The sequence below is a fragment of the Paramisgurnus dabryanus genome, chromosome 9, assembly GCF_030506205.2.
Source record: "Paramisgurnus dabryanus chromosome 9, PD_genome_1.1, whole genome shotgun sequence".
NCBI classification, from domain to species: domain Eukaryota; kingdom Metazoa; phylum Chordata; class Actinopteri; order Cypriniformes; family Cobitidae; genus Paramisgurnus; species Paramisgurnus dabryanus.
The window spans coordinates 13,907,814-13,979,902 of NC_133345.1; the positions used below are offsets into that span (position 1 = coordinate 13,907,814).

The following is a 72,089-nucleotide window of genomic DNA, read 5'->3' on the forward strand; positions in this document are numbered from 1 at the left end:
TGTTTCTTTAGTATTTCTTAATTGACTAATAATGCTGGCGAGCAATTTATTCAGATATTAATACATCTTATTCTACAACTACAAAGCAATTTTACTTCTGCTTACATATTAGATTAAACAGAGTTTAGTTTACATGACAAGATCTAGATCAAGAGAAAAAATACAAACTTTTATTTAGTTTCTGGCTTAAAATCAGACAATTCTGTTAACAAAATGATTACAAAAATAGTTGACGATTATTTTAATAATTGATTAGTTGTCGATTAATCGTTTCAGCTCTAGTATAATGTTAGATCTTGGCATATAAACTCTGCTGCTAATTCATACATTGACACTTCAAGTCTACAGCATCATCATACGATTCATTCTCACCCCAATAGGCACTTACATAAGTTCCTTTTTTCTTTTTTTTCAGTTTCTCCACTCGTCCTGAGTAAACAGTTTTCTCCCCAGAATCACTATCAAACCATACATGACAAATGTTACGGCCCATAAAGCACCAGAGAGAATATCAGTCACAGCAGAAATTGAGTTTTCTTCCAACTCAGGAAACTCAATCTCGATCAGGGACACATCTAACACTTTAAGTTTGTTTTCAATAGCTTTTCGCTCCTTTTGATCCTTCTTTTGACACTTCAGGGCAGCCCTTTGTGATAATTCACGCCTCATATGCACATGACTTTGCCGATTAATTTGTCTTTTCTTTCGAGCCATACCTACTGCCCAATAGATTAACTTATTCCTGTTAGGACATTTCAGTTCATCGAGGTACTCAACTAGATGTTTTTTTTGAGCCCTCATCCTAGATAACAAGAAGCATAGGGTGGCATTAGGAGCTCGGTGCTTGGCAGCACTAAACATACCCATCATTTCTTCAGAGTCAACGTTGTGTGGCCTAGCTGTTTCAATTTCTTTCCGTAATACATCAGTCACAACCAGTTCTAAATATGACAGCAGCTGTAGCAGAAAGACAGACAGACATCATACTGACAAAAGAATCTTTGTCCGATGGAAACTCTAGGAGTTGAGTCACACTTGTCAAGAGTGTCACCAAAAAAATCTGTCTCACGAGTAAGGACACTGATTGGATCCTGTTGCGCTTCTTTGAGGGATGACAGAACATTTTTGACAATATTTATTCCTTCCAGGTGATCAACTTGCTTATCGGCAGAAGTGTAAAACTTCTTCATCCAAGGGCCTGATAATAGTTTTCCATTCAATCCGAGGACCTGGATTCCCAACTTGGCAGTTGGGTTAGTGAAGTCTTTGTGCAAGCTTGACAGCAATCCACCACATGACACTGTCCCAGTTCTCAAGAACTTCTCAAACAGTTCATAATGCTCTACAGTATGTATTTGCCACATAGGTGAAAAAGTACATGGAGACGATTCCCGCAATAACGGGGTAGCCACGGGGCAAATTGAAATCTTCAAGAAAAGTAGTGAAACCCTTTGGGTCTCCCTTCCCATCCTTATAACAAAGTTTGTTCATTTGGAGGACAATGTTTGCTGCCATACAGTCTTTACCAAATACATGTCCCTTAGAAGTCTCCAATGTCTTCAATGCAGCCTTACATGAACTGGCAATGGTGTCGATGGGATGAAGGTTGCAGATAAGCTCATTAAGAGGTTTGCCCCACGACTCTGTAATTCTCTGGATTGCAACATGGTTTACAACTGCGCGGTCTGTCAAAACATTTGAAATGTTGCTGATAATAGATTTATGGCAGTCTTGGTAATCACAGGAATAAAAAACTGAATAAACTTTAGCCAGTTCATCATTAGAACTTGTCACATGTTCAGCATAGTCTTCTGCAGTGCGACTGGGTAATTGATCGATGGCTACTACAAAGCACTTTGTTTTAGTTGTAAGATGTATGCTATTTATATGAACACCTTCCTGTGTTGTTGCGTCAAGTCCTAATGTAAGGTTCTTGGTAGTCATTGCCACACCAGCGGTTTGTAGGTCCGATATCTGCTTGACAGTATTTCTGTGGGAAACAGCAGTAATCTTTACTCCAAATCGCATAGCAAACCTTCTGATGAGTACTATATTATTAGTAGGAACTTAGTTGATTATTGAATCATATACCATCTGTCTCACATCTAATGAGAAGGTTTTCTCATTTTTCTTAGTTTTTTTCTGCACAACAGACGTTTCATTAGTAATAGATTCTTTAAAACAGAGTGTTTCATTCTCTAAGTACCTTATCTCGTCATCTTTTTCAGTTAACAAGTATGAGAGTCTAGTATATTGATTCTCATGAGGTTTTTACTTGTAGTAAAAAGCCTGTTTTGTTGGACTGCTTCAATCTGCGGTATTTCTTTATCAGTTTGGCCAACTTACATTTAGTTTCCTGTAGTTCAGAAGGCCATTTTGTGGTTTTCAGTTCATGTTGAAGAATCCTAATTGTAGATTTTTTTCTCTTTATGATTGCATTTTGCCTTTTAAGACACTGGTTCAGGTACTTCACGCTCTTATGCTGTCTCAGCTGCTTTCTTATCAACTTCATCTCCATAGCTTGCTTTTGCTTCATTTCACTTCTAGATGTTGCCATTAATTCCAGTCTTCTCCTCATTTTAAGGTTTCTGATGGTGTAGGTTCTAACTTTGGAGAGGTGGGTTCATCACTCGTAGATGTAGGAGGATCAGTCCTGGAACTAGGGGAATGATGTACATGGAAAACTTCATTGTAGATCTCCTTAAATTTTGCCATATCTGCATCACGAGATAGGTTCTTAAATCTGTGTAATTATCTGGACACAAGGGATCCTACTTGATTATGTAGAATTGAGATTCCAGGAATTTTGTTACTTATATCCTGGACAACATTCGTCCAAGAATGGTCATTAGAAATGAATGAGAGTAACACGTGACCATTCTTTAGCTCCTCATGATTAACTGGTACAACAGTGAAATGTTCCATCAAATACTGACAAGACAGGCCTGGCGCAGGAGAAAACGAACGCTTTGACTTTTTCTTTGGTGGCATGATGGTATAACCTAGGGAATAAATATTGTTTTATTTAATTTATATCCAATTTAATTCATGAATATTGAATGCGGTTCCAAAATTGCTCATCTAGAAGAAATTTCTATTTTGTTGTTGTGGAAATATAAATATGTAAACACCACAGGACCTACTCCAGTTTTTCAGTATAATTTAAAATAAATATATACATATTAAGATTACTACTTCATAATTGTATTTATTTCAGTTAGGATGAAAAGCGACTCACCTTGAATGACATGGAATTCAAGCTTTTTTCCCACCACTGGCATTGTTTCATCAAGAAGGGCCGCATATTAATATATACATATTAAGATTACTACTTCATAATTGTATTTATTTCAGTTAGGATGAAAAGCGACTCACCTAGAATGACATGGAATTCAAGCTTTTTTCCCACCACTGGCATTGTTTCATCAAGAAGGGCCGCATTAGAAAAAAATACCTACAAAATAGACAATTATTTATTTCTCAGAAGTAATATTAATTGATGATTGTTATTTTTCATTTATAAATCAATAAATGCATGCATGTTGAATTTCGTTTAAGAATAAACATCAGTAGGCAAAATAAATTCATTCTCACAATACACAGAAATAAGGCCTACAATAAGACCTACACAGGTCTCCTTTTTAGGAAGAAGAGTAATGACTGCCCTTCGACTACTTATTGGCAGTAAACCTGTATTCAGACTTTCAATAAACACTTAAAGGCGCAAAAGATGATGTTTTTCGCCGACTGAGAATCCAAAAACGGTTACTGAGTTTTTTAAATGAGCGCATGCGTAAGAACAGCCTCCCTCCTTCACAGCTCATTTCTAGGGAACGCCTTCCAAAACTCGTGCACGAATATTTGAACACGAGTGTTTGTTTAACACCGGCATATGCTGTGTCACGTGACTCGCGTCAGTGGATTCATTATGTGAAATGATGAGAAATAAAGAGACTTTGACTTTGATAATAAACAAATAAGACGTTAAAGAGCACCTTTTATGCTAATAAATTAGCACGTTAGCACGTTATTGTAATATCCCATAGTACATACATGTTATTAAAACTTTAACTAATGCATTGTGAGTCTTATAAATTGCTAACATACCTCACCGATTTCTCCCTGTCTGGAAAACGCTCGGATTTAGTTCCTGTCTCCGCCTCCCAAAATGTCTAGTGTACTCGGATTGGTCAGATGACTACTCAACTTTTATTGGTCAACTGGGTTCGGCGTGTGTTTGAAAGGTTACGCCCCTGACTACGCGTGGGTTTTCCGGTTCTGACTGAGAGTCACAGGCAACATAAACAAGCGTTATATTTCTCTATAAACGATGGTGTCTGTACTGCCTTACCACTTTGAGCTCGATCCAGAGAGTTCAGACAGCCGTTACGATATAAAAGATCTCCGTCAATGAACGTGATTGGATTTAACTTTTTTAGGTGTCCTTAGCTCTGCCAGAATGCTAAACGAAGACGAAAATGTGCTGCAAAGACATCCAAAAGGTAATTATAACGTACTACATTACTTTGCAAACTATATGGAAACACCAAATGTAGCACACATAAAGTATTTGTTGAAATGATTATAAAACTATTTCACTTGTTAACATTATTTTACTATAGTAAACTTTATTATAAAAGACTGCTTACATATTATATCACTGTGCAAACTATATGGAAACACCAAATGTAGCACAAAGAAAGTATTAATTGAAATGAATGTTAGTTCTACATTATTTTACTATGGTAAACTTTATTATGAAAGACTGCTTACTTATAAGTGCTATGTTTTTACTTATTAGGTTTTAAGGAGAATGCAACAGGTTCCAGGGCCTCTTACCTGCGTGATTCATCATCCAGGTTTTGCACAAATTGTCTTAATCCCTACACACAGAACATTTATTGTGCCGACTATAAACCTTTGAGGCGCAGGACTAGAGTAAGTTTTATTACATTTTTAAACCAATAACACTAAAGTATCATTATAGTAACAAAGTACCCAAAAGAACAAAAGATGTAACTTTAAAGAAAATATAGTAGTCAGTCAAAAGTTTTTTTATTTATTACAAATATATATTTCAATGTTTAACAATATACAAATAAACATACTTTAGTAACCATATTGTGCTCTTCTTTCAAAAATTGTTCAATTCACTACTTACAACTATCTATTCAGATAAATGGCATATCAAAGCTTTGTCAGCTGGTGCTATTTAAGACGACACTATAAGGTTATCATCCTGTTGTGTGTTGTTCTCCAGATATGCTTGGAGCTTCCTGATCAGATTGGTGGCTTCCGACGGCCCCTACTGTGATGACTGTATGTGAAAATCAGGAAGCAAATGCAGGACTGAATGAAACACAGTTTATTATATAAATGACACAGATGATACGGATGATATAGTTGGACAGACAAAGGCTGCGGTGACGAATCCTGGTGCTCGTGGGTGAAGTCAGGTGAACGGATGAAACCGGATACACAAACAGGCAGACCTTCACGCGAAGACGAGACCACAGGAACGCACGAACACGAGAACACAGGCAAGACATGTAGCGTAATCATCTGGCAGTGAGAAGAGAGAATGGGTGAGTATATATGCCGTCTGAATAACTACCACCAGCTGGAGCAAAGCAATCACGCACACCTGCACTCACTCAGATCATTAGTGATCAGACACACACACGCACACTTCAGTCATACAGACAACACAACACAGAAAGTCAAGATGGACTTATCCTACCGTGACAGTACCCCCTCCCCCACGGACGTCACCTGACGTTCCCGGGCTCCTTGACCTGTGATGGAATTCATCAATAAGGGAGTGATCCAATATGTCCCGAGCAGGAACCCAACTTCTCTCCTCCGGACCGTAACCTTCCCAATCCACCAAGTACTGAAATCCGCGTCCCCTCCGTCTAGAGTCCAGAATACGGTTAATCGAATAAGTTGGTTCCCCGTCTACGATACAAGGCGGGGGGGGGAACCGGGACCGGCGGATTAAGACGAGATTTAAACACGGGTTTGATTTTGGAAATGTGGAAAACCGGATGAATTCGTCTGTACACAGGAGGGAGATTAAGGCGGACTGTTACTGGATTAATGATTTTAGCAACAGCAAATGGACCTATAAATTTGGGAGTCAACTTATTCGAGACGGAACGCATCGGAATATTCTGAGTAGAAAGCCACACTTTTTGACCCACGACGTAAACGGGAGGCTTCGACCGGTGGCGATCGGCCTTAGCCTTGGTGCGTTGTCTCACTTGGAGTATGACCTCACGTGCCCTGCTCCAAGTGCGACGGCACCTCTGGACGAAAGCGTGCGCGGAGGGGACCACGACCTCGGACACCAGACTGGGAAATAATGGTGGTTGGTACCCTAAACTACACTTAAACGGAGATAGGCCCGTAGCTGACACTGGTAATGAATTGTGCGTGTACTCCACCATAGAGAGTTGTTGGCTTCAGGAGGAAGGATTTTTGGAGACCAAACATCGCAACACTCTTTCCACATCCTGATTGGCTCGTTCGGTTTGACCATTGGTCTGAGGATGAAACCCTGAAGACAGACTAACCGTAGCCCCTAGTAATCTGCAGAACTCTCGCCAAAATTTAGATATAAATTGGGGACCCCTATCGGAGACCACGTCTGTCGGAAGGCCATGTAACCGGAATACGTGATCAACGATAGCGACCGCTGTCTCCTTGGCTGAAGGCAATTTGGGCAAGGGAATAAAATGAGCCGCCTTCGAGAATCGGTCCACTACGGTTAAAATCACCGTATTGAGATTATCACGTGAAACTAAACCATATCCAATCAGAAAGTGTTATATCAGTTATAAAATTGGCTACTACTCCCAGTTTATCATATATTGTTGTAATAAACGTATGACTTGCATTCGCAAGCTGCTCAGTTAACTTGAATGCACCAGGTTTCATGACATATGCAGCCTGCATATGCGACCTCCGCAGGCTACAGCCTTCGGTATGAGAAACTGTCCAACTAAAGTTAATTGTGGACAGCAGAGATAAAAGATCAGTTTGTTGATTTGTGCCAACAGCACGAATGTTTATAAAACGTGTCTTGTAAAAATTATTCCAAGCACTATAATTGAAATGTCTTCCTGCAGATCGTCCGCCATGCTTATTCTGAAGTCTTGCGAGATTTTGTGGGATTTCCTGTGTTCACAGTCGAGACTTTGGTTAAAAATCTGTTTGTGTGTGGTTTGCTGTCTTTGACACATCATGGCACCCCAACACCAGGCACGTGCACACATAGACATCAAAGGGGGCTTGAGCACCTGCCCTTTTTATTCCTGGAGAGAAAGTGCCCTTTTTCTGTGCTTTTTTATTTTAAAAAAATTAATATAATCTTTATTCATATAACAACTGATGTCTGTCTGTTTCTTGTGTTTTTTACTTATTACTTATTTAATTTAACACAAATTCATTCAGGAATCATTTAAATGAGGTTTAAACTCTTATAAAAAGAAAAATAGCGCTATTTGTGGTACACAAACGGTTAACAGATGAGTCCCGCCTCCAAAACTTACATCGCTAATATGATTGGCTTTACCTTTCTTAAGTCCCGCCTCTCTAACCTACTTCGCTTTATGATTGGTTTGTGTACACTCGTGTAATGTAGGCTGCATTCGCGCTTGTAAGAAGCGCCAAAGCTCAGCCTGAACGAGACGCAATGTGCATGATTATGCAGGCAGCTACCGGTAAGTGTGTGAGGAAGAAAGCATTCTTATATTAAAATTTTTATGCACAAAATATGGGACACGTTGTTACACATAACGATTCAGGGACATTGTTTTCCATGGCAATCCCATATTAACCTGAAGAGTTGCAAACGTGTAACCGTATAGTGCAGTGGTCTCCAACCTTTTTATTAGCAAGGGCTACCACAATGTATAAAACAATCTGGAGGGCTACTTTTTGATATAGTCTACTTAAAACTTTTTGTTTTACTTGTTTATTTTATTTTATTTGACTTGTTTATATGTTTTAGTATTGTTTAAAATTTTAACATACGTAAACCAAGCCAAGCTAATATAAAAAATATGTAATTAATAAATATTACAGTTGAGACTTTTAATAGAATGTGCTTTGGCATGTTGGTGACCCCTGGTATAGTGTATGTAGTTTCAACAGACTGCTCATAAAATAATTAAGCACAAACAATAATATAATTTCTAACTACAGTAGTAAGCTTTTCTTGTTTAAGTAGCCTAGAATGTGTTAAACTGGAGTGCTGTAGTAGATTGGGAAGAAATCTGATGGTTCAGTATTTTATCTGCCTAGTGAGAATTTTCACTGACATCACAAAAAAGTAAAATATAAAATACAAATAAAATGGTCTATTTTTGCTCTATTTGAAAGGATCATGAATAATAATGCTGAGCTCTGCTCTGATGCTCATGCCAGAAGCTCACATTAGAAAGCAGACCTTATATATCGAGCCCTTATCAGATGAAAATACAGATTTTGAGTAACAACTAATTGTTAAATAATAGAACTTCAGCTAAACGCTAGCATATAACATTTACTGGCATGTATCACTAACTCAGCAGTCACAACTTTGTTTTTAGCATTTTAACAAATTTGTAAATTAATGTGTAATTTGATGTTGGGGCGTACATCTCGACTTAGATCAAGTCTTTCCCCCTAAAATTTAGAAATATTAGAAAATTTAGACTATTTTGTAGACATCTTTTGAAAATGAAACAATTGCGTAAGGTTGAGGAAGATAAAATTAATTAATTTTTTTAATTATTTTTTTTAAAAGGAAGTCAGAGTTGCGTTTATATATATACTTTTTTGTTTAAAAAAAGAAAAAAAATACATAATTATGAGAAGTGCCCTTTATTTCACTTGAGCCCCTGCCCCTCAAAATGTCTGTGCACGTCCCTGCCCCACACACTATAGGAGCAAAACGGTTAAGTCTAGGATTTTTTATCCTCATGTTTATGGTCTATCACATTTTTTAAATCTTATAAGATGTAAAAAATCTTTTGGGGTGTACCCAGCATTAGATGGTGCATCCATCTGCTCTAGATTTAAAAAACGCGAGCGAATCAACGCACCCTCTACTTTAAGGCCAAGCAGATCTATATCTTTGATTGTCTGCTGATTCAGCCACAGACTGTAAATAAGTTATCTCTGTATCTAAATCTTTCATGCAGTTATTTAACTCATTGGTGATTTTTCTAGTGTACACTTCAGTTGTTTTATCTGTGTTTTACCGAAGTCCCACCACTATTGTATATCTTGGAAGGTTATTTTGTAGTTTTAAAATCTTTCCAAAAGAAATTTCCAAAAACATCTTTAAAAACTTTGTTATACAGCAGACCTAATATGCACTTTGGGGTTTAACATGGTTTTAAAGAAAAGAAACCAAAACCATTTAGTGATCACGAGGGTAAGCCCATGTGTATTGTCTTTGGTAATTATGTAATTATTTTGATGTCTCCAAATATCTTGTAATTCGATAACTTGTATCAACCTGGCAATACGTATACAGTCATGGCCGGATTACCATATGGACAACTGGGGCAGTTGCCCCGGGCCTCTGGCCACCAGGGGGCCCCCGACGACATGTCATGTAACGTGCATTTTTTTTGCACAACGATATCAAATACAAAAAACACATTTTGTACATAAAACATATTTTGATGTAATGTGCATTTATGCCACTAAAATAAATTAAAACGTGCATGTCAACAGTCTAATGTTTACACACTCACTGTATGAGCGTGACAAATTGACCAATTAAACAGTGTGGATATTTTCTACCAGAAGACATGCCCTTTACAATTGGTACAATCATAAGGGAGGGCGGGTTTAATGTCAATTCTTGACTAAATTAAGAAAAAAAACATAGCTAGACCACAAAACCAGAAAAAATGGATCAACGCTCTCCTAGCGGATATATTAAGCGAAAGCAAAAAAAGGAGAAAGACGCGAGAGGAGCAGCTCTTTTACAAAGTGTGCCTTCTATCGACAGTTTTTTTTAAAAGGTGGTTGCTAGTTGCTCGTTAGACAAGGCACCTGTTTCTAATGTTAGCAATGAGGCTGATTGTGAGACCACCAGTCCCGCTTGCGAGCCCGTGCCGCCGGAGAGTCTCTCGCCACCGCCAGAGACGCTCTCGCCACCACCTGGAGCAAGCAGGGCTACACGTGACATAGTCACAGAGGTTAGTACAACCAGCTCAAGCACAACCCGTGGAAATATAAATGACCCGTCTTAGTGGGGCATGATGGACGAGTGACTTCGAACAGCGTTAATTGAAAGTGGGGTGTCTGCCTTCCAAAACCGAGCGGCCAAATATCCAGCGTCAACATGGGACGTTTCTGGCGGTAGGACACATTCACTAACTAATGATTTATTTTCTTGCCGCTTACAAAATGGAACTTACAGCATAGAACCAACATGATTGCATTATCACAGCGATGTAATCCAACTGGTACTGTTGATGCATCACTTGTGCGGCAAGTGGAGGGAGAGAGCAAGTATTGGAAAGAGGTGCTGAGGCGCGTTGTTGCCGTGATAAAGTTTTTAAGTGAGAGAGGCCTACCATTCTGTGGCGACGATGAGCTTCTAGGGTCAGCGCACAATGGAAACTATTTGGGGATTTTAGAGCTGATTTCTTAGTTTGATCCCTTTTTGGCTGATCACATTCAGAAATATGGACAGAAGGTTAGAGGCAGTACCTCTTATTTGTCTTCTACAATATGCAAGGAATTCATTGTGCTAATGAGACGAGATGGAGACAAAAACAGAATTCTATTAGCGTAGGGGCCGTTCGCATGTAATGCAAGTGTCATACATTATAGTGGTTTAATTCAGTTCGGTTCCAGACAGGCTAACTATTGCGGCAATAGTATATTACCCATATGAGGTATGTGAGTGCTTTGTTCTAGACAAAATAACTACTGCGGAAAAAGTACATTTACTGGACATTCTATGTGAATGCTTTGTTAAAGAAGAATGTCTTAAGTTTAGATTTAAATTGCTCGACTGTGTCTGATACTCGAAAATTTTTTGGTAAATCATTCCAGAGCTTAGGGGCCAAGTAGGAAAAGGATCTACCACCTTTAGACACTTTTGATATTCTAGGGATAATTAAGTAACCAGAATTTTGTGATCGCAGTTGGATTGTATTCTGATAGTAGTTCTTTAATATACGAGGGCGCTAGGCCATTTAAGGCTTTGTAGGTGATTAGTAATATTTTAAATTGTATGCGATATTTAACTGGTAGCCAGTGTAAAGATGCAAGAATTGGACTTATGTGGTCATACTTTTTTGATCGAGTAAGCACTCTTGCGGCGGTGTTTTGAACCAGCTGTAGCTTGTTTACCTGATTTGCGTTGCATCCCCCGAGTAACGAGTTACAATAGTCTATTCTAGAGGTCATAAAAGCATGAATAAGCTTTTCTGCATCTGATGCATACAGCATATGGTGTATTTTTTAGATATTTCGGAAGATGGAAGAATGCTGTGCGGCAGATGTTGGAGATATGACTATCGAAAGATAGATTCCTGTCAAACATTACGCCTAAATTCTTAACCGTGGACGATGGCACCACCTTGCAGCCATCTATGGGCAACTTGTAATCTGACATATTATGTTTGGAGCAATTTGGTTCAATAATAAGTATCTCAGTTTTATTGGAGTTTAGCATAAGAAAGTTATGTGCCATCCAGTCCCTAATATTACTAATGCAGTCTGTTAGCTTAGTAAACTGATGGGTTTCGCTAGGATGTGACGAGATGTAAACCTGGGTATCATCCGCATAGCAGTGAAAACTTATGTTATGTTTCCTGATAATGTCTCCTAGAGGTAACATATATAACGAGAATAGGATAGGGCCTAGAACTGATCCCTGAGGTACGCCGTATTTAACGGGGGAGTGATAGGACTCTTCCTCATTTACATAAACAAAGTGATATCGATTGGTTAGATAACGCCTGACCACTGATGCCAACATAGTTTTCTAGTCTATTAAGTAAGATTCTGTGATCTATTGTGTCAAAGCCTGCACTAAGGTCTAGTAATATAAGGATTGAGATTTCACCACGGTCGGATGTTAATAGGAGGTCATTTGTAACTCTAAGCAGCGCTGTCTCTGTGCTATGGTGGGGCCTGAATCCTGATTGGAACTTTTCATATGTATTATTATTCGCTATGAATGCTTGCCACTACTTTTTCTAATATTTTAGAAAGAAAAGGTAGATTTGAGATTGGTCTAAAGTTATTAAGATCTCCCTGGTCAAGGTTTGGTTTTTTAATGAGCGGTCTAATAACTGCTAGTTTGAAAGCTGTTGGAACGTATCCTAATTCTAGCGATGAGTTAAAGATATTTAGTACCGTGTCTGACACTACATGAAATTGAGATTTCACCACGGTCGGATGTTAATAGGAGGTCATTTGTAACTCTAAGCAGCGCTGTCTCTGTGTTATGGTGGGGCCTGAATCCTGATTGGAACTTCGTTGTGTGACAAAATGGAACGCTTGGAAACAGCCTTCATGGCCCATTTCTGAGATGCCGTCCTACACAGGTTTAAGATGACAAGTGAGCTGTTGCAGAAAAGTGACATTGATTTAAAGACTGCTGTGCGACTACTGGAGTCTTTGCTGTCATTTGTGGCATCACTTTGGGATTAGTTTTCAGACTTTGAAAAGACTGCCATGGGTGTAAGAAATGTGTGCCAGACCTATCAGCACAACCTTCATCGGTTAAGGAAACGGAAAGCATTTGCAGATGAAACCAGGGAGCATGAAGTCACAATTGAGGGGAGCCACAGATTTCAAGTTGAGACTTTCAACGTGATTTTGATCAGTTACTCAGCTGTCTCAATCAACGACTGGATGCATACAGGCCTCTAAATGATTGCTTTGGAGTTCTGTTTGAAGGCAAGGAGTCTGACACCAGTGATATTCGTAAGCGTGCCAATACACTTTCCTCTGCTTACCCAACTGATTTGGATCAGAGCTTTGCAGACAAGCTCATTCAATTTAAATTCTTTGTAAGAGATGAGCAGGATAATTCACCCTCAAAACTTTTGCAGATTGTGTTAAGAAATGGCCTACAATCAACCTTTCCAAACGTGTTTGTTGCCCTAAGACTTTTTTTTACTATTATTATTTTTTTGAGTATTATTACATGCTATTATGCTTGCTACTGGTTTGTATGATTTAATTACATTTATAGATGGTGTGTTGTTCATTTTTCATTGGCTGCTGTAGCCTACTGAACAATCAATTGCATTTTGTAACCGACAAAGTTTTAAATATATAACTAGCTGAGGTTGAGTTGATAGGAAGAGGAGTGGGATGGGCCCATGATGCCTTTGTGCCCAGGGGCCCAGAATGTGTTAATCCGGCCCTGTATACAGGAAGGCATGTGAGGTTCCATATTATTTCTATCAATATTTATTTCTGTGCAGTTAAGAACCTCTAAAAAACGAATCCTTTCTATGGCAGAAGTTGGAGCATAAACACATAAAAACAAAAATAAAGTTTTCAAAAACTGCTTTTACTTTTAAAAGTCTTCCACCTATGATCTCATCAACACTGTAAGAAATATGACAAAAACTTCTAGAAAATAAAATCCCCACACCACCACTAAGTGAGGTATTGTGACTAAGAATCGAAACCCCATCCCATTCTTGCATCCAATCAACCGCAATCTTTACATCACTATGTGTTTATTGAACAAGGGTAACCTCTATTCTTTTTTGTTTAACAATTTCAAATAATTCAGCTCTCTTTTCAATGTTCCTGGCAGCCATTAACATTCAATACACACTTCAGCCTTCAATATAAAATAAAATAAAAAAGTAGTTAATTTGAGAAACATTTTGATATTGTCAACATCGTAGTCTTGACATGAAATTTTGCTCTGAGACAGGGTAGTACTCCAGTCAGAAAACTCACTATCACGGTCTGACCCATCTGATCATAGAAATTTTACTTTGAAAGAAAAAAAAACTAAAATGTGCTTACTTCTCATGCCATGTGTCTCTTTTTTTTTGAGGATAAGTAAAATTGATGGTTTTTAAAAATTATGTGGTCACATGACCAATTTCTTCTATGGTTTCCAGAAACAAGGGGTGGAACTATTTCCCCCCTGGCACAAATCACCCCACTCTCCCCTATATAAATATATATATACTTCTACAGTGGGACCACAATGCTGAAAGGTTTATCCAAGTTCTAGATACATATGATCCCATTCAGACGTCATCTCTTTCAGGGAAGACATTGCATTTTCCAACATAACAATGCCAGACCATATACTGCATCAATAACAACATCATGACTGCGTAGAAGAAGGATCCGGGTACTGAAATGGCCAGCCTGCTGCAGTCCAGATCTTTCACCCACAGAAAACATTGGGCCCATCATAAAGAGGAAGATGTGACAAAGAAGACCTAAGACAGTTGAGCAACTAGAAGTCTGTATTAGACAAGAATAGGACAAGATTCCTATTCCTAACCATTGGTCCTCCTCCCGCTGTTCCTTATGTGGCAGGAGGGGTCCTTAGCGGGGTGCACAAAATGCACACAACTCAATTAAACGACTGTCGTAACAGTCAATATGACATTTATTTCCGACTACGCCACTTTGGGATTTTAACCAAAGAACAAACAGTGCCCCCTAGAGGCACGCACAGGTTCGAATCGCCAGGAGTCAGAGACAGAAGTAAATGGTACAAAAATATTTTTATTGAGTTGTACAAATATTAAAAATATGGCCACTCATCGTAAAACACTTCTGCTGTGGGCAAGGAGCTGGGTCTTACCAACTGGGGCAGTCTCATATGCCAAATTAATCACTACAATCAGGTGAACATAGCACACACACACAGACTGGTGTCAGTGAGAAGCACAACACACGGTGAAGGACACACCACCACCACAATAGAGCCACTAGTCTGCACCCAGCGCCCAGATCCTGCCAAAACAAAGAGAGGTATTAAAATAAACAATAATTGCACTGAATGCAAGCGCTGTGTCTGAAATGAGCGCGGCAAGCAGAGAGGGTTTACAAAAAAAATAGTAAAGAAATAACAAAAACAATAAACTTAGTGCAGCTCAAAAGACCAAATTGCACAAAATAGAGATTCTTACTGGACTAGGTTAAGTCACAAAACATTACACAGCTTCAAATAGATGTAGGTGTATGGAATAATGTAATGTCCAGTCTCTGAGTTTGCACAAATCAAATAAACAAAACTTTAGACAAAATGTCCTTGGTCTCACAATATAATATGAATAATAAAAGAAAAAAAGAAATTGAATAAACAATTGAATTCAGATCAAATGAATTAGAACACCAAAACACCAATAAAGTCAAATGATTAATGTATCAACCAAAAAAAGGAAAGGAGTTTAACATAACAGGGAAACCCTGCTGAAACCAAAATTAGACAGAAAGATTTCAAGCACTCATTACAGAGCCGCTTCAGCCTTGTTTAAAGACAACGCGCAGTCGCGTTTCAGCACACACACACAGGAAACGAAACAGTAGGAAACAAAATAATAGAAACAAAACAGAAACAAAACAGCAGCGCCCGCTGAGGCACAGAGCAATGGATTATGCAGCGTGAAGCATGCAGCGCAGCGTATGGAGTATGCGGCCCAAAGCAGGAAGTATGCAGCATGAAATATGCAGCCTGCAACGCAGCACTTAGTACGCAGCCATTGCCTTCACCTCGCGCCTATAAACACAAAGCAAGATGTTACGCTGCTCGTTCTCCCTTTGCTTAATGCTCAAGCAGCCAGTGATACTCACAATCGGAAATGCTGAGACGCAGGAGGTTAATCAGTTAGTGATCCCACCCCCAAAAGAGCGCAGCACCAGCTAAGCAGAGACTAAATTGCCCCTTAAATATATAAAGCAGACACGTAAGAGCACTAGCAATACAAAACATGTTATAAACACACGTCATTGTGCACCCGGTACGCTCTCCTTACCGTCTCAATTGTCCACATTTGGTTCCTCAAGCAGCAAAATAGACTTTTGTACAGTGGTTAGCAGCTTCGACAGTCTCTACCAACTAGAAAATAATCAGTATTAGCTCCCCAATATAGCTCGTTTTAAAGTGTTGCGAAGCCAAACAATACACTCACCACGGATGTAAACAATCTGTTGTGTTCATGAATAACATTGCATTGGGGACTACTATTTTGAAAGGGAAATGCAGAACTGCTAGAGCGGGAGAGCACGTGACATGATGATGTGTGTATGTGCGGAAAAGGAAAAGTTAATGTGAAGTAAAGCTGTCTGTTGAATGTTCGCTACTTCTGCTTGTCCTGCTTCATTATTTAATCTGTCCAATACCACAAATTGGCGACGAGGATTACGTTTTTTTTTTTTTTTCTTCCTGCTACTGGTCGCGAGGATGGCTGTTGCCAATGTGCCTTTTCCGAGTTTTTTCCTGCCTTGCCCCGGTGAGCCTGCTATGCCGTTCAGCACATGGCTGCGAATCTTCGAAAACTACTTAAAAGTTATCGACGCAACAGGGGATGCATGGCCGGACTCAAGACGGAGAGCCGTACTGCTTCACTGCCTTGGAACAGAAGGACAGCGGATTTTCTACTCACTGCCTAATATAGGTACGACATACCAAGATGCAGAGGCTGCATTAAAAGCCTACTTTGTGCCGAAAGCTAACATAGTAGCTGAACGTCATGCTTTTCGTTAAAGCTGCCAGGCGCCTCACGAGACAGTTATACAATACGTTGCTGCTTTGCGTGAACTAGTTGTCACATGTGAGTTCGGTGCCAGTGCTGATGACATGCTTCGCGATCAGCTTGTGGAAAATGTGTTTAGCCCACGAATACGTGAGAGACTGTTGCTTGAAACGGATCTTACACTGGACAGAGCTGTTACGATAGCGAGCCAGATTGAATCTGCTGCCGATCTGGCTAAATCCATTTCGAATCCCCGCCACGCTACCGCTCCTGTACAGGCTGTGCAGCACGTCGCAAAGCGCAGAAGCGGAAAACCGTCACCTGCACCTCGTAATACTGTTTACGTCGGGATAAGGAAGTCTTGCTTTCGCTGTGGCTCAGAAACGCACTTAGCTAACGCTGCTAACTGTCCTGCTGCATCTGCAACATGCAGAAAGTGTAAAAAGACTGGACATTACGCTAAAGTGTGCCGATCTGCGCAATCAAACACGCGCGAGGTCAATGAGGTTGAACTACCCGAAGTTACTGTTCTGTATGTTGAATCCCCTGCTCGCCCTCCCTCCATTACAAGTACTGTAACTATATCTACTCCTGTTTCACAAGCCTGTGTGGTGGATTTAGTAGTCGACACTGGGTCTTCTGTGTCTATTTTGCCCCACAGCATTTACGCATGCCATTTCAGTGATGTTGCACTATCACAACCAACCGCCAGACTTGTGACGTACTCAAAAGTTAAAATTCCAGTGGTGGGGTGTTTGTCAGCTAACGTTTCACTACATGACCGCACAGTTCCTGCCACGTTCTTCATTGTGGAGAAAGGTACAGCACTAATGGGAAGGGACCTCATGTCTTCTCTACATGTGAGGATCGAGAACAACCGAGTTCTGCCTTCTAATGTACTTTCTGAGCCAGTGTTTCAATGTACTGTTGCTGATTCAACCGAATTTGGATGTGCTAAAAATTTTGTACACCATGTAAAGCTGGATGAAACAGTCACACCAGTGCGGCAAAAACTTCGCCGCCTACCACTTTCTGTTCGCAGTGCTGTGTCAGAAGAATTAAATCACTTACAAGCAGCTAAAATCATTGAACGCATTGATGCTTCTGCATGGGTTTCCCCTATTGTTGTTACGCAGAAAAAGTCTGGAAAAATCAGGATGTGTGTTGACCTCAGAGAGCCAAATAAAGCCGTAATCGTGGACTCTTTTCCATTACCACATATGGATGAACTTCTCACTGCACTAAAAGGTTCTACTATATTTACTACTATTGACTTGACTAATGCCTACTACCAAGTACCGCTGCACGAGGACAGCCGTGATCTTACAGCCTTTATTACCCATGATGGACTGTACAGATTTTGCCGTGTCCCTTATGGATTAGCCTCTGCACCACCAGCGTTCCAGAAAATGATGACCATCATCCTTGCTGGTTTGTCAGGGGTTGAAAATTATCTGGACGATATCATCATCCACGGATGTGACATGTCTTCACATGACAAAACGCTCCAAGCGGTCTTACAGCGTCTAGAAGCCGCTGGGTTACAACTCAATAAAGACAAGTGTCGTTTCCGGCAAACAAGCTTGCTGTTTTTAGGACATACAGTGTCCGCAGAGGGTCTTCGCCCTGATGAGTCACGAGTACAGGCAATGCTCGATGCCCCTGCACCTTCTGATGTTTCTACTTTGCGCTCCTTACTTGGACTTATGTCATGGTACAGTAAATTTATCCCTGATTTTGCCACTGTTGTAGCTCCAGTACGTGCTTGCTTGCAAGGCCCAGATGGATTCAGCTGGTCAGAAGAGGCCGAACGAAGTCTGACCAAAGTTAAACACTTACTAGCAAACAGCCCTTCCTTGGCATTATTTGACCCCACAATGCACACCATTGTCTCCACAGACGCTTCTGATTATGGTCTGGGTGCCATGCTTTCCCAGGTCAGTCCAGATGGCATTGAACGTACTGTAGCTTTTGCTTCACGCACGCTGTCTGCTGCCGAGCGTAAATATGCCACAGTAGAAAAGGAAGCACTTGCATGTGTGTGGGCCGTTGAGAGGTGGCGTACTTACCTATGGGGCCGCCGTTTCACATTACGTACTGATCACCAGGCCCTGACAACCCTGCTTACCACTAAAGGTGTTGGCCGTGCTGGACTCCGCGTCGCGAGGTGGTCTGCGCGTCTCCTGTCATTTAACTACGATGTGGTATACCGCCCAGGTTCCCAAAATGCTCCTGCTGATTATCTATCACGTGTGCCTTTACCTGCCTCCTCCACAGATAATGCTTCTGTTTCATCATATGCTGCTGATGATGTGGACGATGAGTTTGTTGCTTTTCTGTCTGCCACTTGTAATTCCTTGTCTGCTGCTGATGTCGATGCTGCATGTGCTTCTTGTCCTGCCTTAACCAAGCTTCGTTCACAGATCTCAAGTGGTTGGCCTTCTTCGTCCAAGGGACTGCATGCTGAACTGCTGCCATACTATCCACTACGGCTGGAACTGTCAGTTAAGGACAATTTTGTCTTCAGAGGCTCTCGGCTGATTGCACCTGTTGCCCTTCGCTCTACACTGGTCTCCATAGCACATGAAGGACACCAAGGGGAGGTGAGAACTAAACAGCGTCTGCGTGATCTCTACTGGTGGCCAGGAATGGACACTCAGGTCCACGATGCTGTTCGATCCTGCCATGTATGTCAACTCAATGACAAAACTGTAAACTCACATCCTACTCCTCTTCAGCCAGTGACGCTGCCTGATGGACCATGGCAGAAAGTTGCTGTTGATATAGTTGGACCATTTGATACTGCTGCATCCGATTGCAGGTTTGCTATAACATTGACTGACTACTACAGCAAATGGCCCGAGGTTTCCTTTACTCACACTGTTACTGCTGACTCTGTAGTATCATTTCTGTCCTCTATTTTCAGTCGCCATGGCAACCCCTTGAGCATAGTTACTGATAATGGTGTTCAGTTTACATCTGCTACCTTTGCTGCTTTTCTAGAAAGGCGTAATATCCGTCACCATCGCACCTCTCTCTACTACCCGGCAGCTAATGGTGCCGTAGAGAGGTTTAACCGTGTGCTTAAACACACTGTTCAGGTAGCTATCCAACAACAACAACCATGGAAAACTGTTGTAACTGACTTCTTGCAAGTGTACCGTGCCACTCCGCATGCCGCTACTGGTACCTCACCCTTTCAGCTTCTTTACGGAAGGCAGATGCGCACAAGGCTGTCTATTCTGCCGCCTCCTTCAGTGCGCTCGCTTACAGATCGGACCGTTCGAAAGCGGGTTACACGGTTACAGCACAAAATGAAACTGTACACGGATGCTAAACGCGGTGCACGCATGCCTTGCTTTCAGGAGGGAGATAAGGTGAGAGTTCGGAATCATCGGCACGTTCCAAAAGGCCATAGGAAGTTCAGTGATCCTCTCACAGTTAACAAGAAACTGGGTGTGGGTACATATGTCCTTAGTGATGGAAAAACTTGGAATGCTTCCAACCTCACTCCATTTCCACGCATTACAACCAGCACTCCAGCTGAGGACACTGGCCAATGCGCAAACAGTCATACCCCAAGACCTAAACGTATTGCTCGTAAGCCTAACTGGTTGAGTAATTATGTCACTTAGATCTTATGTTATTGCATTTCTGATGTCTTGAATGCACTGTATTGTAATTGTTATATAATATGTTGTGCTGTTTTGACTCATAAGTGCTAACGATACAGAGTGCTTACAATTTGTATGATATAGTTTAATTGCTGTTACAATGTTATATGATAAAAGTTAATGGTTGAAATAAGCAGAGGTAAATATAACTCAGATTTATGATCACTGCTTAAGTAACCTGTATGGCTGCTTAGTTGATCCAGAGTATGTTCTTTAAAAAGAGGGAAAATGTTGTGTTCATGAATAACATTGCATTGGGGACTACTATTTTGAAAGGGAAATGCAGAACTGCTAGAGCGGGAGAGCACGTGACATGATGATGTGTGTATGTGCGGAAAAGGAAAAGTTAATGTGAAGTAAAGCTGTCTGTTGAATGTTCGCTACTTCTGCTTGTCCTGCTTCATTATTTAATCTGTCCAATACCACACAATCCACTCGAGCAAACAAGCGGCGGCGCGCTGATGACGTAACGGCCCCCCTCAATGACGCACACCTACGACTGATGCGTTGCGCTTTTATACCTTCAAAATCACTACCCATTGGCTAAACCCTCACATTACAAAAATAGGAGGGGCACAAACCCATTCTGCCACATCTACCCCTCCCTTTTGCATCGTCGCCCCGACGATGGACTTAATACAGGGTCACCCACATAATTTATGTCCAGGGTCTGAACAAGACTGACGTATCATCAGCAATTGCTTCTACACCAATTGCGGCCCTGCTTCCGATCTCACCCACAGTCCGGGGAAGGTGGTACAAGTTCGAATGCTGACCTGCTCCAGCTCGGCCTGTCCGCCGAGGAGCAACAACCCTATCACCCTGGGAACTAGAAGACCCTACTGCTCCCCTCACTATGGGTCTTACATCTAGTCCACCGGACTCTTCTCTAACAGCAACTACAGGGGGTAGGCCTACTGGTAACTGGTCTTCAACAGAATCAGCTAGTGCTGGAAATCCACTCCCTCGGGCAACACAAGGGGTTTCTGGTACTAGCACGACCAGATCAACATCATCTCCCTCTCCATCTACTCGGGGCTCTTCCCGATCTTCTAACCCAACCCCAGGCGGACCATTTGAAAGGGCCTCTTTCCGAACACAAGCCTTCAGTGCAGAGCGATGAACACGTCGCACGTTACTCAAATCGGTCTCTGGTGCAATAGTATACACCACTCCTCCAGCCTCGGGGCACAAACCACTTGGTATGGCACCGGACTCCACAAGTCTTGAATCTTATGACGCCCCTTAAATGAATGATCCCTCAAGTAAACTAACTGACCTTCTGTGAAAGGTTGGTCATGAACGTTTAAATCATGCCGTTCTTTCCGTCGACCGGCTGCGGTCTTCAGGCGCTCTCGTGCCCCTTCAAAGGCAACCTGCAACCGCCTGCGGTGTTCTACGACCCAACTATGGACACTACCTGCCATTGGCTCTGGCACTGTACCAAGCAGAAAATCCACTGGCAATCGAGGCTCTTGTCCAAACATTAAATAATGCGGGGACTCTCCCGTCCCCTGGTGGGGGGTAGTATTATAGCAGAAGAGTACCTGTGAAAGACAAGAGGCCCAATCCCTCTTCCTAGGGCCAGGCAGGGTTCGCAACAAGGTGTATAAGGTGCGATTGAACCGCTCGCACTGCCCATTGCCAGCCGGGTGGTAGGGAGTCGTACGGGATTTCTTCACCTGATATAATTCACAGAGCTGGCGGATAAGAGCAGACTCAAAGTTGCGGCCCTGGTCCGAGTGGATGCGGCCCGGGACCCCAAACTTATAAAACCACTCTTCGACCAGGACCTGAGCCACTGTCTCAGCTCGCTGGTCACGAGTAGGCACCGCCATAGCAAATTTGCTAAAAACATCTGTCATGACCAGAACATTTTCGTGCCCAGAATGAGATGGTTCGAGCACAGTGAAATCAATAGCAAGGACCTTGTTGGGCCTCGATGCTAACAAATGGCCCATGTAACCTCGTGCCACTGGTTGACTCTCCATAGCAAGCTGACAACGTTCACACTCCCGGCACCAACGTATAATGTCATCGGACATACTCGGCCAATAACATCGCCGCCTAATCAGCTCAGTAGTGCGCTCAACTCCCTGATGGCCATGCTGTTGGTGCAGTTGTGCTAACACCTCATGTTTTAACACACTGGGTAGTACTAATTGATAACAATCTTCCCCCCCGTCAGGACGGAAAATTTGCCGGTACAGTACTCCCTCTTCCTCTACCAAGCGGTCCTACTGCTGCAGTAGGGTAAGAACTGGCTTAGTCAGCCGGCGCCGTTCCTCGGCCACTGGGCGCTTACCCTGTTCCCAAAACTTCAACACGGGACCTATGATGGAGTCAGCCTCCTGCATAACCCGTATGTCAGAAACAGAATGACCAGGAAATGCACTCACCTCACTTACTGTAGCTTGCACAACACTACCTTCCCTTACGGCCTGATGCAGTGATTCAGGCACTGAGACACCCGCAGCAATACTCTCAATAAGTTCCCGACTAACTGGGTTCTGGCGGGAAAGGGCATCAGCATTGCCATTGCTCCTCCCAGACCTATACCTTACCTCAAAGTCAAAGGCAGCCAGCTCAGCAGCCCAGCGTTGTTCGGTAGCCCCTAGCTTCGCAGTGGTCAAGTGACTCAAGGGATTATTGTCAGTAAACACGATACACCTATGCCCCAACAAGTACTCCCTGAATTTTTCAACCATGGCCCACTTAAGTGCTAGAAACTCTAATTTCATCAAGCTGTAGTTGTTCATGTTACGCTCGGACGGTCTCAGGCTTCGGCTGGCATAGGCTATGGGTCGTATTTTCCCGTCAAACTCTTGGGAGAGCACTGCGCCCAGACCTCCATGGCTGGCATCCACCTCCAAAATGAAGGTTCGGGAAAAATCTGCGTATGCCAGTATAGGTGCAGAAGTTAAACGTCCCTTTAAGGCCTCAAATGCCTCCTCACACTGTGGTGTCCATACTGCAGCTAAACTCTGTACCTTGCGTTTCCCTGACTTACCCCCAGTGACTTCAGCTACCAGCCTATGTAGAGGAGCCGCCAACTTGGCGAACCCCTCGACAAAGCGCCTATAATAGCTGGCGAACCCAAGGAAAGTCCTTAGTTCTGAGACCGTCGTAGGGCAACGCCACTGTGCAACAGCCTCAATTTTCCCTGGGTCAGTTGCTACCCCCTGTGCTGATATGACATGCCCCAAGTACTTTACCTCCTGCTTAAAGAATGCGCACTTCTCCAACTTTGCCTTGAGCCCTTCTTTTTCCAAACGGCCCAAGACCATCCCCAACCTCTCCAAATGTTGTACTACAGAGGAGGAAAACACAACGACATCATCGAGGTATAACAACAAAGACTGGCATTGCTGGTCACCAAACAGGCGCTCCATCAGCCTTTGAAATGTGCTTGGCGCATTACAAAGGCCAAAGGGCATCCGGTTGAATTCAAATAGCCCGAACGGTGTACAGAATGCAGTCTTGGACCTATCCTGTTCTGATACGGGAACCTGCAAGTACCCGCTGGCTAAGTCCAAAGTGGAAAACCAGCGGGCACTAGACAGTGAGTCTAGTGACTCCTCAATGCGAGGGAGGGGAAACGCATCCTTCCTTGTCTTGGCATTTAAGTGACGGTAGTCTACACACATGCGCAGACTACCGTCCTTCTTTTTAACCAAAACAATCGGTGAAGCATATGGACTGCTACTCTCACGGACTATCCCTGCTTCCATCAGTTGATTGATATGGGTTTTTACAACCTCATATTCAGATGGGGGTATTCGCCGGTACCGCTGGCGCACAGGGATGTCATCCAACACTGGTATATCATGGGAATTCAGCTGAGTACAGCCTATATCCCCTTCATGACATGAGAACACTGACTGATACCTCTGCAAAAGGGCTTTGACATCACCTTGTTCTGCATCAGACAATGCAGATAAATCAATAGACTCAATCTGGCTAGATACGGGAAACTCTTCTCCTGCCCTATGAGAGTGTACTGTGGCAGCCGCTGCCTTGACTTCAACGACTCCCTGAGGCAGATTAACTAAATAGACCTCCCTCAAATTTCCCACTAATGTGGTAGGGCGAAGCACCACATCCACTGTGCCAACATTTACCACTGGCACATAAACAGTACCTCGAACGACCCGTACTAATGCAGGCGAGGCCAAAAGTCCAGCTGGAAGGCCTGACTCGGGGGGTTCAAACAAAACAACACGGCCGTCATACTGAGCTGAGCAAGTTGTAGCTACCCACTTGATAGTACCACCTGGGATGCGCTGCACCCTACTTCCACGCATCCGCACACCACCTACCCGCTCAGAGTGGTCGTTAACACCAACGTGCTGACAATACTGAAAAGCTCTTGATACATTTGGAAGTTGCGTGACCACAGGGAGGTCGAAGAGTGCGGTGCCATGTTGGCCGAAGAGCTCCTGGTAACACCGGCTAAGTATATTCATCCCTAACACACCAGGGACGTCTACGCTCAAACCACCAGAAGGATCCCGAACCACCAGGACACCACACCCAATGACCAACCTGCCGCAAAGTTCGACATCCAATTCTAAATAGCCGATATACGGGATCGCTAGCCCGTTAGCTGCTCGAAGCTGCAACCACTGACAGCCATGTAGACGGTCCCGTCCCCAAGGCTCAAAATGTTGCCGGAAACAACTCTCTGTAATTGTGGACACCATTGAACCGGTGTCAACTAAACAAGGTACTGAGACCCCTCCTATAGAAGCAATCAAATGTGGACAAGAAGAGATCAAATGGGAGAGCGGGCCCCGTGCGCCCACCTGACGTGAGTCTATTACTTCCCCACCAGAACCGTGACTCTGCGGCCCGGCGGGTGCTAGTTTTCCGACGGCCGTGAAAAACGCACCTGTCCAGTCATACTAATAGAGGGTCCAGCCACAGGCGGTGGAGGGCGTGGAGAACCACGTCCCCCATCGCACTCCCGAGCAAAATGGCCTGGACGCTGACACCGTCTACATATGACTGGACCAGAACGTGGCGAACGGTTACGCACATTTGGAGGTTGAAGACGAGCAACAGTTTGAGCAAGCTGATTTAGCTGTTGCTGCTGCTGTCGTAACATCTCTTGCAGCTCACGCATCTCCGACTGCTGCGGAGACTTTTCCCCAGCAGCAGAGGTCCCTCCACGTACCCCATACTGAAGACCGTATGCTAATGGGACGGATTGACTACGCCCTCTCGCTCCCCCTGGCATCCCCTCACGTTCCCACCTAATCGCTTCTCCACGGACCTCCAATATCGTAATAGAAGGCTGGCGACGAACCAGCTGCTTAAGCTCACGTCGCAACGCGCTATCGGATACGTGCTCCACGAATTGATCCCGCAATACAGTCTCTGCATCCGTAATAGCACTGGGTGCTTGAGTCCTAACTCTCTCTAAAAGAGCCATAAGCGCAAGGGAGAATTCTAACAGCGTCTCACCTTCCTGTTGCTTTCTAGAGAAGAAAGCCTCTTGCAATGCGACGTACGACTGTGAACACCCATAAAGATCCTGCAATGCTTTAATAATTTTAACCGGATCCCCACGCTCCGCCTCAGGACGATACCGAATCTCCTCTCGGGCCTCACCTTCTAGGTGATCAAATAAAAAGAACGCCTCCTCGACCCATTCGTCAATGCTTACGCCAGACTTGCCATTAAACTTCGGGCACCGACGCTCCCGAGGCACAAAAACTAATCGCTCTGGTGCATTAGCACCAGATGGTTGAGGCATGGCTGGTGGAGCAACAGGCAAAGCGGCATCGACATTAGACGGCCCGGCCGGTGCATTAGACGGCTCGGCCGGCGCGTGCGCCTGCTGCAATCTGGCATTATCGGCTCTTAATTGCGCTACTAGTTCCCGCAGCTCATTTAATTCTTCCTCCATCTCAAAAAAAGAAATTGAACTTACCACCACGGAGAAATCGTCACCAATCAGCACCACGCTGCTGTTCTGTTTCCAAAAGGAATGAAAAAGTCAACACAAACACAACATACAAACAAACAAACTAATGTCTCTGACCCAATCTGGCGGCCCTGCCGACTACGCCACTATGTGGCAGGAGGGGTCCTTAGCGGGGTGCACAAAATGCACACAACTCAATTAAACGACTGTCGTAACAGTCAATATGACATTTATTTCCGACTACGCCACTTTGGGATTTTAACCAAAGAACAAACAGTGCCCCCTAGAGGCACGCACAGGTTCGAATCGCCAGGAGTCAGAGACAGAAGTAAATGGTACAAAAATATTTTTATTGAGTTGTACAAATATTAAAAATATGGCCACTCATCGTAAAACACTTCTGCTGTGGGCAAGGAGCTGGGTCTTACCAACTGGGGCAGTCTCATATGCCAAATTAATCACTACAATCAGGTGAACATAGCACACACACACAGACTGGTGTCAGTGAGAAGCACAACACACGGTGAAGGACACACCACCACCACAATAGAGCCACTCGTCTGCACCCAGCGCCCAGATCCTGCCAAAACAAAGAGAGGTATTAAAATAAACAATAATTGCACTGAATGCAAGCGCTGAAATGAGCGCGGCAAGCAGAGAGGGTTTACAAAAAAAATAGTAAAGAAATAACAAAAACAATAAACTTAGTGCAGCTCAAAAGACCAAATTGCACAAAATAGAGATTCTTACTGGACTAGGTTAAGTCACAAAACATTACACAGCTTCAAATAGATGTAGGTGTATGGAATAATGTAATGTCCAGTCTCTGAGTTTGCACAAATCAAATAAACAAAACTTTAGACAAAATGTCCTTGGTTTCACAATATAATATGAATAATAAAAGAAAAAAAGAAATTGAATAAACAATTGAATTCAGATCAAATGAATTAGAACACCAAAACACCAATAAAGTCAAATGATTAATGTATCAACCAAAAAAAGGAAAGGAGTTTAACATAACAGGGAAACCCTGCTGAAACCAAAATTAGACAGAAAGATTTCAAGCACTCATTACAGAGCCGCTTCAGCCTTGTTTAAAGACAACGCGCAGTCGCGTTTCAGCACACACACACAGGAAACGAAACAGTAGGAAACAAAATAATAGAAACAAAACAGAAACAAAACAGCAGCGCCCGCTGAGGCACAGAGCAATGGATTATGCAGCGTGAAGCATGCAGCGCAGCGTATGGAGTATGCGGCCCAAAGCAGGAAGTATGCAGCATGAAATATGCAGCCTGCAACGCAGCACTTAGTACGCAGCCATTGCCTTCACCTCGCGCCTATAAACACAAAGCAAGATGTTACGCTGCTCGTTCTCCCTTTGCTTAATGCTCAAGCAGCCAGTGATACTCACAATCGGAAATGCTGAGACGCAGGAGGTTAATCAGTTAGTGATCCCACCCCCAAAAGAGCGCAGCACCAGCTAAGCAGAGACTAAATTGCCCCTTAAATATATAAAGCAGACACGTAAGAGCACTAGCAATACAAAACATGTTATAAACACACGTCATTGTGCACCCGGTACGCTCTCCTTACCGTCTTAATTGTCCACATTTGGTTCCTCACGCAGCAAAATAGACTTTTGTACAGTGGTTAGCAGCTTCGACAGTCTCTACCAACTAGAAAATAATCAGTATTAGCTCCCCAATATAGCTCGTTTTAAAGTGTTGCGAAGCCAAACAATACACTCACCACGGATGTGAACAATCCACTCGAGCAAACAAGCGGCGGCGCGCTGATGACGTAACGGCCCCCCTCAATGACGCACACCTACGACTGATGCGTTGCGCTTTTATACCTTCAAAATCACTACCCATTGGCTAAACCCTCACATTACAAAAATAGGAGGGGCACAAACCCATTCTGCCACACTTATATTCAATTCAATTTTATTTATATAGCGCTTTTCACAATTGTCAATTGTTGCAAAGCAGCTTTACATGAGTAGATGTAGAGGAGAACACTGAAAATCAATACATAGTATAAGAAGTAGAATAAAGCGGCTGTGGATAAACCGTGTAAGCGAGCGTATTAATAATGTCACGTATACAGTAAAGTGCTAAGTTAAGCCAAAGTTGGCTGACTCTCCCTGGGACTAAAAAACCCCCTTAGGAGAAAACTTGGTGGGAAAAACTCCTAGAAGGACAAAAAACCCTAAGGAGAGATTAATATTTATATATATATATATATAGACACGGTAGGGATAGGAAGCGGATTAAACTGGTTCAGCCGGTGGTCGTTGGTCGCGCATCGGCTGGGCATCACGTTGAAGGACGGCCAGTAGATCAGTGGTGCGATGACCTTCAAAGCAGCAGGAACTGGGTCTGTTTGTCTCATTGTCCTCGGGGTCGAGGACGAGACAGGGAGACAAAAACAGAATTCTATTAGCGTAGGGGCCGTTCGCATGTAATGCAAGTGTCATACATTATAGTGGTTTAATTCAGCTCGGTTCCAGACAGGCTAACTATTGCGGCAAGAGTAAATTACCCATATGAGGTATGTGAGTGCTTTGTTCTAGACAAAATAACTACTGCGGGAAAAAGTACATTTATTGGACATTCTATGTGAATGCTTTGTTAAAGAAGAATGTCTTAAGTTTAGATTTAAATTGCTCGTGTGAGGACTCTGCCATAATCTGGTTTGGTAATTATATCTAGTTGTGTATGGCAGGGTCCTGACAGTACAATGTTTTGTGTGGGAGAGCGTGGTTTTGATATTGTCATATCAGACCACGGTTTTCCCATGTCTTGTGACTTTTCCCCGCTCCCTTGTATTCTCTTGTCATTGTGTGTTATTTTTCCCCGCTCCCTTGCATTTTCCAGTCTTTTATGTCTTGTTTAGTCTAGTGTTCTGTTTTTATGTATGTATATGTGCATGTGGATGTATGTAGGTGTGTATATATGTATATGTATATGTATATATATATGTATATATGTATGTATACATGTGTATATATATGTATGGATGTTATGTGTATATATATGTGTATATTGTATGTATGTGTGTATGTTTTTATATATTTGTATATATTTATATATATAGATATATTTATGGTTTTGTCTTGTGGGTACTGTGGTTGTCTTGTGTTTGTATGTGTTTTACTGGTTCACTTGTGCTTCCCTCACAGGTGTTCCGGTTCAGTGTGATTGCCTCCTCTCGTCTTCCTCACCTGTTGCTTGTTATCCTCTCGTCTGATCTGTGTATTTAGTCCCTGTGTGTCTAGTGTGTCTTTGCAAGCTCGTTTGTCAATGTCAGTACTGTGTATGTACTCGCCCGTTACTAGCTTTGCTAGTTTCTAGTTTAGTCTTGTTGTGTGCTTTTGATACGTCTAGTTTGTTCATTTATTGTTTCCCTTATTCTGTACTCACTGCTGCCCAGGAATCATTCTCTAGATACTGTTTCTGTGATCGCTGACTGTTATAGAGACTGCTTTCTCCATCTTCCTGTTTAAGGACTGCAGTGCTATCTTCCAAGTTGTCCACTGCTCTGCTCTCCTCCTCAGCTCTGACTGCCAGTTGGTTGGGCGCTGTCCAGCGTACCCATTCAGGGCCTGCAGCCGCGGTCCAGCTTGGCTGGTGTATTCACCGCGGCATTGGTTCATCTCACCCTGTTTTCCCTCAGAGGATCATTTACCCCGTCAGTAAGCAGTGGAACATTTTGTGGTGTTGTGGAATTAATTAACTGTTGTACTATACTCTCTCCCACCGTTCGTTTGTCTGGCCGGAGCCCGAACGTGTGTGGCTTGTCTCCCCAGTGTCTGTGTGTGCTCCTCGTCCTAGCCGTCTGCCTCGGAGTGGCCTTTGCGCCCAGACGTGCCATTGTCTGTTTACATTTATTTTCTGTTAAATAAACATTTTCTGTTATCCGCACTGGGATCCATTTGCCTGTTTTCCCCCACCCTAACAGTACGAACTTGCCATAACTGGATCCCGCGGAAATGGACCTATCCTGGTCTGACTACAGAAGCTGCCAAGCGCATGTCCTGTTCGGCCTCCGGCAGAAGGGGGCCAATGTGAAGGATTTCGCTATGGACTTTTTGAGATCTGCCAAGTACTCCGGCTTCAACGAGGCAGAGTTAAAGGTAATTTTCAACAGCTGCCTCGACAAGCCCCTCACTACGGCAGAGCAAAGAACCCTGAAACCCCTGGGCTTCCCGGATACAGTGGAGTACTTGATGAACCGTGAAGAGCCAGGGGATTCTACTGACACCTCTCATCCTGTCCCTTTGCCTTCCATCCCGGAGGGCTGTGTTGTCGGGGTGATGACCCAGGAGTTCTCTGCGCCCTCCACATCGAGTCCGGTAAGCTCCGCCCTGCCAGTCAGCCTTCGGGGTAAAAGAGAGCGAAGAGTGTCCTGGGAATCTGCATCGGAAGGGTCTTCTACCGAGCCGATCGTTCCCACCACACCACCTCCTGCCATCGCTCTCACTGCACCGCGCCCAAAGAAGAAGAAGAGGAAGAAGGGCTCCTCTGCTCTTCAGCCAGCTGCCACCCCTCAGTCCTCTGATAAGCAGCAGCCTCTGCCTTCGCCGGTGCAGCCTCAGCCAGGGTCTATCCAGCCTGTGACGTCTCCGCAGCCGCCCGCTGCGCTCCCTGTCAATGACCCTGTGTCGTCTCCGCAGCCGCCCGCTGCGCTCCCTGTCATTGATCCTGTGTCATCTCTGCAGCCGCCCGCTGCACCCCCCGTCATTGTCCCTGCCTTGTCTCCGCTGCCGTCCGCAGCCTCCCCTGTCATGATTCCTGTCTCGCCTCCGCAGCCGTCCGCTGCGCCCCCTGTCATTGTCACTGTCTCCATGTCGTCTCCGCCGCCGGACGTGGCGTCCCCCGTCATGGTTCCTGTGTTGTCTCCGCAGATGTCCGCTGCACCCCCTGTCATTGTCCCTGCCTCGTCTCCGCTGCCGGCCGCAGCGCCCCCTGTCATGTTTCCTGTTTCCCCTCAGCCGTTAAACCCTGACCTTGTTGTTCCTGCCTTGCCCCAAGCTGTTTCCTCCCCACGGAACCCTGTTAGGCCTGCCCGGCCTCCACGCACCCAACCCGCAGCTACTCCCCGGGGTCAGAGGTCTCGTCCTGTACCCAGTCCCATCCCTCCTCCTGTGAACGTTGTTGTTCCCCCGCCCCCCCTCCCTTGTTTGTTGTTCTTGTTGTCCCACCCTAACCCTCTAGTTGTTCTGTCTTGTCTTCCCTTGTTGGTGTTTGTCATGTTTTCGTGGGTGTTGTCCAGTGTCCAGTCTGTCTTGTCCTGTGTCTCTCCTTGAGGGCCGCCAGGTGGCGTCCCTTGAGGGGAGGGTCCTGTGAGGACTCTGCCATAATCTGGTTTGGTAATTATATCTAGTTGTGTATGGCAGGGTCCTGACAGTACAATGTTTTGTGTGGGAGAGCGTGGTTTTGATATTGTCATATCAGACCACGGTTTTCCCATGTCTTGTGACTTTTCCCCGCTCCCTTGTATTCTCTTGTCATTATGTGTTATTTTTCCCCGCTCCCTTGCATTTTCCAGTCTTTTATGTCTTGTTTAGTCTAGTGTTCTGTTTTTATGTATGTATATGTGCATGTGGATGTATGTAGGTGTGTATATATGTATATGTATATGTATATATATATGTATATATGTATGTATACATGTGTATATATATGTATGGATGTTATGTGTATATATATGTGTATATTGTATGTATGTGTGTATGTTTTTATATATTTGTATATATTTATATATATAGATATATTTATGGTTTTGTCTTGTGGGTACTGTGGTTGTCTTGTGTTTGTATGTGTTTTACTGGTTCACTTGTGCTTCCCTCACAGGTGTTCCGGTTCAGTGTGATTGCCTCCTCTCGTCTTCCTCACCTGTTGCTTGTTATCCTCTCGTCTGATCTGTGTATTTAGTCCCTGTGTGTCTAGTGTGTCTTTGCAAGCTCGTTTGTCAATGTCAGTACTGTGTATGTACTCGCCCGTTACTAGCTTTGCTAGTTTCTAGTTTAGTCTTGTTGTGTGCTTTTGATACGTCTAGTTTGTTCATTTATTGTTTCCCTTATTCTGTACTCACTGCTGCCCAGGAATCATTCTCTAGATACTGTTTCTGTGATCGCTGACTGTTATAGAGACTGCTTTCTCCATCTTCCTGTTTAAGGACTGCAGTGCTATCTTCCAAGTTGTCCACTGCTCTGCTCTCCTCCTCAGCTCTGACTGCCAGTTGGTTGGGCGCTGTCCAGCGTACCCATTCAGGGCCTGCAGCCGCGGTCCAGCTTGGCTGGTGTATTCACCGCGGCATTGGTTCATCTCACCCTGTTTTCCCTCAGAGGATCATTTACCCCGTCAGTAAGCAGTGGAACATTTTGTGGTGTTGTGGAATTAATTAACTGTTGTACTATACTCTCTCCCACCGTTCGTTTGTCTGGCCGGAGCCCGAACGTGTGTGGCTTGTCTCCCCAGTGTCTGTGTGTGCTCCTCGTCCTAGCCGTCTGCCTCGGAGTGGCCTTTGCGCCCAGACGTGCCATTGTCTGTTTACATTTATTTTCTGTTAAATAAACATTTTCTGTTATCCGCACTGGGATCCATTTGCCTGTTTTCCCCCACCCTAACAGTACGAACTTGCCATAACTGGATCCCGCGGAAATGGACCTATCCTGGTCTGACTACAGAAGCTGCCAAGCGCATGTCCTGTTCGGCCTCCGGCAGAAGGGGGCCAATGTGAAGGATTTCGCTATGGACTTTTTGAGATCTGCCAAGTACTCCGGCTTCAACGAGGCAGAGTTAAAGGTAATTTTCAACAGCTGCCTCGACAAGCCCCTCACTACGGCAGAGCAAAGAACCCTGAAACCCCTGGGCTTCCCGGATACAGTGGAGTACTTGATGAACCGTGAAGAGCCAGGGGATTCTACTGACACCTCTCATCCTGTCCCTTTGCCTTCCATCCCGGAGGGCTGTGTTGTCGGGGTGATGACCCAGGAGTTCTCTGCGCCCTCCACATCGAGTCCGGTAAGCTCCGCCCTGCCAGTCAGCCTTCGGGGTAAAAGAGAGCGAAGAGTGTCCTGGGAATCTGCATCGGAAGGGTCTTCTACCGAGCCGATCGTTCCCACCACACCACCTCCTGCCATCGCTCTCACTGCACCGCGCCCAAAGAAGAAGAAGAGGAAGAAGGGCTCCTCTGCTCTTCAGCCAGCTGCCACCCCTCAGTCCTCTGATAAGCAGCAGCCTCTGCCTTCGCCGGTGCAGCCTCAGCCAGGGTCTATCCAGCCTGTGACGTCTCCGCAGCCGCCCGCTGCGCTCCCTGTCAATGACCCTGTGTCGTCTCCGCAGCCGCCCGCTGCGCTCCCTGTCATTGATCCTGTGTCATCTCTGCAGCCGCCCGCTGCACCCCCCGTCATTGTCCCTGCCTTGTCTCCGCTGCCGTCCGCAGCCTCCCCTGTCATGATTCCTGTCTCGCCTCCGCAGCCGTCCGCTGCGCCCCCTGTCATTGTCACTGTCTCCATGTCGTCTCCGCCGCCGGACGTGGCGTCCCCCGTCATGGTTCCTGTGTTGTCTCCGCAGATGTCCGCTGCACCCCCTGTCATTGTCCCTGCCTCGTCTCCGCTGCCGGCCGCAGCGCCCCCTGTCATGTTTCCTGTTTCCCCTCAGCCGTTAAACCCTGACCTTGTTGTTCCTGCCTTGCCCCAAGCTGTTTCCTCCCCACGGAACCCTGTTAGGCCTGCCCGGCCTCCACGCACCCAACCCGCAGCTACTCCCCGGGGTCAGAGGTCTCGTCCTGTACCCAGTCCCATCCCTCCTCCTGTGAACGTTGTTGTTCCCCCGCCCCCCCTCCCTTGTTTGTTGTTCTTGTTGTCCCACCCTAACCCTCTAGTTGTTCTGTCTTGTCTTCCCTTGTTGGTGTTTGTCATGTTTTCGTGGGTGTTGTCCAGTGTCCAGTCTGTCTTGTCCTGTGTCTCTCCTTGAGGGCCGCCAGGTGGCGTCCCTTGAGGGGAGGGTCCTGTGAGGACTCTGCCATAATCTGGTTTGGTAATTATATCTAGTTGTGTATGGCAGGGTCCTGACAGTACAATGTTTTGTGTGGGAGAGCGTGGTTTTGATATTGTCATATCAGACCACGGTTTTCCCATGTCTTGTGACTTTTCCCCGCTCCCTTGTATTCTCTTGTCATTATGTGTTATTTTTCCCCGCTCCCTTGCATTTTCCAGTCTTTTATGTCTTGTTTAGTCTAGTGTTCTGTTTTTATGTATGTATATGTGCATGTGGATGTATGTAGGTGTGTATATATGTATATGTATATGTATATATATATGTATATATGTATGTATACATGTGTATATATATGTATGGATGTTATGTGTATATATATGTGTATATTGTATGTATGTGTGTATGTTTTTATATATTTGTATATATTTATATATATAGATATATTTATGGTTTTGTCTTGTGGGTACTGTGGTTGTCTTGTGTTTGTATGTGTTTTACTGGTTCACTTGTGCTTCCCTCACAGGTGTTCCGGTTCAGTGTGATTGCCTCCTCTCGTCTTCCTCACCTGTTGCTTGTTATCCTCTCGTCTGATCTGTGTATTTAGTCCCTGTGTGTCTAGTGTGTCTTTGCAAGCTCGTTTGTCAATGTCAGTACTGTGTATGTACTCGCCCGTTACTAGCTTTGCTAGTTTCTAGTTTAGTCTTGTTGTGTGCTTTTGATACGTCTAGTTTGTTCATTTATTGTTTCCCTTATTCTGTACTCACTGCTGCCCAGGAATCATTCTCTAGATACTGTTTCTGTGATCGCTGACTGTTATAGAGACTGCTTTCTCCATCTTCCTGTTTAAGGACTGCAGTGCTATCTTCCAAGTTGTCCACTGCTCTGCTCTCCTCCTCAGCTCTGACTGCCAGTTGGTTGGGCGCTGTCCAGCGTACCCATTCAGGGCCTGCAGCCGCGGTCCAGCTTGGCTGGTGTATTCACCGCGGCATTGGTTCATCTCACCCTGTTTTCCCTCAGAGGATCATTTACCCCGTCAGTAAGCAGTGGAACATTTTGTGGTGTTGTGGAATTAATTAACTGTTGTACTATACTCTCTCCCACCGTTCGTTTGTCTGGCCGGAGCCCGAACGTGTGTGGCTTGTCTCCCCAGTGTCTGTGTGTGCTCCTCGTCCTAGCCGTCTGCCTCGGAGTGGCCTTTGCGCCCAGACGTGCCATTGTCTGTTTACATTTATTTTCTGTTAAATAAACATTTTCTGTTATCCGCACTGGGATCCATTTGCCTGTTTTCCCCCACCCTAACAGCTCGACTGTGCTCGAAATATGTACATTTAACTTTTCCGGCCTCTTATTACTACCTGTCCCAACTTCTTTTGGAATGTGTAGCTGTCATGAAATCCAAAATGAGCCAATATTTGGCATGATATTTCAAAATGTCTCATTTTCAACATTTGATTTGTTATCTATATTGTATTGTGAATAAAATATAAGTTTATGAGATTTGTAAATATTCCATTACTTTTTTACTCACAATTTACAATCACAATTTTACTCACAATTACAGTGTCCCAACTTTTTCTGATTTGGGGTTGTATATTAAAAGAACACTTGGAAGTATACCTGCAGCACACAATAAGTAACCTACTAGTTTACTAAGAGTACACTAACAGAACATTTGCATGTACACTTGAAGTCTATGAAGAACTAATTGTGCACTAGTTGTACACTTAAAGTTGACTACTCTTACACTTATAGTACACTTAGGAGTATACTTTTATATACTAAAAGTGGGCAAATTTAGTCCCAAGCGGTATTCAAGCAGTACAATTACAAGTATACTACTAGAACATAAATGTTAGTACACTTACTACATAAAGTATACTTAAAACTATACTCCAACATTACTTAAGTATACTTAATAAAATGAACTTGAAGTATACTTCTTTTTCATAAGGGATCAGCAACATCTTCTACTTCAAACTTCTTTAACTGTCTGTCTTTTTCCTTTTCAATGGCACTTTAAACAATATTTGCTCTAAACCACTTTCCTTAGGTCTAATATCACACTCGACTCGCCTCATTGTCAGCTACAAATCTGATTTATTGCTTTGTCATCCTCATTCTCTCCATTTGAAACGTTTTGACTTTACTCCTGCCCTGAAACCAAAGGCTCCATCTCAGATTCAGCACCTTGAACTTCACTAAGTTCGTTTGAATTTACAGCTGCAGGCTCTGTTGCCATAGAGCAGGGGTGGGGAATCCTGGGCCCTGGAGGGCCACTGTCCTGCACAGTTTGGTTCCAACCCTAATCAAACTCACTCATTAAGCTTTTCACAAAATAACATAGTTTTGTTCAACATGTTAATTTGTATAAAAGGGTTTACTGATTAACATAGGCTATGTTGTGTTGTTCATTTTCAAGAACTTTCCTTTGTTATGTGAAGGGAGATGTTATGATATAGGTCAGCCAAAAGAGGGCACCAATGAGCTATCCTAGGATGGGGGCAAGAGGGAGTGAAGGAATGCATAATGCTGGGGGTAAGTGAACTGAATAAAAGCTAGTGTTTGACCCATCGCAAGTCTCATTTATTAACATGAAACAGAAGGTACTGTTGACAAAGTTAAAGGACGATTGGATAAGTGGAGGTTTTTACTTCCTAAAATATCCTACAAAGGACGAATCTTGATCATAAACAACCTGGTAGCCTCTGCACTATGGCACCACCTAGCCTGCATAGACCCCAGTTTACGTTTTAACGATAATCCAGTCCATTTTAATTGATTTCTTCTGGGACAGAATGCACTGGGTACCAAAAAGTGTCTTATATCTATCAAAGGATGAAGGATGACTTAGTTTGATACATTTGCAGAGCATAATGGCTGCATTCCATTTACAATATGTGTCATGTGGTATCAAACCAGTAGAGCAGTGTGATTAATGGGTTAACTTTAACTTTATTTTTATTCTGGAAATTGTTATCTTTGTATCTGTTTGCTATGAGTTTTTGATGATTTGCAGTGGATTGGTTTGTTGTATTGTTTGCTGTGATATTGTTGGACAATTAATATGACTGTTTTCCCTCTTTCACGAACTGCAACAACAAATACTGATTGACCTGTGAACCCTAATCATATCAGTGATTTAATTTGCCAGCTGATTAGACTATTCCCAATAAAAGGAGGCTAGATTCCTTACGATGGAGTTGTTCTGGACGGATGGATGCGCCGAGTGCTGCAGCAGATAGGCTTAGAGATCCTGTTTTCCTTCGGTGATTTCGCTGACCGGATCGTTGGTGTTGGTGGAGCCCACTCGTAGTTCCGCAGTGTCAACACTCACAAAAATCTTGACTAAAGGGAAGTGTTTTTTTTCTCCCACACTGCGTGTGTATGTTTTTAGCATTGCGCTAAAGCAGCCCCTTTAGTTGTTGTTGTTTACTTTGTGAAGGTGCCAGATTCGAGGGTTACAGTGGTGCAGCGGATACGGCAGTATTATTGACGAGTCCATATGAAGCACCGAAAAGGAAAGTTGTCTCCCTAGCCAATTGAAACTGTTCTTTCTGACGTTGCCGGTCCGTGAACCGACTGTCCATTGATTTTTTCGATTTCTCCATTGACAGCAGCACTGCGTCATCACGTGATCGATCCGGAGCCGCTGAAGCAAGACATTCTGTGCTGGCAACAGGGAAAACCCGGCACTAAATCCATGCTGGATTGGACTTGGGTATTGTTGTACCCTGGGACAGAACATTGAATAATTCACGGTTTTATTGTTCCTCTGGGCCTTGGAGATGCTATTTTAATACTGTTATTATACATTTTATTTGAAAGAGAAACTAATAAAATCCTATTTTTACATATTTTTTTGTGTCTTTCTCGCTGTGTTGGTGAGGCTGGGAATCTATACTTAGATTTATATTTGACAGACTTTTAACCTGTTACATTAGTGGCGTAGTCCGCAGAGATTCCCTTTCCACACCACACAGTGTAGAATGGCAGATGAAAATGAAGGACAGCCTGAAAGTCTAACAAGTGTAGACATGCTGAGCGAATTAAAGAGACTGTATGGGTGTGTAACACCAGTAGCCCAGCTCCAGGCACAATTTTTTAAATGTCACCAACAGGAAGAGGAGACAGTTTCTGCTTTCATCCTCCGTCTCCTAGAATTATTCTCCACATGGAAAGAGCAGGAACCAATGGGCTCTGCCCAGGACGAGATGACTATTAGAGGCCAGCTTGTCTTGGGCTTGAGGCCTGGTGTGGTGCAACATGAACTTCAGAGGCAGGTGCGTAGAAAACCTACATTGTCCTTTTCTGAGGTGTGTAGCGAAGTGAGAGCATTGGAAGCTGAGCTGAAGATGGAGCCTGTTTGTGCTTCCCGCATTTCGGTGCCACAATTAAATCAATTCATGGTTGCACCTAGCCTAGAATAGTGGAGGGAGACAGTAAGAGCCGCAGTCAGAAAAGAAATTACAGATCAACTTTCTGCTCTTAAAGAAACTTTAACTGATGAGATGAAACGCCAGCTCTCTCCTCAGACTATGGTGCATAGAGACCAGCCCTTATCCCCTTGAGGGGTTGTTCGGGAAGACCGCTATACTGCTCCCCCCAGACGTCACCAGGCTTTGGAGTGGGATGACCGGGGCAGACCAATCTGCAGAGGCTGTGGGAAAGCAGGTTTCATCCAGAGGTACTGTCAACTGAGGAGGGGGCAGTTAAACTGACAGCCCCAACCACCGAGAGCCAGGTGGTTGGGGAGGGGGACCAGGGAAACCACACTAATAAGCAATCCCTGGTAGGAGCGTGTCCAGGAGTTGAAGTTGTTGTTGCGGGAGTACAATTGCCCTGCTTGCTTGATACAGGCTCACAAGTTACATTGTTCAGTGAAACTTTCTTGCAGAAATGGCTGAGTGGAAGGTAAAGAAGCGAAGCCCACAAGATCTGCATTAGCTTTCTCTAAAAGCAGCTAATGGACTACAGATCCCATTTACTGGCTACGCCATTTTGGATTTTTCAGTGGGAGGAGTCACCGTGCCAGGTAAAGGGGTTATTATTGTAAAGGATGAGTGTCTAAGTGCTGAAAGAGGTGTCCTAGGGATGAATGTCATTTCACATTGCTGGAAAGAGCTGTTTCAGGGAGTTCACCCTGGCCTGACTGTCTTTGGTACATCTATGTCACGTGAAGCAAATGGAGAGTGGGAGCGTGCTTTTGCTTTCTGTCAAAAGGTTTCACAGGATGAATCATCTGATGGACATATTGGAGTGGCCAGGTTGACTCGCCAAGACCCAGTCTATTTGCCCCCTAACAGTGAGGTGGTGCCATGGACACACCTTTATGGTGCAGAAACCAGGGCGGATGTATGTGTTTTGGTGGAGGCCCCAGAAAGAAGCTAGCATTTTCCGATCTAATGGCGGATTCATCTGATATATGCTTTTCTGACCTATCCTCACCTGAGCGGGAAGCTGTGGAGGAGTTGTTTCCCGGTTTTAGCAGATCCAAGGCGAGGTACAGCGCCCACTTCACCCTGCCTTCCGACGTCCACAAGCGAGCAACAAACATGCATTCCACGCGATGCAGCTTCACGGACCGTGAACGACATGAAAGCGATCGGGAAGCTGTGGAGGAACCGCTGCCCGGCCTTCGCAGATTCGGCAAGCCAAACATCACCCTGGCCCCAGACGTTCGCAGGCGACCGAGGCATGTCACAACCGAACACCCCACGCAATGCAGCTCCGGGGACCGCGTTCGGGTAAACGAAGACGCCATCGCCCAGCATGAAAGCGGTAAGACTCCGCTTGTTATTGTAACATGTACTACTTGCCACATGTATAGTTTAGCTTCTGCTGTTAGCATAGAGGGGTTTACATGCACTAAGTGTATTGAAGTATTAAGGTTAACTGAGAAGGTTGCTGAACTAGAATCGCGCATCCGAACGCTAGTTGAGGATAGCAAAACCGCTAATGTTACTGTCGCAAATAATCTATCGAGCGAAAAGACTAATGGCTCGGTTCCGACATCAGATGCTAATATAAATATTACAAATACTGTATTGAGCGCGCATAGTGTTTATCAAAATACACATGGCTCGGTTCCGTCATCAGAGTCAAGTCGGCGGTCAAACTGGGTGACTGTTAGGCGGCATAGTCATATAAGGCGTCCTTCTAAGACCCATAACGTAACGACAATTTCTAACAGATTCGATCCCCTAAGGAGTATACCAGCTGAAACACCTTTTAAAAGTGCCCTGGTCATTGGAGATTCTATACTCAGGAACACTAACATTGAGGCACCAAACACCATAGTCGACTGTATACCGGGAGCCAGAACGTCTGACATTAGATCCAAACTTAAAGTGCTGGCTAATGCTAAGCGGAAGTTTTCTAAGATTGTTATTCACGCCGGCATGAATGACACTAGGCTCCGCCAGTCGGAAATCACCAAAGATAATATTAAGGAGATGTGTGAAATTGCAAAAACAATGTCAGACAATGTAATATGCTCTGGTCCCCTCCCCGCCTACCGGGGAGATGAAACACATAGTAGATTAGTGTCTCTCAATGGATGGATGTCAAAGTGGTGCCCTCAGCATAACGTAGGGTTTATAGACAATTGGAAGCATTTCTGGGGAAGACCATTTCTCCTAACCCGAGATGGCCTTCATCCGTCATCGGAAGGAAGTGCTATACTCACTAAAAATCTGATCAATAGTCTTAATTCTGATATAGTATGACTATCCAGGGCCCAGGTCAGGAAACAGACGGATCGGCTTAACCGTCCTTCTGTTAGCTGCCGTGATATGTCAAGATCACATATATCCCAGCACTTCGAGTCAATCTTACCGAAATATCAGCACATTTCAACTGTATCTGTTCCCCGAACATATAAATACAGGGCACCGCTTGTTACATCTGGTACATTCTGATTCAAATAAAATTAGAAAACAATACATTAACAGATGAATCTCGAATCTTAAAATTCGGCCTTCTTAACATTAGATCGCTTACCAATAAAGAACCTATTCTCAATGAAATAATTACAGACCAAAACTTAGATGTACTCTGTTTAACAGAAACCTGGCTTAAAGCAGACGACTACATTAGTTTAAATGAATCCACCCCACAAGACTATTATTATAAACACGAACCTCGATTAAATGGGAAAGGGGGTGGTGTAGCTACAATATACAACACAATGTTTAAAGTAAACCAAAAATCTGAGCTAAAATTTAAATCATTTGAAGTAATGTTGTTAAATATGGAAATAACTGATCGTAACCACAAACAGCTTTCTTTTGCTTTAGCGACAATCTATAGACCACCGGGCCACCATGCAGATTTCCTTAATGAAATAGCAGATTTCCTATCTGAGCTTGTAGTCACTGTAGATAAAGCTCTTATTGTTGGTGATTTTAATGTCCATGTGGACAACCCAAAAGACGCATTAGGACGTGTGTTTATAGATGTTCTAAATTCTCTCAATATTAGACAAAACGTGACAGGGCCAACGCATACTCGTAATCACACATTAGACTTAATTCTGTCACTCGGACTCAATATTAATGACGTCGAAATATCACCTCAGAGTGATGCAGTTTCTGACCATTACCTTGTGTCATACACTGTACTTCTAGATAGGATCACTCAATCTACAACATGCTACCGACTAGCCAGAACAATAATTTCCACCACTAAAGATAGCTTTATTAGCACTCTTCCAGACCTGTCCCAAATGAAACATGTAGCAGATAACTGTGACGATCTAGATATTGAAATAGAAAACCTAAACAATGTCTGTTCTAACACATTGGATGCCGTTGCTCCCATTAAAAAAAAAGAGATTAAAAGAAAAACCACCAGCTCCATGGTATGACCATCACACAGCAGCCCTTAAAAAGGCAGCTAGAAAAATGGAAAGAAATTATAGAAGCACAAAGTTAGAAGTATGGCGCGCAGCATGGAAACAGAGTGTTAAACACTACAGACAGGCTATTAAAACCGCCAGATCTACATATCTTAGCAAGCTTATAAATGAGAATCATAATAACCCTCGTTTCCTCTTTAGCACAGTTGCAAAACTGACAAGAAACAAAGAACAAACAGAAACCAATAGTAAACTTCAACACAATAGTAACGATTTCATGAACTTCTTTTCTAACAAAATTACGGCTATTAGGGAAAACATCGTAACTACCCAAGCAGCCATCACTCTATCCATTAGTTCACTAAACACTAGATTACCATATGAACATTTTGATTCATTTAAACCTACTACAATAGATGAGCTCTCTAAACTAGTCACATCATCCAAATCATCGTCCTGTATATTAGACCCCGTTCCCACAAAACTACTTAAAGAGGTATTCCCTGTAGTGTCAACCCCGGTTCTAAATATCTTTAACTCATCGTTAAAAATAGGATACGTTCCAACAGCTTTCAAGCTAGCAGTTATTAAACCGCTGATTAAAAAACCACAGCTTGATCAGGGAGAGCTTAATAACTTTAGACCAATCTCAAATCTCCCTTTTCTTTCGAAAATATTAGAAAAAGTAGTGGCAAGCCAGTTACGCACATTCTTGACAAATAATAGTACGTATGAAAAGTTCCAATCAGGATTCAGGCCCCACCATAGCACAGAGACAGCGTTGCTTAGAGTTACAAATGACCTCCTATTAACATCCGATCGTGGTGAAATCTCAATTCTTATATTACTAGACCTTAGCGCAGCCTTTGACACAATAGACCACAGAATCCTACTCAATAGACTAGAAAACTATGTTGGTATCAGTGGTCAGGCGTTAGCCTGGTTTAGGTCGTATCTAACCAATCGCTATCACTTTGTTTATGTAAATGAGGAACAGTCATATCACTCCCTGGTTAAATATGGTGTACCGCAGGGATCAGTTTTAGGTCCTATCCTGTTCTCATTATATATGTTACCTCTAGGAGACATTATCAGGAAACATAACATAAGTTTTCACTGCTATGCGGATGATACCCAGCTTTACATTTCCTCACATCCCAGCGAAACCCACACGTTTTCTAAGCTAACAGACTGCATTAGCGATGTTAGTGACTGGATGGCATATAACTTTCTTAAGCTCAACTCCAATAAGACAGAGATGCTTATTATTGAACCGAATCGCTACAAACATAATATGTCAGATTACAAGTTGCACATAGATGGCTGCACTGTGGTACCATCTTCCTCGGTTAGGAACTTAGGTGTGATGTTCGACAGCAATTTATCCTTCGATAGTCATATCGGCAACGTCTGCCGCACAGCATTCTTCCATCTTAGAAATATCTCAAAAATCCGCCATATACTGTCTACATCTGACGCAGAGAAGCTTATCCATGCTTTTATGACCTCTAGAATAGACTATTGTAACTCGCTACTTGGGGGATGCCATGCAAATCAGGTAAACAAGCTGCAGCTAATTCAAAACGCTTCTGCAAGAGTGCTTACTAGATCTAAGAAGTATGACCACATAAGTCCAATTCTAGCATCTTTACACTGGCTACCAGTTAATTATCGCATACAATTTAAAATATCACTTACCACCTACAAAGCCTTAAATGGCCTAGCACCCTCATATCTTAGAGAATTACTATCAGAATACAATCCATCACGTGCACTGCGTTCGCAAAACTCTGGTCTCTTAGTTATCCCTAAAATATCAAAAGTGTCTAAAGGTGGAAGATCCTTTTCCTACTTAGCCCCTAAGCTCTGGAATGATTTACCAACCGTTGTCCGAGAATCAGACACAATAGATACCTTTAAATCTAGACTTAAAACTTTTCTCTTTAACAAGGCATTCACATAATTTGTTTTAGTAATGGTACTCATCTCACAATAGATAGCTTGTACAACCTGATAAATAAATAAACTAAATCCTCATTTTCGTCAACATTTCAAAGCATGGTAAATGCTATTAATAAACTTAAGAAAATGTTTAATCTCTCCTTACTTGTTTACATATTTGCAGCAAACCATGGGCCGAGGCATAAACTTTCAAAAACAAATTTCACGTATAAAATAGAAAAGGCTACATATAAGGAAAAGAAACGCTACTTTGTGCACATACAAACCACAATACAAGGCCAAAACTTCAACACTAGACCAATAAAACCCCGAATCGGGCCATTAATTGCCAAGCGCAGAGGAGTGATTGAAAATTATGTATGGAATTATGTTATCACTTGTTCGGCCCTCCACCTGAGGTTTCTGAGTCGAGTAGGGGAGTACTGTGAAGCCTAGACAGGCATCAGGGAGATGACTGGCGCAGTCACGTCCCCGTCTCCCCTTTACTCCCTTGCTCGTCCGGATTTTAATAAAGCTCGGTGGGTATAGATTTGTGGTGTTAAGCCCACTAGTCGGGGGCGGGACTTCAGTCCTTAAAAGGGCGTCACTGCATCCATTTCCTAAAAACATTCGCCGTCCCGTGCATTTTTCTCGTTCTCCCTAAACCGAACTGTGCAGAGTCTGTCACTGGGATGACGTATCTTCAATACGTATATGTATGTGTGTGTGTATGTATGTATGTATGTATGTATAAGTATATATATATATATATATATGTATGTTTGTGTATATGTACATGTGTATACATATGAATGGCCCCTACGCTAATTGGGTTTTGTTTTTCTTTCTTCATGTCTCGTCCTCGTCTCCGAGGACACTTGAGACAAACAGACCCAGTTCCGGTAAATGTGAAAGTTGGCACACCTCTGACTCACCGGCAGACCGTCAACGTGATGCCCAGCTGATGCATGACCAACGACCACCAGCAGAACCCGCTTTACCTCCGCCTAATCTCCTTAATCGTTTCAATGTATATATAAATATATCTCCCAAGGGTTTTTTCCTCCTAAGACTTTTTTTTACTTCCCCTGCTGAGTCTGGGGTTTTTTTTCTCATAGGGGGTTTTTCAACCCGGGGAGGCAGCCTTCTTGGGCTTTACTTAGCATCCTCTTCTTTACGTTACATTAGCAATACGCACGCTTATAATGTTGATTCATAGCCGCAGCAAATTTAGCTGCTATCGTGTATTATGTTGTGCTATCTGTCGTTTTTTTAAGCTTTCCACTGCTTCTATTACTGTAAAGCTGCTTTGAAACAATCACAAATTGTGAAAAGCGCTATATAAATAAAATTGAATTGAATTGAAAAATTGAAAAGAGATGAGTGGCAGGTGGCCAGGACTGTGACTACTGTGGTGGGAGGACGCCTCCCGATAAGGGTACGTAATCTTAACCCTTACCCCAGTTAAAGTTACCCCTTGCTAATGTCTTCCAAGTCAATCCAAGGCAGATTCGAGGAGAAAGGGACCTTGTTTTGAAGACCTTGGTTTGAAGACCTTGGATCCAGGAGTAGTGGAAGTGGATATCCAGACTAACTATATTAGTACCTAAGCTCAGCATCCAGTTAGCCTGCTGAAAGGTGATGGCTTGACAACAGACCAGCAACAGAAGATGGATTCACTGTTGCAGCGATGGAGAGATATCTTTGCAGTGGACGATGAGGCCTTCGGCCAGACCAACACAGTCCTCCATTCCATACCTGGGCCATTCTACCGAATTCGTGCAAATTGCTGTCCCAGAACCAAAAACCAATTTAAAAAGAATTAATGTAGGAAAATGTTTGATAATAAAAAATATAAGCAAATAGCAATCAAAACCCAAAGTAATATTTGAGGTAGCGGCAGGCTTTATATATAAAATATCATCATTTATATGGTGCTTTCAATTGACAGGTGGTTGTCCCAAACCCCAAGGTCTGAATTTCACCATAGGAAAAAAATATTAAATAATTTTTAAAAAAATTTTATCATTGTTTTAAGAAGTATCATTTTGAATAATTTTGTTAATTAAAACAAAAAATATATTTATTGGATATTTTCAGTAAAAATCATGTAAAAAAACACTGTCCTGCATTTTCACGTCACTACCGAAACATTGCATAGTTTGGTCAATAATATAATAATGCTTTAAGCCACTCCCCTCCATTTTGAACCAGAAACTTTGTCTGTGCCTCTCTCCCTTGTGGTGACATGGTGATTAGATCAGTCCCATGGTTTTGAAGTAAATGTGATCAAAAGTTTGGAAATCAGTGTGTGACTTGATGAATGTCACTACCGATCACCAGTGTTGGGTGTAACTAGTTACAAAGTAACTAGTTACTGTAATAATATTACTTTTTTCAGTAACTAGTAGTGTAAGGCATTACCCGTCTGAAAATGGTAATATTATTACAGTTTTACCGAGCTAGTTACTTTAGTTACATTCGCCAGTAGCACCTTCATCACACAAGGCACAAAACACAGAGAACAAAAGGGAAGGGGGAGGAGGGCGTGAATGGAACAGTGATTGGTCTAAGTTTGGCACGAGGTATCATTTACTATCACTGATTGGTCGACACCCGGCAGCCAGCAGCACAGAGCGGCAGCGGCACACTCAAAGACAGATCGGGAAAATGGAAGCGTCAACAACGGCAAGCTCTTTTTCAGAGGAAGGTTCCCAGCAACAGAAAGCTACTTTCAACGGGTGGAGATTCAGTCATATTTTATTATGTTCAACGGAAGGAAAATAACTTGACGGTGAAGTATACACTCTTTAATGTTTCTCCGAACGCTGTGCCCTGCGTCCGGTAGCGGGTAAGGAAGCCAGCATTTTCTTGGCCGTGGCTTGCCCAAATAAACATTCTTGTCCAGAAAAAAAATGTAACTAGTAATATAACTAGTAATATAACTAGTTACTTTCTCCAGGGAGTAATAAAGTAAAGTAAGGCATTACTATTTTTGAGAGTAATATGTAATACGTAATATATTACTTTTTTGAGTAACTAGCCCCAACACTGCCGATCACACATTTTCAATGATTAATTAAGTTTTTTTTTCTACTGGTCATTTAGGTTTTACTCATGTTTCAATGTTGAGAACTGTGCTAGCTAACTACGTACAGATTAGCATCTTAGCGGTAGGATTAAAGTTAGCTTAAATCGTCACTACCGAAACAGTCACAACTGAAACATTTGTTGACATTTCGGTTGTGACGTGATTGTTTCATTAGTGACCAAATGACACTTATTTCTTTATTTTAATAAATAAATAGAAACTTTCAAGTGCACATATTTCTGTAATGTTGTACGTGATTTGACTAGGACTACAAACTAAGATAAAATGAACTAGGCCAGATTAATTTAATTAATTCATACAGTAGTAGCTTGAGTCATTATTGATATAAATGAAGGCTATATGATTCTACCTCTGGTCTCTAGGAAAACTTTCTGCGCTAATTTAGCGGGACTTTGACTGATTGCTTTATATAATTGACATAACAGATAGCACTTATCAGTATCATTGTAAATTGACATGTCATTGTTAAGTGTAGACAGGGCAGGCTCACACTAATAATGTAAATGTAAATATCTTTGGTTAATTTGTAGAGATAGCTACAGAGAGAGAGGAATCAACAACATGCATAGACGGAAAGATGAAAGTAGAGCGGACAGACTGAGAGAGCCTATTTTCTTGAGCCGATACTTCTTTTGCTCACTTAGTTTACTTGTAACATTTGGCATCATCGTGTCATTTTTATAAGTCTCAATTTAAAAAAGTAACATTTATTGAACTTAAAAAAATATATTTCTATCTGTAAATAATGCCGGAAAAACTCGATGAACACAGCAGCCACAAATCGGCCAATGCCAATACACATAAAACTCTCAAAAATCGGCCGATATATCGGTCTATCACTAGTTCTTTTATATGAAAATGTATTCAACCTACCTCAAATCAAATAAAAAATTAAGTTTACTTCAAACTCAAAAAAGTCAAACTCAGCAACAAGAGAATCAGTTAAGTGTACACCAACATGTGTACACCAACATTACAGATGGACATGGGTGCATTCACACCAAATTCTGTAGTTTATACTGTGGGCCTGAGGTTTTATATGGACATACATTGTCATCTTTTTCTCAAGAGATGTGAAAATCAACACAGCATCTTGCATCCCTTCAAGGTCTGATCCGCCATCTCTTCAGCGTTAGATATTCTTTGTGCTGTATGTTTTGACTGCATAATGCCAACCATTTTTGACCAACTAATTACTTTTTTTTACATAAATTATGGACAATCTGATATGGTCATTTGATGTCACAACCGAAACAAATAATGTTCTGGAAAAATAAAATAGGTTTTGTTATCAGAAAAGATGACATAATTTTATTTAGTTAGATAAAAATTTAAACTAATGAATCCTTGAATTTGAAAACTGTATCAGTGCGTGTATGGCAATTACAGAGAAATATTGCTTTCAAAATGCATTTAGTTTGAAGAACCACTCTTATAGTTTTGTTAAAATAATATTTCTAATCAATATAACCATGACACTGCCTTTAAAAAAATTGAAAAATATATTTAGAAGGTTAATGTAAAGAAAATCAGAATAGGGTATTAAAAACCTAATTTATATATCAAATGTTGTTGTGTTTCGGTAGTGACAAATTTTGGGAGAGAGAAAACATTTCGAAACTGTATAAAAACATGCTAGGAAACTAAAGTGTCCAATCAGTAGATTAGTGTTCCTTAGATGTTCTACTATGTTTATGACTACAAAGCTTGCAGGAAAAAACACTTTTTTCAAGAAGTTTTGAAGTGTCAATTTGCACCAATTCGGTAGAATGGCCCACATACATGTTCTGCACCACCCAGTAGGGAGCGCTATAGACCAGTTCCACCAAGCCTTTACCCTGAATTGAGGGAACTTCTGCAAAAGATGTTGAATATTGATGTCATAAAGGAAAGCTCCAGTCCTTGGGCAGCACCGGTTGTCTTAGTGAAGAAGAAGGATGAATCCTGGCGTTTTGCGTGGATTATAGGAAGCTGAATGCCCTAACCCACAAAGATGCATATCCTTTGCCCAGAATAGAAGAATCCCTCACCAGCCTTAAACAAGCTGCTTGGTATTCTACTCTTGACCTGGCCAGTGGATATTGGCAAGTAGATGTGGACCCAAAGGACAGAGAGAAAACTGCATTCACTATACCCTTGGGCCTGTATGAGTTCCAGAGGATGCCCTTCGGCCTCTGTAATGCACCGCAACCTTTCAGCGCCTGATTCTTGCCTGGCCTTGGGAGGACAGGTTCATGATTCACTCCTGATTTACTTGGATGATGTTGTCGTATACTCCCCAGATTTCGACACCCATATTGATCACCTAGAGCGGATCTTTAAGAAGCTGGCGGCCCATGGCTTAAAGTTGCAGCCCCATAAATGCAGCCTGTTTCAGAGAAAAGTCACCTACCTTGGCCATGTTATTTCTGGTGAAGGATTATCCACAGATCCTGAAAAGACAGCTGTCATCAAGAACTGGCCCATTCCCTCTACGGTTAAGCAAGTACGTTCATTTCTGTGGTTTGTGGGGTACTACAGAAGATTTGTGAAGGGTTTCTCTAAAATAGCAGCACCCCTGAATGCTCTCTTAGTTGGTACTGCTAGTATGCGGAGAGGAAATTTGGCCATTGACTGGACTCCAGACTGCCAGACGGCATTCGATTCCCTAAAGACTGCTCTGGTGAGTGCCCCAATCTTGGCATACGCAGATTTCTCAAAACCCTTTCATCTTTACACTGACGCGAGTTTGGGAGGTTTGGGGGCTGTGTTGGCACAACTACAGGATGGTAGAGAGAGAGTTGTAGCTTATGCCAGCAGGAGCCTTAGCCCCACTGAGAGGAACCACCAAAACTACAGTTCTTTTAAACTGGAGTTCCTTGCCTTAAATGGGCTGTCACCGAAAAGTTCAAAGATTATTTGTGGGGCAATAAATTCTTAGCCTTTACATATAACAACCCCCTTGTTCACCTGAATACAGCACACCGTGGGGGCCACAGAGCAGCAGTGGGCGGCACAGCTGGCCAATTTTGACTTTGAACTTAAGTATCGCCCTGGTGTTTCTAATCGTAATGCCGATGTTTTGTCCAGGCTGCCGCAACAAAACGTCTTTTAAGGGAATGGAGTTGACTACACATCCAGGAGGGTGTGTTACAGCGGAGGGCCCCAGAGCGGCATACAGAGTTGATCCTCGACCAAATCGTGGTTCCCACAGATAAGACTCATAAGTTGTGGGAGAAGCATCACAATGCCTCAGGCCACATGGGAATAGCCAAGATTGAGGGCTTGCTAAGAAAAACTTTTTATTGGCCTGGGATGGGTGTGGACTTGCAAGAATGGGCATCCAAATGTGCCATTTGCACTCAACAGAAAAGAGGACTAGAGGTAAGGGTAATCTTTGCATCATACCCATTGGAAATCGTTTCAATTACCTATCTGTCTCTTGGTAGGCATTGTGACACTTATCATTACCTGTTGGTAATAACGGACCTTTTCTCAAAGTATGGATGGGCTGTCCCTACAAAAGACCAGACAGCAGCCACTACGACACGTGTTCTTTGGCGCCACCTCATCCAGTCATGGGGATGTCCAGAACGAATCCTCTCCGATCAAGGAGCAGCGTTTGAGTCAACCATGGTGGCACAGCTATGCAGTTTGTATGGGTGTGCCAAAATCCGAACCACACCCTATAGGCCCCAAGGAAATGGGGCCTGCGAAAGATTCAACAAGACTGTTCTGTCTCTTTTAGGAACTTTAAGTTCAGAAGACCAACTGAGGTGGCCAGATCACTTGCCAACCCTTTTGCAGATGTACAACAACACCCCCCATGAGACCACTGGATTGACCCCACACTTTGTCATGTTTGGCCGACATGCCCGCCTGCCAGTGGAAACAATTGTAGGTGCCTCACCACTGACCCAAAGACAAGACTTGGAGGGTTGGTTTTTTTGAATGCCTTGCATCCTGGGCCTTTTTTACCTCTGACCTTTGTGCCCTTAGCAGGTGCCTGCGCATCCTTAGAAATATTAATGGTTTAGGATTAGATAAAGCCTTATTCTGGTTTGACTTTCAAATATTAAAACTATGTAATTATCCAGTCTTTTATTGTAATTTATTTAAAGTCTGGTCTTTATTAAAAAACCAAAAAAAACCAAAAAAACCCAGAAAAACCAATGTTGCTTCTTTGGTTTCTTCAAGGACCATTGGTTAGTGGCTCAGGGTTGGATGTATCACAAGAGATGTCCTTTGCCATTACAGAAAGGACTTGACAGAAAATTAATAGTAATCGGACATTTACATCAAATGGGGGGCATCTGATTTTGAGGATGTGACCTCGATTGCAGAGTGTTTGGGAATTAAATCATACCATATAGTGGCAAGAGCACTTGAAAGATGGAAATCTGCCTTAACTGGAGAAGAAACAGAACTGTTGGATCAATACTCGAAAGGGTTAATTAATCCTAATTGTAAAGATCCTTTCCTGAATCTGAGTATATTTCCCATTTTGGGAGAGTTTAACAGTATGTTATTAGTTTGCAAAGAAATAATGATTGTGGGGTTCAACTTTGCACTTGGTAAAGATTTGTATAAGGTTTGTGTTAAAGCTCTTAATTAGAAATCTTTGAACAATGAGTGATATACACCAGTGGTTCTCAACTCCAGTCCTCGGGACCCACTGCTCTGCACATTTTGGATGTCTCTCATATCTGACACACTCAGTTCAGTTCATGGAATCTATCCTAACGAGCTGATGATCTGAATCAGGTGTGTTACATAAGGGAGACATGCACAATATGCAGAGCAGTGGGTCCCGAGGACTGGAGTTGAGAACTACTGTTATACACCATGGCGAAATGTACTCAACCTTACTGTCAATGACATACCAGCCTGGAGAGCCCTGTACAAGTCACCATTAGGCAAAATAACTGGGGCTTTACAGTGGAGAGTGTTAGATGGTGCTAGTGCAGTCAATGCATTTGTCTCTTTGATTAATTCTGATGTTACTGAAGGATGTCCTTTTTGTTTGCAAAAAGAGACTCTTTTTCATGCATTATGCAGTACGAGAGGTTAAAATGTTTTGTTTTTTTTTGCTTCCTTTGATACAGTTTTTTTTCAATGAAACTGTTTATTTGTGGGCTTAAATATGTGCAAAAACTTTGTCACAAGTCTTAATTGTTAAATTTCTTGCTAGGTCCTTGCTAGGGGGTTGATTTGACTTTGTCCGGGTTTGACTTTGGGTTTGTCCGTGTGAGGCATGGTAGCTCCAGAAGCGTATGCTTTGAACTCACACGTCGTCATGGAGTAAAAGTGGCGTCGAACGTGAATGTTGAGAGCTGTTGTTTGGCTGTTGGAGAAATAGTCAGCCATGAGAATATTCTTCTATATCTTGCTTCTAGAATGAGCAGTGCTATAGTAATATTTTTGAACACTATTGAGAAAGCAAACAAAAGGCATTGTTCTGTACTTTACATCTGTCTTACCACTTTCCTTACCATTAAAAGGGTCGCTCTTTCAAATGTCTGGCCATTTATAAGTGATGCTGTTTTATAGGGGTGTGCATTGGCACTGCCCTCACAATTCAATTCAATTCGATTCTACAATGCATTGCGATGCATCAGAATTCTACTGTACACGACAAGGCAAATTTTTCATCAGTCAAGTAGTAAAGTCAAGTGCAACTATTCTCAACAAAAACGGAAGCTTAGCAGCTTTAAGACAATGACAATTATATACCTGAGATGAGAATTTTACACACAGCGTAAGTCTTGTCTAGTTTCTCATTAACTTCGTAGAATCCGAAATGTGCCCATATGTCTGCTTTCCATGGAAAGGGGTGCGTTTTTATTGTCTACTCGAGGCCAGAAAATAAACAGTGACATAATCGATTATGGCACTTTGCTGCATCGATGCTGAATCGGGCATGCGCGCATTGCGATGCATCGCCGAATCGATTATTGTTGACACCCCTACTGTTTTAACACAGGCGCTGACTCACTATGGCAAATTGGTTTTCTCAATGGAAAAAATTCAAACGGGCCGAGTTTCTCTCCTTCTCAAAAATCTTTTTTTTCATTCAGACGTTCAGTGTACATGATTGTGAACAATGATTCTGACTTAGATCTTGCACAGAGTGCTACGACAGTACATAAATTCGCGTTAGTATGGATAACATCAGCCATGTTGACATAATCATGTGACCTAATACATTGTAGACTTGTTCGAGTTCATGGTGACATCACAATACTGCAAGAGTGACTCGAAATCAGACTTCGTATGTTTTCTGGAATCACTCTGACGGTACTTTGATGTCATCCGCTTGTTGGTTCTTGCAGCAGTGCATAAATTTAATAAACAGGCATGAAAATTTATTTGTTTGTATAAGGGACAGATGCACTAACACCAGATTGCATCAGTAACTTCACAACTCTACTTTCTACGGTCTCTGTCAGTGTTTGCAATGGTTAAAATGTCTGGACAAAGGAGAGGTTGGGCAGCTGCCTTTGATTTCGCCTTTGGAGAAGACTGTTGGTTTTATACTTGGAAAAATAATTAATAATTAAGATCTCTCTTAGATATCCCGAGTTATTAAATGAGCTCAGGAGAGCAGCAGAAACGGCTCAACTAGTGGGTCGTTCGATGTCAGTTATGACAACAGTCGAAATCCAAAGTTGTGGAGTGCTTCCAAGGGAAAAAAAGGCAGGTGGCAGCTTTTAAAAAGTTTTTGGCCTCGCCGTATATATCCCCCAAGATACAGTCTTATAGACAACAACAAAAGCAGAGTGTTGTTTCTCGTGCCCCCCCTCAGAGAGCCTGGGGGACAAGACAACAACAGCCTCAGAACAGGTGTGTTAAGGCTGATCTCACAACAGTCATTCTGTCTAGCAGAAAGATTGCATTAAAGAGGTCCTGACGCTTACGCAGGGTCTCTGAGGGCGCCCCCATCAGGGTTCAGATTAAATCTGTGCCCCTGATGTGTCTTCACGTGTACCAAAATTTGTGTACCCTTTACATTCCATCTCCATTAAAGAAGACAATAAACAAAAAAGGAGGGAGTTTTCTAGTAGTGGCTCAGCTGTTCCCTGCCAGTCCTCCACTTCAGGGCAGCGAACATCATATTCCCAAAATCAATCTTGAAAACTAAAACATGTCACAAAATGGCTGCAGGTTGTGATAGAGAAAGGCTACAGAATTCAGTTTTCTTCCCGTCCTCCAAGGTTTAATGGGGCTTTATCCACCGAGGTGGGCCCTGAAAGGACCAGTATATCAAAGGAAGAGGTCACTGCTCTCCTGGAAAAGGGGGCCAAAGAGTATGTTCCCCCACTCGAGAGCCAAGCAGCCCTTTTACAGCCGATATTTTATCGTATTCAAGAAGGATGGAGGGTTGAGGCCCATACTAGATCTCATATATCTCAATAAATCTCTCAGGAGATATAAATAAAATGCTGACAATTCCTTAGATCGTGGCATCAATCAGGTTTGAGGACTGGTTCATCACAATAGATTTAAAGGATGTCTATTACCATATGTCCATCCTCCTGCAGCATCGGAAGCTGATTTTGGTAGCCCCATACTGGTCAGCCCGAATATGGTTCTTGGACCTTCTAGCTATCCTAGCAGGTCTACCATGGGAGATTCCCCTCAGGAGGGACCTTCTAACTCAGGCAGGGGGTACAATATTTCAACCTCGCCCAGAAACTATGGGTCTGGCCTCTGAAAGGGAACAATTAGTCAATGAGGATCTCCCAACTGAGATTGTAGAATTTGTTTTTGGTTTAAAATGGAAATTATTCACTACTTGGTGTAGTGACAAACATTTAGATCCAGTTAACTGCCCTGTGGCTTCAGTTCTGAAGTTTTTACAATATTTTTTACAATGTTTTTGTCCGGTTTACACCGGTTTCTCTGCTTTTCATGCTCATATCCCTGATCACTTCCTGCTTCGCTACAGTTCGGACGCTCTTGCTTACTGCTCTGCGCTTTGCTCTATTGCTTTTTATATTTTATCTTATAATTTTAACTTCAGCAAATCAGCATAGTGCTCAAACAACAAAGCTTGGCATCAACGTTAAACTTTCGGGACTGGAGGATTACAAAAAAGTGGAATTTTTCATCTGTCTAGCCTCCCACCGCCATCAGCTTACATTCCAGAACGAAAAACACAGCTGCCTTCATTCAAAAGGATAAGAAAAAGAAATGCTTCATCAAAAATCTACTTGCTGCACAAACTGCCACAGACTTTTACAAAGGATTGCTGTTCTTGAAACAAAGTTACTTACAGGACTACAAAACCAGACGGAACACACAACAGAGCTTCGTCATCAATGACGCCCTCAGCATACAGCCGGTGAGTCCCATAAATCTAATGATCAACACACTAATCAATGGTACAAACAGGGAGCAAGACCCAAAATCACTCGAGAAATCAGACTGTCACGAGCATCACATTTTGCCGCAGTAGCTTCCTCTACCCCAGATACAGCTATGACAAGGATTGCAAACACTGACTTTCTACCACCACCTATACATCTTGAGAACAGATTTGAAATATTAATGAATATGAGTGAGGAATCCCCAAATGTGATAAATGTGATTGAACACCGATCAAATCAGCAAGCAGCTAACACTGAAGCTAACCGCCGCTCAAGATCGAGCAGACAGCAGCACTCAGCGCAGAGCGCATCCGAGCCCAGAACTCTGATATTGGGCGACTTACTTATCAGAAACATTATCAACAGGGACTCAACTACGTGCTGCCTTCCACAAGCAACTGTTTCTGATGTAAACAGGGAACTTCAAAACATTCTGATGAAACATAAGACTGTAAATCGAGTTGTCATTCATGTGGGGAAGAATGATATTCACAAAGAGCAATCTGAACTCATTAAGAGGGATTTCAACAAACTTTTTAAAACACTCAGAACAGTGAAAGTTCAGCCGTTCATTAGTGGACCACTTCCAGCAAGAGGAACAAATAGGTTTTCACGTTTACTTGGACTTAATACATGGCTGCAAAAAACCTGCAACATTAAGGGACTGAACTTTATCAACAACTTCAATCTTTTCTGGAATCAAAGACAACTATTTAAACAGGATGGCATCCACCCAAACAGACTGGGTGCAAGAGTGCTAAAGGACAATATCTATTTCTCCCTTCATCATCCTTCATCAGTGTGTGCCAATCCACTGAACCTGAATGGCACACACACACCTGGACAGAGCATGAATGACCACAGGACTTCTTTTCAGCACCTGAATGAACATGACGTCGACATATCCCACAAGGACAGAGATAACACCACGCAGCCACAACAACCACTGCTCATGGACACAATCTCAGCTGAGTCCTGCCCACAAAGCTCACCACAGTCAGACTGTGTCAGATTAGAACTGCTCCAAGATTCAGCACCCAAGGACGACTTTCTGGAAAACAGCCAGGGAAACCAGGACAACATATCACAGCCTCCGGTCACATCAGAGCAACAGGACTCCTCCTCACTAGATGTGTCATTCCTCTCTCCAGCATCCCCGCTTTTAACCTTCTCCAGAAAAATGGAGGAACAGGTTTATGCTGGAACTAAACTATCCCACTCTATTGCTGCGAGCCCCCAGCTTTCGACCAGAAAACGGCAAGCCCCACAACCACCAAAGCCAGTGGGCCCAGTTCCCCCTCCTCGTCCTGTGAGAGCTCTTCGGTCTCAGACACAATGCCAAGACACACACCCTCCTGCATCTGCTGTAGGTGAACCTAAAACAACTGATAACGGCTCTCAGTGATGTGTGTCGAGTTTCTGCTATGAAAATACTAATACTTTCAATTGTATGCATAAAAAGCAGGAACTCAGTGTGCCTATATCTTTCTCTATTTCTGTTTTAGTACATGATAGAAAGCCTAAGGCTGTATCAAACCATTTGGCAAATCAATCTAATCTGCTGCCTGTGACATATCAAACTAAGATCTCTGTTAGGGAAAACATTAGTACTGTTAAGTTAGTGTCACAGGGTGACTTAGGGCGGAACCAAAAATGGAGAGGAGAGGTTCCGCCCGGACAGAATTTTTAAAAACACCGGTCTACTTCCTGGTTCTCCATGGAGACAAACGAAGCCAAATTCGCTACAGGTGCAACAAATTAGTCAAGTAAATTGTGATTGGAGGTTGTGGGAGGATGAAGCACTTAAATAGCTATGCAGGAACACAAAGAGGGGAGCGATTGACACGAGAGCGACTGCCACGGGGAAAACTCCTTTGCCAAGGGCGTATTGAAGATGACATACACCTTTTGAAGAGCCCGTAGGCTCTGTTGATCCGGGCTGCGTTGGGAAGCGCGCGGAGAGAGGACAGGAGCCGCAAGAGGCGAAAGAAAGGCAGGATGTGCATTGATTAAAGGAGCACCCCGAAGAGAGCAGTGTGGTTTGTGTGCCGTGAGAAGCGCTGCTGTTGGTGTTTTCCAGTAAGTTGGCCGTAGGCTGTTTCTCTCTCTCTCTTGCTGGAGCTTACATGATTGTGTGGATATTGGAGACCTAAAGGTTGAAGCAAGACTGAACCCATTGTATGCTGAGGCGAAATACTGAAGAGGAAGTAAAGAAAGCGTGAGTGTATTTCTGCATGGAGAATCTGGAGATGTATATTGTCGTTGTATAACTCTTGCTAGGAAGAGAGACGCCCTGTGTGTGTGATCGAAGCGATCTCTAAGGAAACGAGAACAAAGGACAGTTGGAGCTAAGAGTGATAAGTCTCCGTGAGTATTACATACTGAGTTGCTTACACATTGTGTGGATTATTGTTTTGAAGCGTTTTACCCCCGAGTAAAGGAGGAAGGCCCTACCCCTAGATTAGCGTGGTAGGAGAGCCTAAAGTACTTTCAGCCGGGGCTAGCCACGGCGACGTATCCGCTGACTGAGCTACAAGTACCATCATCGAACCAACCCGACGAAGTGGAGGAAGGCGGGCATCTTGAGTGTACACTGGAACGTGGTGGGTGAGTCTTTGTGCTGTGGAACTTTCACTTTTGATGTGGTGCTGTGTATTGCTGTGTGTCTGGTCTGATAAAACCCCCCCGCCTTCGTACACCTCATTGAGGGAGAACCGAAGTGGCTGCCAGTCTCGGGCAGCCATTAATCATATGCTGTGAGCACGTCCCAGGAAGTGAATCACCGTGTGGTGTCCAGAACGTTTCCTGTCCTTGACATTGGAGTGGGTCTAGGCGTGGCCGTGAAGTGCTGGAGTAGTACAGTTGTGTGAGTACGATTACGAGTCACTAGTGTGGACCTTGTCATCTGTGTATACTTATCGTTGCAGAGGAGAGGAGTGGAAGATCCCGTCTGTCCCGAGGTCTCGTCGAAAGGGCGCCCCTGTCCTGTATTCAAACGCCTAAGGAGGGTGAGGAAAGGGCAGCGCTCGGCCCGGTGAGACAGTACGACGTATTTCCCCTCCCCGCAACCACCGAGTGCGTCGAGAGGGTTTCGCCCCTGACGCCCCACGAGACCCATTTACTCCAGCTGGCGCATCAAAAACATCAGTAGTCGTAAGTCCGCCGCCCCCCCTGTGTAATCAACTTTAATATGTTCTAGGATCTGTCTGTTGGGGAAAAGGAATGTGCTGTGTAGAGTTGGAACGAGTGAGCGCCACGGAAAGGAACCGTGTGGAACCCGTACTTACTGTACGCTGTGCCCAGCAGAGAGGTGAGAGCAAACCAAGTCCAAGTAACTGTGCCTCTTGAATCCCAGCTGCCGCCTGTGGAAAGAGAAGAGAGAAAGTGAGTGAGCGCCACGGAAAGGAACCGTGTGGAACCCGTACTTACTGTACGCTGTGCCCAGCAGAGAGGTGAGAGCAAACCAAGTCCAAGTAACTGTGCCTCTTGAATCCCAGCTGCCGCCTGTGGAAAGAGAAGAGAGAAAGTGAGTGAGCGCCACGGAAAGGAACCGTGTGGAACCCGTACTTACTGTACGCTGTGCCCAGCAGAGAGGTGAGAGCAAACCAAGTCCAAGTAACTGTGCCTCTTGAATCCCAGCTGCCGCCTGTGGAGAAGGAAAGAAAGGAGAGAAGGAAGAGGAAAGGAATCTATACTTACTTGACAGTGCTCCGAGTGAAGGCGAGCAGAGGTCTTTCGCTGTCGGTAGGTCTGACCCCCTGGTGTTCCGGCGCAGCCTGCAAGGGAAAGAGATCCCCGTGAGACAAAGGAACATTCGTGTGACCCCCAGAGCATACACAGAGGAGGAGCTCCGCACGGAGAGCAAGGTACATAGAAGAATACCATCAACTAAGCACTCATCTTGTATTCATTTCTGCCTCCAGGAGGAAAAGGAGGGCGCCACGGGTAGAACAGACCAGGCAGGAGCCTGCGTCCTACATTCCTGGCCCACAGTGTCCGGTCCCTGTTGCCCCTCCCACTTCCCTCCAATACTCTTTCTGGCTGTGGCCTACCTGGAGGGCAGAACCAAGAGCAGTAGTTTTAATTTCCCCCTTCCCCAAGTCCCAAGTTTATTTTAATTATTTAAATTCAATAAAAACCTGTTTTTATACTTACCTGTGCCCGTTGTTGTCTGGTCATTGGGTTGGCTTTGGGGACCTCCTTGAGGTGGAAAAAGGGGCGTGACCTTATTAACATCTGGGTCCACCCCTACCTGTGACATTAGCACTTTTAAACATCTGTTCACTTAAAAATAAATCACTTCTAGTCAGCGACTTAATAACCACAAACAACCTGGATTTTATGTTTCTAAATGAAACATGGCTAGAAGAAAGCTACAGTGCAACAGTCTTTTACTTTTATGAGTGTCTGCAGAACTGCTAGGAGAGGTGGAGGTGTAGCTGCTCTCTTTAAAGATGTCTATCAATGTAAGCAAGTGTCATTTGGGAATTACCCGTCTTTTGAATATCTAGGTATTGTGTTGAAAGGTACCCCACGCATTCTACTTATTATTATTTACAGGCCCCCAAAATACTCTTCAACATTTGTTGAGGACTTTACAGAACTGTTATCAATGATTTCCTCAGAGTTTGACTGTTTTGCTATTGCTGGAGATTTTAACATTCACATAGATAAGCCAGACAGTATTATGGCAAAAGATGTCACAGCTGTTTTAAATACTTTTGATCTGACTCAACATGTACATGGACCCACACACAATCGTGGACACACTCTAGATTTAATTATCAGTAAGGGTGTAAACATTTCATCAATTTTTATTAAGGATGTAGCACTGTCTGATCATTTCTGTATTTTTTTGATATATTAATCTCCCCTACTATTGAAACTAAATCTGTGTCTGTCAAAAAGAGATGCTTAAATGAGAACACCAGTGTGCTGTTTATGAAGGCTATATCTTTAACACCAAGCATATCTGCAGACTCTGTTGATTCTTTCCTATATTCCTTTAATTCGAAAGTTAAGAGTGCAATCAATTATATTGCTCCTGTAAAAGTCAGGAAGAAGAATGGCAGGCAAAAATCACCTTGGAGAAACTCAACAGAGGTGCAGAATATGAAGAGAGAATGCAGAAAAGCTGACACATGTGGCGGAAGACAAAACTTGTAGTCTATTATAATATCTATAAAGACAGCCTTCGTGCTTTCAGTGTGGAACTAGGCAAAGCTAGACAGACTTTCTTTTCAAATATTAGAGGTGTAAAGAGTAGCTGAAAGCCATACTTGAGTAAAAGTACAAATTCCTTACTGTAAAAATTACTCCACTACAAGTTACAAGTCACCAATTTAAATATGACTTGAGTAAAAGTATTAAAGTAACCCAATTTAAAAGTACTCAAGTATTTTTACTCGTACTGAATGTTGGCTCAAAGATGCACTAGTCCTCAACACAAAGAGACATTGTAGGTCTGGGCAGTGAAAACTAAGAAAGTTTATTTATGAGGTTTTATTTCCTAATATAGAAAAGAAATCAAACACCTCAAAATTTTGACCTGGCAGAACAAACACAGATTAAACATAGTCATAGTCTTTTGACTAAAATGTAATTTAGTTTTAGTCATATTTTTGTCATCTGAATTGATTTAGCTTTAGTCTAATTTTATTCAACTAAATGCCATGAGATTTTGGTCTAGAAATCTAAATAAAATTTAAATGTGCCATGCTGAAAAATATATAGCCTAACTTTGTGATATAAATATATGGTAACACTTTACAATAAGGTTCATTAGTTAACATTAGTTAGCTACATTAGTTAACATGAACTAATAATGAACTGCACTTATACAGCATTTATTCATCTTTGTTAATGTTAATTTCAACAATTACTAATACTTTATTTAAATCTTGTTAACATTAGTTAATGCACTCTGAAATAACATGAACAAACAATTAAAGCTTAAATTTTTATTAACTAACATTAACAAAGATGAATAAATGATGTAACAAATGTATTGCTCATGGTTTGTTCAAGTTGGTTAATACATTAACTACTGTTAACTAATGAACCTTATTGTAAAGTGTTACCAAATATTCTTATATAGGCCTATCCTAAAAAAAGATATAATTTTAATATTTTAAAAAAATCCAGTAAACTAAAATTACACCAACAGATATATGATAATTCATATTAAAAACGTGAAGTTGTTCATTTGAAAGATTAATTGTAAACACATGTAGTACGTAACACCACTATCTCACATTAAGTCCACTACATTTCTTCCGTCATGCATCCCTCTTTACAGTAAATACATTACAGCATACTTGATTAAATGTGAGGACAGTGAAATTGTACACTTATTATCAATCTTATAATGTACTTAAGTTACTTGGGCAATCAGTACAGCACCTCGCTGGTTTATTTTGGCTTATATAGTAAGTTATATCAAGTTATGTAACTCAGGTTAGCTGATAAAGTAGCATCAGAGTATACAAACAATTGTGCTTGCCTTTGAGTTGCGGGATGACCCTCCTGCAATCGCGCATCACTTTTGTTTTGATTGTAGCTTCACATGTTTAACAAAGGGTCCCTTGACTGAAGCAAATGTGATATGCATCCATATGTTTGCTCTTTATCTCTTCTTTCAGTCCAGACGCGAACTTTTCTCTACAGTTTATGACATGCGCAGCACGCAGATGTCCCGCTACGGTGGCTCAACGCAAGCCATTCAGCGTTTGACATCAAAGTACCGCGAGACCAGACTTCTCCATATGCATTTGATTCGCTCTCACAGTACTTTGATTTCATACGATTGCTCTGCGCAGCGCTAAATGAAGTCGCTCAGTTGTGTGTGTGCGTGTAACACCTCGCGACCACAGATTCTATCCATCATCCCTCTCTGACACTTTCGTCTCGTTTTTATTTGATGTAGTGGAGTAAAGAGTACAAATACCCAATCAATTAGGTAATTGAGTAGAGAGTAAAAGTTGCCTATATTTTTGATACTCAGTACAAGTACAAAGAAGCCCAAAAAATTCTTAAGTACAGTAACAAAGTACATTTACTCGAGTACTTTACACCTCTGTCAAATATTATAAACAGCAACATAAATAACACACACACTCTTTTTGCTACTATAGAGAGACTAACAACCCCCCCAAGTCACATTCCTAGTGAAATGCTCTCAGACAGCAAGTGCAGTGAGTTTGCTAATTTCTTCTCTGAGAAAATCAATAATATCAGAAAGGTGATCAGCACATCCTTGGGCTGCGCCGAGGTCAGACAAGTCAGACCACAACATCAGAAAGTAGTCACAATGTCTTATTTCGAAGCAGTTGATGGTAAAATTCTGGAAGAAACAGTACAGCATCTTAAAACATCAACCTGCGCCCTTGACACACTCCTAACATCTTTTTTCAAAACTGTCTTTAACTGTTTAAAAGCAGATCTCCTAGAAGTGGTAAATTCATCCCTTATCTCTGGGACTTTTCCAAAGTCCCTTTAAACTGCAGTTGTTAAGCCCCTCCTGAAAAAGAGCAACCTGGATAACACTGTGTTGAGCAACTACAGACCAATCTCAAATCTTCCTTTCATAGGCAAGATAATTGAAAAAGTTGTTTTCAATCAGCTGAACAAATTTCTAATGGTTACTTTGACATTTTTCAATCTGGTTTCCGACCGCACCACAGTACAGAGACAGCGCTCATAAAGATAATAAATGATAGTCGCCTCAATACAGACACAGGCAAACTCTCAGTGCTGGTGCTACTCGACCTCAGTGCTGCTTTTGACACTGTCGATCACAACATACTTCTTGACCGGCTGGAAAACTGGGTCGGGCTTTCTGGGATGGTCCTAAAATGGTTCAGGTCATACTGAGAAGGGAGAGGTTATTATGTAAGTATAGGTGGCCATAAATCTGAGTGGACATCCATGACATGCGGAGTCCCGCAAGGCTCAATTCTAGCGCCACTCCTGTTCAACCTGTATATGCTCCCACTGAGCCAAATAAGAGAGAGAACCAAATTGCCTATCACAGTTATGGAGAAGACACTCAGATCTACTTAGCTCTATCCCCTAACGACTACAGCCCCATTGACTCCCTGTGCAAATGCATTGATGAAGTTAACAGTTGGATGTGCCAAAACTTTCTTCAGTAAACAAAGAGAAAACTGAAGTCATTGCGTTTGGAAACAAAGATGAAGTGCTCAAGGTGAATGCATACCTTGACGCTAGGTGTCAAACAACTAAAAATCAAGTCAGGAATCTTGGTGTGATTCAGGAGTCTGACCTTAGTTTCAGTAGTCATGTCAAAGCAATAACTAAATCAGCATATTATCATCTCAAAAATATTGCAAGAATTAGATGCTTTGTTTCCAGACAAGACTTAGAGAAACTTGTGCATGCTTTCATCACCAGCAGGGTGGATTATTGTAATGGCCTCCTCACTGGCCTCCCCAAAAAGACCATTAGACAGCTCCAACTCATTCAGAACGCTGCTGCCAGGATTCTGAGCAGAACCAGAAAATATGAACATATCACACCAGTCCTCAGGTCTCTACACTGGCTACCAGTTACATTTAGAATTGATTTTAAAGTATTATTAATGGTATATAAATCACTCAGTGGACTAGGGCCTCAATACATTGCTGATATGCTCATGGAATATAAACCCAACAGATCAATCAGATCATTAGGATCACATCAGCTAGAAATACCAAGGGTTCACTCAAAGCAAGGAGAGTCAGCTTTTAGCTATTATGCCAGTCGCAGCTGGAACCAGCTTCCAGAAGAGATCAGATGTGCTCCAACAGTAGTCACATTCAAATCCAGACTCAAAACACATCTGTTTAGCTATGCATTTACTGAATGAGCACTATGCTGCGTCCGAATTGATTGCACTATATTTTATATGCACTATTTTAATTATTTTTATTTCTCTTGATTTTATTCTTATTTTTAACTGTTTTATACTTCTATTCCTATTTTATTCTTTTTCACACTTTAAACAATTTTTATTAAAATCACATTTATTTTATTTTAATTGATATTTTAAATTCATGTATCTTTGATTTTTTGTTTTCTCTTTTCAATGTAAAGCACTTTGAATGACCTCTGTGTATGAAATGTGCTATACAAATAAACTTGCCTTGCCTTGCCTTGCCTTGAGGGTTCTATCGGGAAACATCCTTTAGCAATTCGCTTTCTGTGTGGTACAGTGAGGATGAGGTCTCCTGCACAAGTCAGAGTTCCGGCATGGGACCTGGCAGTAGTTCTGGAAGGGCTTTCTATGGCTCCTTTCGAACCCATTGTGTACAGACAAACAACTGTTACTGAAGTTAGCCTTTTTATTAGCTATCATTAATCCCTGAGGAGAGTGGGTGATATTGAAGCTTTATCGGCTTCCCCTTCACGTCTGGAGTTTGCTCCACAGAAAATTAAGGTATTTTACACCAGAGGCAGGGTTATGTTCCCAAGCTTCCTAGCAATGTGGCTAGGACATTGATTCTCCAGGCTTTTTATCCTCCTTCTCACGAGTCGGCGGATCAACAGAGGCTACATCTTATGCCCTGTGAGGCTTTTAGATGAATATATTATTAGATTTTCCACTTGGAGAAGATCTGACCAACTTTAGGTCTGCTTTGGTTCTCTGGCTAGAGGACATCTAGCCTCTAAGCAAACAATCAGAAATTGGATTGTAGAGGCTATTTCTATAGCATATGAGGAGCGCAATATGCCTTCACCTCTACGAATTATGGCACACTCTACTAGGAGTATGACATCCTCTCAGGTCCTTTTGTCAGGGGCTTCTATGCGGGATATTTGTGATGCGACAGGATGGTCTTCCCCGCACACTTGTGAGGTATTATAATTTAGACCTCCATTCTTTACCATTATCTCAGGTCTTAAGTTGTGCGTAGACACCTTCATACTTACAGACAGTCCAAATTAATTATAGCATAGTGGGTATCTCGTTCCCCAAAATGTCATTAGCACTACACAGCGTTGAGATCCCCTACGAAAGAGAATATCAGAGTTACGACTGTAACCATGGTTCCCTTAGATAGGGAATGAGATCCTGTGTCTATTTGCCATAACACCTTGTGCCTTTAGCATTTGCTTTATTTTTAAAGGCGCTCTAAGCGAATCTGTGAGATGTCACTTTTTGTTTCTGTGTTTTTATTGCAGCTTGTGAAGCTTAGACTGTCTACAGAGATCGCATTTTTTTACAGTTTGATCAGCGGACAAGCAGCAAGCAGATAGTGATGAGATGTTTACTGTATGAAACAAAAAATGTTTTATGGTCTAAAACACGTGAATTCGCTTAGAGCACCTTCAACAGAAGCTGTTTGACCTACATTATATCCGCCTATTTATAGCCTTGAAGTCATCCGCCGGCGTCTATATATAGACCTAGTTTGACACAATATTCATGCGCGTCACGCTGCATAGCATTCCCGAAAATGTCATTAGCATGACACAGCATCTCGTTCCCCATCTCAGGGAACCATGGTTACAGTTGTAACCCTGATGTTTCTTGTCATAACTGTGCTGATTTTTCTCACATATTTAGACATTTGTATCCATTTTTAATTTAACTATGGTTAGATGAGGGATGAATACTGTAAATACCTGTCTATCATAGACAGATATATAAACAATACCCACTTCAAGTCTATAGACAAAAGATTATTGAAATATTTGCTTGCAAACTTAATTTTAGCAAGTGTTACAACAAACCCCCTGCCTGTTACAATTAACCCCACCTATGGGGTAAGTTTGCACTTCTGTCATGTTTGATGTTATTGTCCAAGAATGATAAGTAATAGAAACAAACTTCAAATGGTAATTTGTAGCAGAGATGTGCATGTGTTTTGCTTGTGTAAAAACATAATTAATTAAACTCAAACCAAAACCAAAAAGCATTAGGTTGTGCCCCGCTCTCGCCTACTAAACTTAAGTTATATGATAAGGTATTAGAACAGGTCTTAGAATTTAGGTTCCTTGGGATCTGGATGGATTAGATTTATTTTTGCATCACACACCAAGAAAATAGTAGAAAAATGTAAAAAGGGAATTAATGTTCTTAGGTGTCTTGAGGAGAAGACTGGGGGGCAATTCGGTATTCTTTAAAGAGAGTTTACTGTGCAATGATTAGGCCAATTATTGATTATGGTGGCATCATATGTTCCTCATATTGAACCAAGTACTGTTAAAAGGCTGTCTACTGATATCTCAGTATTTACAACAGAAAGCATGGCAATATTAATAGCAATGATATGGGTGGAAGAATCTGATATTAAGAATGTTGTTAAATGCTCTGATTCATTTTTAGCTTTGTGCAGTTTAAAAAGTGGAAAGTCAGATGCTAGCAAAAATATTTTATGGCATATTACAGATTTTGTAAAGATTAAATCCACTAGATAAAAATATATAATTTTATGGGTACCAGCTCATATAGGAGTTGAGGGAAATGGGATGGTAGACAAACTGGCAAAGACTGAAGCTAAGTGCATCGTAATAAAAGCTGTTTTAAACATCTGTCAAGACAACTGGTATAAGAAGTTTAAAGGAAGACATCTGTATAATATCCAGGATAAAGTGGGGAGCAAAAGGAGAAAATGTGGATCCAATTATCTCGAGGGTACGCATTGGACACACCAGATTAAATTATTATACACATGATAGAAAAAAGTGAGACAGATGGGACATACATTGTGGTGGCAGAAACAGTGGAGCATGTGCTTGTTCCCTGTGAAGGATATCAAAATGAACTAGCTCAACTTGTGTAAAAACTAAAAGAATTGAAAGTTCAATTAAAAATTAAAGATTTATTTCAGAGTGCAGAGGAAAAATCAAGAGTGTACCCTATATTATTTAAGTATTTGAAAGATACACGTTTGATACACAGAATGTACTGTAAGAGATTTATACAAATAAATTTCCTTTTTATTAGTAGTAGTTTTTCCTTTCCATCATCCTATTCACACTCCATTCCAGTAGGTGGCAGAAATGCACAAAAAGCTGGTTTGCCATTAAACACAGAAGAAGAAGATAAAGAACGCTAACGTGATGCTAACATTTTGCTAACTTGATGCTTACATGTTGTTTTGTAACGTTAAAGTCTTGGGTAGCCAAGTTTTGATAGAATATCTGTTTGGAAACCAGACATTGTTTGTTTTCTTAAGTTACAGACAGTAAGAGGAGCTGTAAAAAATATATAGAGATTGTTTTTGGTACCTAAGCTGCAAATATATGTTCTTAAGGACATCATAACCCAACGTAAAACTCTATAAGCTTTGAAAAAGGATTGTGCTGCGCCAGATGATGTGGGCGACCCCCATTTAACACCTATTTCTCTCAGATGAAGGCATTTAGCTTTTAAGTGTCCCAGTGTTACTTATTGATCTAAATTTAAAGAAAGAAAGTCATTTAACTAATACATTTGTGAAAGCAGCATAAAGAATTTCTTGGTAATGAATGTATATGTTTGCGGCTCGCCATTTTCAACACATTCAAGAGCATTACTACTTGCTGATATTAAGTTTTGTGATTAATAGATTTGAGTTTGTCAAAACAAGGTATTTCCCAGGACAGCAACAGAGACAGACAGAGAGGAGAGAGAAACACGAGTAAACAGGTCTCAAAAGCATACAGGGTTTATTTTTTGTGTAATCTACTACCAGTAATTAGTCATTTGACACAAATTTTAGTGTTTAGTTTGGTGTTTTGCAAATCTCAATCCCAGAGTGCCAGCCGATATTTGCAGATTCAGCACAAGGATTGGTCAGCAACGGTTTCTGACAGTTCTTTTCCGCCTCTCTCTTCTTGGCAGCATCTGAATTTGTGCAGCCCAGCCAAATGGCCTTCCTCACCTCATATAATAAATGATGCCTGACAGACTCGGCCTATCCAAAAGGTGCTTTACATTTTCAGCAGCAGTGCTGAAAAACACGTCAACCTGATGTGTTGACATAGAAAGCCCCTGGGGCTGATATTATTATACCCTCCACCTCATGGAGGAAACAGACCATCTGAAACCATTTTTGACAGATCTTACAGTCTTTAACTCACAGTTGGATGGTTAAGGCTACTGCTGATGGACATACGTTAAGGGCACTGATGTGTGCATGTGTAATTGCCTATGCCACTGCTGGGATGAAACGAAAAATAAAGATAAATGTATGTTTGTTTGTTTAGTTTTTAAGCAACAGCAATCAGTTTAGATTTAGGGGACATATAACTTTTTTATAATAACTAAAAAAGAAAAACATCACAGAGACTGGTGTGTTCTATTATCATAAAAATGTACTACTACTCCCAAAATGTATTACTATCACACCAAACATCAGTCGTGACACAAATATCTGCCTGCCTGGATGACATCTTAGCTTGGATGAGAGAACTCCATCTCAAACTATCTAAGATGCAACATCTTATCTTTCCAGTGACTTTACCTTCCAATTACTTGACAACCATGACACTGACCCTGATAGGGTGGAGTCCACAGCGGCTCAGTCTCTCCTTCTTCCATATGTTTAAAATTGTTGAAACAATGTACTGAAGCACTTTTCACACTGAAACCTTTCTTAGGATGAATGCCTTTTTTTTCTTTCCTCACTGATGTAACTCTAAATTTGAATGAAAGCAAATGTAAAATGTGCACCTTTTAATAAAGGCTATTCATAACATGTTTCACAAGTTTCATATAAGCAGGGAATGGGTGCAAGAGGAGGACAGGGTTTTTTGTCAGAAGAGTATCCATTTGTAACAAGGTGTGCGCCCATATACCTATCCCTGAAAAAAAAATCATATTATTTTTAAAATCTCATGTAATAATAAACATGTTGTTACTGACATTTGTTAGTTGTTTGTGATTTACTTTACATTTATGTTAATGTTTATAATTTATTAAACTGTTAAAAAGTTAAAATGTTTGGCTTTTAAAATGAGCATTTTCAGATTTATTGCTTTTTATTATATGTATTTATAAATGTAACAATGACCCATAATTAGTTTATCATAGGTAGGTATGCCATAATTCATTTTGATTTATGAGACAATTTGAAGATCACTGTGATATATTTGTTAGTAATGTATTATTTAACAGGTATGGGGTGGCACAGTGGCTCAGTGGGTAGCACTGTTGCCTCACAGCAAGAAGGTTCCCGGTTCGAGCCCCGGCTAGGGCAGGTGGCCTTTCTGTGTGGAGTTTCTGCATGTTCTCCCTGTATCAGCGTGGGTTTACTCCGGGTACCTCCCACAGGCCAAAAACACGCAAGTTAGGCAAATTGGAGATACAAAATTGTCCCAACTTGTTTATAAATCAACTTGTCTGAATAAACTTTTGTATGGATTACCTGGTTCTCGCCAACCATGTTCTCTATAGCTGTAGATGCTGGAATGGCATAAAGGAAGAAGAAGATTTAACAGGTATGAAACTAAAGTGGTCACTTTCATGTATAAATTAATGTCTCTATATTTGTTTGTCATAAGCACCTGCCTTAACTCATCATAAGTTCATATTAAAGTAAGATTTCATTTAGCTCAGCTCATTATGACTGTAATTATTTTTGTGTTGGGTCGATAATCTAAAACTTAGATTATCTATCTAAAACTTTGTGTTGGGTCAATAATCTAAAACTTGCCTATAGGGCACCAACATAGACTGGGCCGATCCTGCATTCAGGTAATATGTTTCCTTGGCTGCTTACAGTGTTTGTGCTATCCATTGGTTGGCTCTGGGCCTATCATGGTCCATGTATCCACCATATCTGTGAATGATTGGGGCAGGTCAAAGACTTTGGACCATAGTGTGATGGATGGAGCATTGGATGAGAGACTTCCTGGTCTTATTTAAAGCCCATAAACAGCCAATGCTTGTTTCTATGAATCAGTATTGACCAGCAAAATCCAACCCTTGTACACTTATGAGTTGCAAACTTTAAGGGAGCCAGAGGCTCAGGGTTACTTACTATGCATGCCATCAACACACATTACAGAACAGAAAACTTGAATATTGCAATTCAATAATCACATCCAATGATCACTGATACTTGCACAGGATAATCTCAAAGTCTGCATAAGTCTACTGTATCAACAAACTTATATGTTTAAGGGAAAGTGAGTTTTTTTCTTTTATCCTGCATGTGGTGTATAGTTCCTGCTCACAGGAAACGGCTGATACCTCACAACACATTCAGGATATAACACAGATGGGCAGCAATTGGCTCTTGGGTGTCTCTAAGAAAGATCAGAACTGAAGGAAGCAACTTTTCAGAGTCTACACAAAATCCAAACAGTAACCAATGAATTCCATTTTTTGCTTATCTTTTAATGTGTCGTTTTCTCTTACCTAAAATAGAAAATCCAGTCGATAAAGTCGATGGGCTAAAGTACGACATTCAAGAACAAAATTCCATTTCATGTAAAAATGATTAAAAAGTGTGTCTAGGTGTCATTGTCAACAAGAATCACAACATTTTCTATTTGTAAATGAATAAACTTAAATAACCCTGAGTTGAATCAAAAACAATTTTAGCAAAAAAAAAATATATAGCAAAAGTTTCAATCAGACACACACACAGCCCTGGCCAATGTGTCCTCCTTACTTGAGACAGCCATGCCTCCCAAACCCTGATTACAATGCTGTCTGTACAAGACAAATGAGCACATGTAGCACATGTGCTGCCAGACTATCTTTAGCTGCAGGCCTGGCCAACAGAAAAAGCATCGAGCCATAGAGATGAACACAGTAACACAAACAATAAGCATGCAAATGAATACAGTGCTCTCGCTGCTACAGCACACACAAGACAAGACAGTCTGAACAAAGACATAGTCTGTTATAAATGCTTGGCAATGGTCACATCATCTGTCAGGGCCACGTTTATGGGGCCTCTCCTCACTGTTGCTTTAACCTCAGTGGGCAGTTGACCGGGAGGCGAGGCAGATGTGATTTATGGACAGCACTCAGCGCTGAGGTCTCAATTCACCGCTGAACTTCTCTTCATCCCACGCAAACACACAAACGACAGTGAGACACTCAGACAAAATGAGACGGATGGAGATCAACCCGTGTCGAAGCTTGTGTGAATGATGTTGTCAGGAGTCCTGTTACCACTTTCAATTCATTTAATCTCTTCTAAATCTGCAGTCATGTGCAAATCCGAATCCACATTATTGGAGCCCTTTCTGAGTCAAATTCATTGATGTTTCAATGACATAATGGTAACATTTACAGTACTGACAAATCACCTGAGCGTCAAAGTCCGAAATTCTTAAAAAAAAAAAAAAAAAAAATTGTAATAATATATTTTATATAATCAAAATTCATTGTAATATTATAGCATTACTGTCACTGAAAGTTCAAATGAAAAATAGACTTGAGTTTCACAATTATAAATCTTTCAAAAATCTTAATAATTTTACAATGGTTTTCACATCTTGTGTTTTACAAAGCATTAAAACCTTATTCAGTATTTCAGATGTACTTAGCATAACTAGCAATAGTGCAAA

The 72,089-nt window shown here is 42.2% G+C and overlaps 1 long non-coding RNA gene and 1 pseudogene across 2 annotated transcripts; one reads left to right on the plus strand and one right to left on the minus strand.

The window, feature by feature from the left end:
• Window positions 1-14,768: 14,768 nt before the first annotated feature.
• LOC135751290 (uncharacterized) lies at window positions 14,769-28,164 on the minus strand. Of its 2 annotated transcripts, none has more exons than XR_010532995.2 (3): window positions 27,724-28,164; window positions 26,316-26,889; window positions 14,769-14,964 (listed from the first exon to the last, which is right to left on the minus strand). It is a non-coding gene; the product is annotated as an uncharacterized lncRNA (long non-coding RNA). The 2 variants fall into 2 exon arrangements; XR_010532996.2 differs by lacking the exon at window positions 14,769-14,964 and having other exon boundaries at window positions 26,099-26,357; window positions 26,738-26,889.
• A 4,816-nt stretch (window positions 28,165-32,980) lies between these two features.
• Window positions 32,981-45,449, plus strand: LOC135748557 (uncharacterized; annotated as a pseudogene).
• The last annotated feature ends 26,640 nt before the right edge of the window (window positions 45,450-72,089 follow it).